Consider the following 72,089-nt stretch of genomic DNA (forward strand, 5'->3'; position numbering starts at 1 on the left):
TACTCGGAAGACTGGAATAATAAAATATTCTTAATAAAGCAGATGTTAAGTTTAAAATATTATGATGGTTCTCCGATGACAAATCACATGAATAATTTTGAGGGAATCATGAACCAGTTATCTGTTATGGGCATTAAATTTGACGAATAAATTCAAGGCTTGCTGCTACTTAGTTCACTACTAGACTCTTGTAAAATATTTAGAACTTCATTGTCAAATTCTGCGTCGGATGGTGTGATCTCTATGGATTTCGCCAAGAACAGTGTCTTGAACGAAGAGATGAGAAGAAAGTCTCAAGGTTCTTCTTCGTCGGATGTCCTGGTGACTAGGGGGAGAAACAAGAGTCTTGGTTCTCAGAATAGAGAACATAACAGGGGAAAATTCAGAGGCAGACTTAAGGATATTGAGTGCTATTATTGTGGCATGAAAGGGCACACAAAGAAGTTCTGTCGAAAATTGAAGAGGGAGAACAAAGACAAAGAGGAAAATAAAGAAGATAACAATGAAAATTGCCTAGCCACTATCTCCACCGAAGATCTTGTTACAGTCCTTGATGCAGATCTGATAAATATTGCTTGTGATGAGTCAAAAATAATTTTGGACACTGGTGTCGCATCTCATGTGATATCAAGAAAATATTTTTTCTCTCCATGTACTCCTGGTGACTTTGGAACCTTGAGTATGGGTAATGAGACTGTATCTAGGATGGTTGGTGTTGGTATAATTTATTTGGAAATTAATATTGGAACTAAACTAGTTTTGAACAATGTAAAACATGCACCTGATGTTCGTCTGCACCTAATTTTAGTATCAATGGCGGTGGAAAGTAAAAAATCATTAAGGGTTCCTTGGTTGTAGCTTGTGGTAACAAACGTCGTGGTCTATACTGGACTACGGCTACTACTTATGCCGATATGGTGAATGAAGTTGCAAGCGATAACTATTCAACATTATAGCACAAAAGGCTTAGCCATATCGGTAAGAAATGACTTAATGTTCTAGCCAATAAAAAATTATTGTTAGATTTTTAAAGTGCTAAATTAGAAAAGTGTGAGCACTGCTTCGCTGAAAAACAAAATAGAGTTTCCTTTAAGTCTAACCCTTCTTCAAGAAAGACAGAGTTGCTTAAATTGGTGCACTCTTATTTATGTGGTCCAATGAAGACAAGGGCTCTAGGTGGTGCACTCTACTTGTCACTTTCATTGATGACTACTCAAGAAAGCTTTGGTTCTATGTCTTAAAGACTAAAGACCAAGTGTTGGGTGTCTTTAAGAAGTTTCAAGCTTCAGTTGAAAGAGAAACTAGAAAGAAACTGAAATTTATTTGTACTGATAATGGTGATGAATATTGTGGACCATTTGACGAATACCGCAAGCATCAAGGTATTAGACACCAGAAGACTCCTCCTAAGACTCCTCATCTTAATGGGTTGGCTGAGAGGATGAACTGGACCTTGATGGAAAGAGTTAGATGATTGCTTTCTAAAGCAAAGTTATCGAACTCTTTTTAGGGTGAGGCCTTATTGACCGGTATACATATTATTAACTTATATCCTGTTGTTGCTTTACAAAGTGATGTTCCAAATAGAGTTTGGTATGAAAAGGATGTTTCATATGACCATTTGAAAGTATTTGATTACAAAGCCTTTGTACATGTGTTGAAAGATAAGAGATCAAAGTTAGATGACAAGATAAGGCAATACATCTTTGTTGGATATGGCTATGATGAATTTGGTTATAGGCTATAGATCCAATTGAGAAAAAGCTTGTGAGAAGCCGCGATATCGTCTTCATGGAAAATCAAACCATTGAAGATATTGACAAAGCAGATAAGCTAGAATCTTCAAGTTTTGATGACGTAGTCCACCTTGATAAAATTCCTCAAATAAGTGTGTATGATGTTGGTGGGCTTGATGATCATGGTGATGCTCAGAATCAAGTCCCAGATCAACATATTGATGTTGATGATAACAATGATGTTGTTATTAATGATGCTCCTGCTCATGAAGTAGTGGATGAACAAAATATTTCTCTTAGGAGGTCCACAAGACAACATGTTTCTTCCTCTCATTATTCACCTAATGAGTATCTGTTACTCACTGATGGGGTGAACCTGAGTATTATGAGGAGGCCATGAAAGATGAGCATAAGGATCAATGGATTGAAGCCATGCAAGATGAGATGAAATCTTTTCATGAGAACCACACTTATGAGTTGGTGAAATTGCCTAAGGACATGAGAGCTTTGAAGAACAAGTGGGTGTTCAAATTAAAAGTGGAAGAACACAACTTGAAGCCCAAGTACAAAGTTAGATTGGTTGTTAAGGGATTTAGTCAAAGAAAGGGTATTGACTTTGACAAAATATTTTCTCCTATAGTGAAAATGTCCTCGATTCGTACAGTTCTTGGTTTGGCTGCTAATCTTAACTTAGAGATTGAGTAGATGGATGTGAAGATGGTTTTTCTTCACGGTGACCTAGAAGAGAAAATTTATATAGAACAACCAGAAGGCTTCAAAGTAAGTGGTAAAGAAAATTTTGTGTGCAAACTCAAAAAGAGTCTCTACAGGATAAAGCAAGCTCCTAGACATTGGTACAAGATGTTTGAATCTGTTATGGGTTGAGCAAGAAAATGTGTCCTACAGCTAGGGAGGAAAAAGAGAGCATGACCAAAATTTCATATTCCTCCATCTTCGGAAGTCTAATGTATGTAATGGTATACATTATACCTGATATTGCTCACGCAGTTGGTGTTGTGAGTAGGTTTCTTGACAATCCAGGAAAACAACACTGGGAAGTTGTAAAGTGGATACTCAAGTATCTGAGAGGAAGCTCAGACAAATGTTTGTGTTTTGGATGATCAAATCCAATCTTGAAGGGCTATACAAATGCTGATATGACAGGTGACCTTGATAACAGAAAATTCATTACTGAAAAGATGAAGATACCTCGTTCTGGTGCGTGGGACTGGAAGGGGAGATTTGTTAGTATCCATCCCATGCCACAATTTTTTCTTCTTTGTTAGGTTGAAAAATTAGTGAGTCAAAAAATGTGGATTGGTAGTTGAAAAAAATAAAATCTCAACAACCAAATCTCACCATTTTTGACTATGAAGAAACCTAACAAAGTTTGAATTTTGGTTTCTAATTGATGTCATCAATGACATCAAAGGGAATAAATTTTTTCCTATAAATAGGGCACTCTTGCTCATTTGTTATACACACCAAGATAAGAGAGAAAAAAATATTAGAGAGCAAAGTGAGGTATTCCATAGACTATAAGAAAATAGTCTATGAAGAAAAATAGAGTGTGATATTTTTAGTAAGGTGGAGATCAAAAGAGTGTTATTCCTTTTGAGTGTATTCATGTGGTCACTTTAAGTGTTGTACTCATGACTACCCACTGTAAAATTCTTTACTATAGTGATATCAGTTACTCCTCTTGGCCCATAGTTTTTCTCTTATTTAAAAGGATTTCTACGTAAAATTCTTGGTATCATTATTTTCTCATTTTATTTTTCACTATTTTGACCATATATACTTTGTGTTAATCCGTGTTTTCCCAATACCTGTATCAATATCATATTCATTATTAATAAAGGAATTAGGATTAGGTTACATTGTCATCCCTACTTTTGAACATTTTTTTAGCTACAATATATGTTTGGTTATCAGATAATGACATTAATGGATGGGATTTTTATTTTTGTAGTATTCCTTCATAATATATTATTGCTTATATTCACAAAGTTATGAACTCGACATTAGTTAAATAAAATAACTATGATTTAATGACGAGTAGAGCTTATATATGGAAGCAATCATTATGATTGCAACAATCAACGTGGAATCTTCAATTGCATGTGCTTTTAATTATACAATAATGGCAGTGGAGGCGTCAAAAATTTAGGGAAGGATGTAATTTATAGAATTATATATATATAGTCAATCATTTATTTTTCTCCATGAGTCTTATCTCAAACCATTTCTTCATTCTTTAAGAGACAACGTAAAGAAGAAACAAAACAAAGGGACCTACTATTACCAAATTCACACAAAGCTAGTGAGATAGGTTCATTTTCAATTAGTAGGATATGAGTAGAAGTACATGATTATTTGTCTATATATTACAAGTTAGGAATAATCACTAATTTAAATTGATAAAAAAAAAAATGGATTACAACTAAGCAAGCTATATGTATTGAAATTCCTGCAACAATCAATGTGAATTGTCACTTTCTTGTGCTTTTCATATTTTGTGATTTTCATAATATAAAAATGATATAATAGCATCTTTATAGTCATCGTTTATCTTTGTCAACGTGTCTTATCTCAAAACTATTTCCAAATTTTCGGGAATTCTCAAAAGACCAATCCTCCACCTAGCTAAGAGTTGTCACATACTCACATTTTATCTAAAGTTCTAAAAGATAAAGGGTGCATTACTTTTATGTGTGTGTGTGGAGTTGAGAGTCGTTTTCATGAATAATAGAGAAGGGTGAAGGCATGGGAAGAACTAAAGGGCGCAATCTTCGTCCGAATATAATTCATCGAAAAATTATACTATGTCTTTAAATAGAAAAATAATTATCACAATAATTATGGTTCAATCTCAAATAACGGTAATTGTTCTATTCAGATAAACGGTGAAGCTTAGATCAAATACAGATTAGAAATTCGTTCAAATTATTCAATAGCTTTGGTCCGTATTCAATATTTGTTTTTAAAAATCTAGAGAATATATACAAATTATTATTTTAGAACCAAACACTTTAGTAAATGAACTAAAATTAATCTTGAACTCATAAATTTCAAATTATGATTCTACCAACGAGGGGAAATGCTTGTATGTATACGTAGTTTATTTTATTGTTGTAAGAAAGTGGTGAAGCCACAACCCATGGTCAGAATTTGATAAGTAGGATTGACCAATGCTGACTAAGATCATGAAAATGTGGCCCAAAAATTGTATGCAAGTTTGTTATCTCTAATCTTAAATAAATGGTGTGCCAAACGTAGAAGTTATCTAAAGCTCATCTCTATTTCATTCTTTATTTTTGTCTCTATTCTTATCCTTTTCTGTGGTTTTCATTGATGGAATTTCCGTGAGGACAACTTTTATTTTTGTGGTTTACTCTTATCACTTCTGCTTTGACTTTTATAGACATTTTCATTGACAATTTTGCTATTATAAGGGCAAATATCCCATTTCTCTACTCCTTGATGATAGTTCTCAAGTCTTGAATTCTACTAATTATAAGGTACTATCTCTCTCACACACGCTAAATTGGGTGCAAAACATGTTTTCCCTTGCTATGTGTAATCATATGTATTAAAAGACTATTGAAATTTTGAATAATCACATCACTTAAAAGATAACTAAGTACGTATCACTTTTATATGTTAGAGAATAGTAGTTGCATATACTAATTGAATAGGAGTTTAAGATCAAACAAAATTGTTATCTTTTTTTTGGTGTGTGGAATATAATGTAGGGTCTTGCATATTACTTTACTAACATATGATAAGTGGCTGAAATATATTCCAGGAGTATTATTGAGGATTAATTCTTATTAATTATGGCTGGAAAATTAAGGAAATGCATGCTACTATGTTGTTCAAGAAAGTCTCTCAATCAGGTTAGTTCTACATCTATATCCTTTTGTATTTAATTGTCTTTATTTTAAGCCAAATAATGATGGTAAATATGTGATGCATTATATAACACCCTTATGTTTTTCACTCTCTTAGTTCTGACCCAAAAGTTCTTTTAACTAACATTTTAAAATATTTTCTTCTTCATTTTGATAGGAAGAATTCAAGTTATACTGAATAACTTTTGTCTAACTTAGATTTTCTATATATAAAAAAGAAGAAGTTAAATTGACTCTAGAATAAGTGAAAAGTATACAATAAATTAATGGGATAATTATGGGTATAACCCAAAAAAGTGTCCCATTAAATTATACTTTGGTTACACCAATAACCCCAAGTAAATATGGGAATTTAGTGTGCCCATGAGACAAAAACAATTACTCAAAAAATAGCATTACATTGTATATATATTCAGAAAAAAATACTTAGAAGGGTTATATGATCTCGTGTTATATATTATTAGTGTGATTAAACTACTATTGTTGTTGTATACTTGCTGCGTATATACATAATAATTGTATAACAAGAAGGTATACATCAGACAAATCGTGCTATGTAATTTTGTAATGGACATGTTATAAATGGTACAGGTGGATTAATTATTTTGGGGATTTTTATCTGAGTATGCAAAATTATATAAATATTTATTTTGTAGAAATAAATTTTTTTATTTTTCAACAATAGGAGTGTTTTTTTTTTTACAAAATATATTTAATCCATTCAAAATATACAATTTTAATATGATTATGTGATTATATGCATTTTGTATGTTGTATATTATTTACTATGATAAATTGGACATTTAAATAATATACATTCAAAATTCAAAATATATACAAGTTATTTATACATCGGGATCCATAAAAAATAACATTGTTCTCCTTTCTCTTCAAGTTTCAATCTAGAATTCTAATAAAACCAACTGGAACTTCACCAAAATCCCTCAAAATTGACATATAAACTTTAAATGATATTTCCAATCATTTGCAATCAATACTTTTGGATATTTTCCTTTTAATTGTTTATTCTGTTGACCCCCCCCCCCCCCCAAACTACACCCAACTAAAAGACTACACAATTTAATAACGAAAAATCCAGTAGTAAAATGTATATTTTCTTACATCTTATAGTTGTCCACCAAAATAATTATAGGCAGTGAATATATATATAATTATAGGACGTTAGAAACCTTCTGATTCAGAACTTGTGTTAAGATGTAATTACATCATATCTCTATTCTTTTCCAAATTATAAACATTTCTTAAATTTGGTGGAATTCAAATATATCTCAAAACGTCTTGATATATCACGTAAAGTTATGTATCCGACACATATATCACGTAAAGTGATGTATCTAACGTCCAAAGTGATATATTTGACAGATACATCGCGTAAAGTGATGTATCCGATGTCCTGATACATCACGTAAAGTGATGTATCCGATCGATACATCGAGTAAAGTGATGTATCCTAGAATATGAGAGAGTAGAGATTTATGTATTTTTTTCAAATTGTAGAAATTTTAAAGAATATGATAAAATAAGTTGTGTATTTTGATATTTTTTTCAAAAAAGAAAGTGGACAACTAATATGATACGAAAGGAATATTACTTCAATCGAATCCAAAGGGCCGTACCATTATACAGAACTTGAGCCCAAGAAGCCCAAAAGTTTGTTAGAAGGCTACAATCTAAAAAATATGGGTCATTAAGAACAAAATAAGAAAATGAAAGTTAAAAAATCTTTTTAATATACAAAGATATCATTTTTCTTCGAACATATTGTATAGAAAGGGTCGTAAAATAAAATGGGATAGAAAAACTACCATTTTTGATGATTAGATTTTTTATAGAACACTTGTTTGCTACATAAGATTGATATATGTTAGGGGTGATAAATTCAGTCAAAACTTATATGATTCGTTTAATTTATTCAAATTTTAATGCCTTTTATTTATAGTTTAGTTCAAAAATATCCTTGTTGTCAATACTTTGATTTAATAATATCCTTGTCGTCGATAGTTTGATCCAAAAATATCCTTATTGTTACTAAATGGATCAAAAATATCATTTTCCAAATAGCTATATTATATCTTTTCTTTCTAAACACTTCCTGTTCCGAATAAAAATATTATTTTTAAAGAACTTTATTTTTATTTTTATTTTTTAAAACCATTTTAACTAATAAAATTATAGAAAATATTTTTTTCCTTCTTAATCTCATTTTATCAATTAAAATAGAATAATTTGATGTACTCCTTTAACGGATAATATACTCATGTGTATAAGATCATAGTAAACCCATCATTAATTTTTATTTAAAAAATAATGAGAAATATTTTTATATTTAATTTTTTTTCCAAATTGAAGTAGGATATTTGATGATAAAAAATATTATTAGAAAAATTATGTGTTCAAAAAGAAATAAATAATATATTTATTCAAAAAGGCGCATTTTTGACCTATTAAGTAACAATAATGACATTTTTGGACCAAATTATTGAGACAAGAGTATTTTTGGACCAAACTATAAATAAATGATATTTTTATTCATTTCACATAATTTAAGAACATTTTGACCCTTTTTCGTAATATAAATAATTAAATTTAGGTGTAACTTATCTTAACTCACGGTAAAATCTAGTCCAAAGTCAATCTATTACTATCCAACCTTCAAACCCAATAATTTAATTCTTTTGTAAACAAATTCGCCCAAATAAAAAAATTAATAAAATTTTCAAAAATTGACCTTCCTAAACTAATTTATCAAATGTTGAGTTTAATGCCATAAAATTTCTCTCAACTTTTTATACTACGTACCACAAAATCCTTTGCAATGTATAAAAATTAGGAAAATTATAATACTGATTTTTATCAAATTATAAGATTTTTGTTCTTAAAGAAATTAAAAATATAAAATCACAAATATGAACCATCTTAAAATAATACATAAAATAAAATGTCATTAAAGATTACTAAATTTAAATGCATTGACATTCATATTCTTATTTTATATTTTATCTTTCATAAGTAATATAACTTCTTTCTTAAATTAGACATATATTAAACTAATACTATTGATTTTAATGTTGCACTATTATAAGTGCAACTAACTGATTTATGGCATGTTTGACATTGCTACTAAAATTACTTATTTTTTACATTTACTTTTTGAAACACTTTTTCAGAGAAATGCTTTTGAAAAATAATAATTTGTGTGAACATATTTAGCAAGAAACGGGTTTTTGCTTTTGAAAAAAAACAGTATTTATTCCTCTATTTTTTTATATGAACATATTTAGCAAGATACGGGTTTTTGCATTTAAATAAAGAGATAATTTTAAATTTGTAGTCTTAAAAATCATAACATTAGTATATAATCATATAATCATGTTGAGAGAAAAATATAAAATTTGAAATTAAAATATTTTTAAAATATAAAAAAGTGACATTATTTTTAAAAGATAAAAATAGTTGTGATGAAATATTTGCATGAATCTATGATAGGTATTAGATACTATAGTTAATTAACTAAAGAAAATAAATGTTTAAAATTTGTGGTTGTGCAGAAGATAAATTTAGGAATATTTGATTAAGAAAATTTATTAATATATCTAAATGAAAATAAAAAAAAATGAATTAAATTGAGCTAGTTAATTTATGACCTATCATTTTATTCATCTTGACCCATCTCATTTTAGCTCAAGTAAATTTTGGGTAGAATTGAGTATTGATTATTGACCCATCTATTAGTCCATGTGGCGCCCCTAGTAAATATTTGATCATTTATAGCTATAAAACTTCCACAAAATTCATATTAGATGATCATCTTACAAAAAATATTTGTACTATATTACTTGATCACTTAGTAAATCAAGATAAAATTAATTAATTTGTTTCCATTTTACCCTTATAATATGACCTTTTGAATGTGAACAATTCTCAATATTAGCTATTTCTATACTCTATGTATATAACATTGATATGAATAAAGAGCAAAATAGTAAAGATAATCAATCTATTAATAATTTTTTAATCACTGTGTAAAATAGAAAATATCTATTTAATATGGGACAGAGGAAGTATTATATTACTCTATATTATAGTACCACCTCTATTTCATATTAAGTAAATTTGTGAGGCAATGCACAATTATTGAGAAAAAGTTTAGGACATAAATTGAACACCACTTTTTATTTTTGGCCTTTTAATTATTCTCAATCTATTTTTGAAAATATAAATAATTCAAAGTAAAATCATATATGAGCAATTAGCTCTCTTGAAATTATCACTTGAAATGTAAATGAGGGGCAAAAATGAAAGAAGATGGAAGAAAATTTTCACAACTCTCTTGAACTTTGAACAATTTACTTATTTTGAACATTAAGAAAAAGCTCAACAATTCACTTAATATGAAATCAGGGAGTAATATAGTAGAAGATGTTAGAAACACACATGTATTTGTCGATAATCAGGGAGTAATTTTTAAAAAAAATATATAAATCTTTATTGGTTGACTTTTCAAATTTTATTTGTGTCACATAAGTTGGAACAGGGAAAGTAAATGCATTTTCAATAATAACAAAAAACATTTCTAATAATTTATATATTTGCAAATTACGTTAAAAATATTATAAATAACAATAATTAACAACTTAAAATATCTTTAAAAAATTACGATATAAAAATCGAATAACTCTGAAAATTCTATTTATGTCATATAAATTAAAATGAAAAAAATATCATATATTAAGTTGTGCTCACACGAACCTGTGTATGTAATATTATTTTAAAAATAGTATGGTGAGAGGAGCTCACTAGAATAGAAACAAAGTAATAAAGAAGGGGGTCACGTCACGAACCATTTTTGGTGATCAAAGTTATATAATGGTAAGGTTGAAATTGGGAAATGGCCTTTTCGACTTTCTTAAGAGCACTTTCTTATAGTCCTCTTAACCTTTCCAATTCTAAAAGAATATTTTGGAATATTACTTTTGTTTTGGAATTCATTTTGGAGTTTGGCCATATATAGATTGATAGGATAAGGATTACGTACAAGTTATTAGTCTTTATGTTTCAAAAGAATTCCATATTTGTGTATAAACAAAATATAAGTAACTAATTTTTCATCATTTCTAAGGAAAATGTTCAAATTTGCACATGAATTTTGTGAAGTGGTTCTAATTTATCTATCATTTTCTTTATGAAAAAAAGTGAGCTAGTTTTATTCTTCTTGACTAATAGCAAAAGTTTTTCAACATGTAGACTTTTTAAACTAATGGTAAAGAGATTAGATTGCCCTTAAAGCATGTCAAACAGTTTAGATTTGATCATAAATTTAACGAAGTAGCTTAAAGTAAATTATTACTTTTCTCAAATATCATCTAAATTAATTATCATCTTACAACTAATTTTCCATTACTTGAAATCCATTATTAGTACTCTTTTATCAATTTAATATCACTCGGACGAAACTCACAAAAAGAATAAAACAATCTCATTAAAACGACCTTCAATCACTATAACCCCATCTTACCTTCATAATATTGTTGCAAATGATTTAGTAGCGAAATTTTATGTGCATTGATTATTATTTTTTAATATTAGGAGGTCGATGTAGAGTTCTAACATAATTATTGGCTATCTACAAAATTAGTGATCAATGGAGTTTCGATGAAAGTGAAAATTTAATGTGATGGTGTAGTTGACCCTTGTTAGGTTCATTTGGGTTGATTTGAGATTAATGGTACTTAATTTGAGGGAGGGGAGGGGGGGGGGGGGGGCAGATATTATTTAAAGTTCTAAATGTTAAAAAAGAAGATGGAGTGACCATCGAAACAAAGACTACTCAAGTTTAGAGGGTTATTCTCACATAGTTTAAGGATAAAATTGATCTATTTCCCTTATTAAAAAGGTTCATGTGTTAGAAGAAAAACTCTAGCTCATTTGAGTTACGACAAAGATAGAATTCCAAGTTACAACTGTTAACTAAAGGTAAATTTAGATCATTTCCCAAAATTCAAGAACACATTTGAATATTTCCCAAAGAGTCGGGCTCGTTTGGCCGTGAATTTTTTTCACTTTTCTCAAAGTTGTATTTCGAAAAATATCTTTGACCATAAAAATCCGAAAGATTATATGGTTACTTTTTCAAGAATTTTTAAAAATTCCAAAATAACAAAAAGTTGTTTTCGCTCCAAATTATCCATAAAAAATTAAAAACAACTCTAATTTATTTCATGATCAAACACAACTTAAATTAATTTTTAAATATTATTTTTTACTTTAAAAATAAAAACATACTCTTTTACTTTCATAATGAAATATAAACAACCGACTATTAATAAAACCCGGTCTTATTTATCATTAATGAATGGTCAATATATTGACCTTTCAATAAGCCAAAAAAAAAAAAAGTGAACCAATTTAGAAATGGACTTTTCTTACAAAATAGGATCTTGAAAAAAAGACTATATGTATTCATATGAAGAAGAAAAGGTCCATTTGATGTTTATTTGATGTTTAATTAAATGTAAAGGATGTAATAATCCACAGAAAAATTATTAAAGAATAGAAAATGTTGGAGAAATGAATCAAATGTTCACTCCAAAAGCCAAAAATAGAATGTTGTGGCACTCCATGGTTGACTTGCCCATGGAAAACAAAAACAAACAGCCACCGGCAAGCCAGGAAGGCCACATTACACGTACTAGCCGTTTGCCTAAAACCTTATAAATTAATAATTAATATCATATTCCTGTTTTTGACTTAGTCATATAATTAGGAGACAGCAGATTTATATAATGCCGACTAAAGTATTGTGCCTGTGTGACTCTGATCCAGTTAACACCTTTAAGGATTTGAGTTTCTCTTTTTTACTATTTCTTCTATTCTATATTAATTGTTATATTTATTAATAAATATTTGTTTTAAAATAATTATTAATTTAAATATTTAAAAGAAAATTAATTATTCTTTTTCAACTTTACTCTTAACATTAATTATTCTAAAATTAAAAAGCATGTAAATAAATAAAAATTAAAGAGTATGTTAATCAAATAACACTCCTGATTAATATTTTTGAATTATGCAAAACTTTATCATGACAACTAAAATAAGACGGAGGAAGTATATATATAATATGCTCTTAATAGCAAATACTTTAACGGAAAAATTTGTCATAATTCAAATTATAATTATGGCACGTTAGGTAAATTTCACATCAAACATGAGAGATGCTGGATATATAGATAAATAAGTCTTAAATCTTAGTGATACGTTTTGAAACTCTGCATGTTTAGACTTAAAGCGAACAATATCACTGGCGAATTTGAGCACTAATAGATGATATCAGAGTAAATTATAGGGCAACCTTAGGTCTTGATGATTGGTGATTAAACAAATCTTAATGTTTAATCAAATTTAGGCAATTTCCACATTTTAAAAACGGTCGAACTATTCAAAATAGATCAAAAATATATACCCTTCAACTATTTTTGGGATTAAATATAGCTTCCCCATTACCAAAAGAGACCACAAATACTCTTCCACCTAACGATTGACCGTTAAAGCTGACGTGACAGTGCCACATGAAAAAAAATATCCACATGGACTGCCACCTCAGCCTCTCTCCCCCCTTCCTGTTTAATTCAGGGATATTTTTGACAATTTTTTATAATTTTATTTTTTTTTCTAAATTTTTTACACCACCACCACATATCCCCTCCCTCCACAACCCCACCCACTTTTTTTTAATTATTAATTATTATTTTTAAAAATTTTCTACAACACCACATTCCCCCAAAAAAACCCCACCATCTCACCCCAAAAAAAAATCTTAAAAAGAATTTTAAAAGTTGTTTTTTATTTTAATTTTTACACCCCCCACCCCATGACCCCCCCCCCCCATCACACCATCCCCTCCAAAATTTTAAGTTTATAACTGCTCAAACTTTTAATTTTTATAAAATTTTTTTGTAAAAAGTAAGTTAAATATGAAGTAAATTGAATTTTATTTTATTTTTTACCCCACGACCCCCCTCCACGACCGATACCCCCACCCCTCCAAAAAAATGTTGATTTTTTTTTATTTTTGATTCTCTATACCCACTTGAAAAAAAAATGTAAAACTTTAAAAAACAGTTTTTTGGGGGAAGGGTTGAGGGTGGAAAATTATGTGGTGTTGTAGAAAATTTTAAAAAATAATAATTAATAATTAAAAAAAAGTGGGTGGGATATGGAGGGAGGGGTATGTGGTGGTGTAGAAAATTTAGAAAAAAAATTAAAATTATAAAAAAGGGATCAAAAATAGCCCTGAACTAAAGATGAAGAGGGAGAGAGACTGACATGGCTGTTCATATGGTATTTTTATTCTATGTGGCATTACCACGACCGCTTTAACGGCCAACCGTTAAGTAGAAGGATATTTATGGTCTCTTTTGATAAAATAATTGTATATTTGATCCCAAAAATAATTAAATAATATATTTGAACTATTTCGAATAGTTTGAAGGTAATTTCGATATTTTTCTATTTTAAAAATGATGGTATACAGGATTAACGTTAACGAAAATGCTGAGTTCTTAATGAAGGATACATGTGACACTTCGAGCAAATTCAATATCAACAAAACACGGTTTTTTTTATAATTAGATGTACAACGAAACAAATAGATAATTCTAATATGTATTTTAAAATCGTCCAAGCTTATACCCAAAGTGAATACTATTACTAGTGAATCAGGTTGTTACAATAACTTTACATGTTAGAATTGTAAAGAAAGAAAATTGTTACTCCCTTCGTTTCTTTTTAATTATCATGATAAAATTATTTTTTATTAGTTCTTTAAATTTTATTAAATATGACCGGTAAAGTAATTTATAAAAGGTCATGATTGAAATGAAAAACTCTTTTAATTGATACTAATATGGAAAGTGAAGCCAGTGGCCCATTTCCCCATAACCGCACTACAGGTGACGTTCCATCCATTAAGGCGTTGAATATTCACAAATTTTTAATTAAATTAAATATAATTTCCCAATTTCAATAAATAAATATTTATCCAAATCCATACGGGTGATCAAATTAACATACCCAAATCTCTTTCTATAAATACTCCTTTATGACACAAAGAACGTGAGCTGTTAAAGAAAAAAAAATCATCCTCTTTATCCCTTCTTATTCTTAAAAAAAATGACTTTATTTTCTACGAGTAGAGAGGTACATTTAAATCTCCATAATTTTAATTTTTTTTCTTCGTAATTCGCATATTTTCACCTCTTTATTCTGATTCAAATTCAAATTGTATTTTCTCAATCTTCATATACACAAGATCAAATAAGATTGAATCCTTTTTTTTTGTATAATTATCGAAACAAATTAAGATCAAATAATTACACGAGATTATGATTATATGAAACTATCAACATGTAATTTGATGTGTAACAGCGTTGTTATGAATACGATTGTGCAGGTTACTAAAATGGCAGAGGATTCATATGAAGACGCCATTGCTGGGCTGAAAAAGCTTCTCAGGTACAGTACTATACAATTTTCTTTTCCACTTTCTGTCCTTTTCAGTCAGGACTTTCAGTAGCTTCTGTAACGTAATTAGGTCAATGAATTCTGTCCTGATCCGTAATTTCACAGTTTCCGATAAAAACGGAACAGACTTTGATTTCATTATCTAATCCTCTAAACTGTTTGTCTTTGGCATTACGTTGAGTGGGTCCCACACGGAGTGTGATTAATTTTTTAATTTCAATTACTTTTTTGTGGTTGGTAGTGAAAAGAATGAGCTGGAAGATACAGCTGCGGCGAAGATAAGGCAGTTGACGGCGGAGCTGGAAGAAGCCGGCAAGAAAAAGTCTGACCCGGATGAGAAGATCCGATCCGGATTCGCTCACTTCAAGGCGGAGAAATATGAGTAAGTTAAAATTAGAATTTATGTACTTTGCCGTAAATAAATTCCGTCCTTTGCCATTAAAAGTGCCGTCCGAACTTTGTAGCATCAAAATTGCATCATTCTCGGATATGCTGCTAAGTGTTTTTTTTTAAAAAAAATAAATAAATTACTCTGTTTGTATGTGACACTGTTTGACTTAGTTATAAAATTTGTGGTCTAAATTTTTTTGAAATATTGTGTGATTTAAAATTATTTTATTAAAAATAAAAAAGAAATTTTAAACATAAAATATTTTTAATTATAATAAGATAATATTTTTTTGAAACTAATTAAAAAGGTAAGGTACCACATAAAATAGAACAGAAAGAGTAAATAAATTCATACTCTAAAAAGATCTCCCTACATCTCCTTTTAATTAACAATTTAACTGAAATAAATTATTTCAAAATTCGCTCTAAAAATTTAAAATTAAAATTGATAATTGTTTAAAAATCTATAATTAATAAGAGTAATTTAAAAAATTATATGTTTTTTTTAAAGTTATAAAAATATTAAAACGACAATTAAAATGGAACTGAGAGGAAGCTGATTTGATTGTTCGTTTTCCACTATTGAAGGTTGAAAATTTGACTCACCGTGTGAAAATTGTACTCCATTGAATTATTAGTTGTTGGATATTAGTACTCTCTCAATATCTTATTTGTCACTTTAATATAAAAAAACAATCTAAATTGTGGGTCAGTTAACTAACCTTTACATATTTCTATGTATTTCAAAGATTTCATTATTGTTGATAGAATTTACGTCATTTTATAATAGTACAAAGAAGGAAATAAAAGTAATTTATCCAATCCCTCTTTATAACTGATGTTATTAAATACATTTCTTAGTAGGCATAGGTGTGCCAGAAAAAGTGGCATGGAAAGTAATTTATCATAGTTTGAACATTAAATAATAGGAGTAGATTAAAATTAGATATTTGACAATTAGTAGTACTCTTTTAGCTTTTTTTATTATTTTTTTTCATCGGGTGTCTGATATTTACATTGAAATTCAACTAAATTCGAATTCGTATTGAGAACTCTTGCTTCCACATTGAGGGTAAAACGCTCCCTAACGAAGACGATTTCTTATCCAAGAAGACTCGAACCCGAGACCTCTTGGTTAAGGATGAAGGATTACTTACCACTTCACTACAATCCTTGTTGATCTTTTAGCTTTATTCATATGAATCATGTTTAATAAGATATGAAATTTAATTATTTATTTTGTTGGCACATATCAAAAGTATCTGTAAAATTTACAAATCCATTTATCTCTGACTTTTTAAACAGAACAAATAAAAATAAAATTTTTATATATGGATAAATAAAAGTGAAAGAAATATTTACTAAGAGCTTGGTAGTTCTAAAATTGAAAGGTAGGGAAAACATTTCTTTGATATGAGTGGATAAGTGGATTGCCAAGTGTCCAACTTGAAAATAGTGGAATCTTGATCATTGAAGGTCTACCCTTATATTATATGCCCACTATTTCTTCTTGTATAAAAAATCATGGTCCTACATTGAGATAAAGACCTTCAAATTAATGGAGTATAATATGGCACGTCTTGGACTACATAAAAGTTCAGCTAAAAAGATAACAAAAAAGTTGTTTTGAAAGATAATTTTAAGTTTATTTCCAACTAATTCTTGAAAGTAAAGCATAGTTAAAATACACTAAGAAAATGTAAGAATCCTACTCTTAAATGATTAAAAGAAAACTTGATGTAACTAAAAGGAAATGATAGATTTCTACTACTCCCTATACTTTAAGATCATTTTCTCTTATTTGTGGGGTTAAATTATTTATCTAGTCCAAAAGCTAAAGATTTTTTCTGATTTGAAAAGCTTCTTCAGGTAGTTTTAGTAAATATTTCTGCCAATAATAATCATGTTAAACAATTTTATATTCTTAACCTTGGTTTTTATACTTTATTTTATAGGAAAAACCCGGAGTTGTATGGACAGCTTGCCAAAGGTCAAAGCCCTAAGGTAATTCATATACTCATTCACTTTTAGTAGTTTACTTTGAATTTTGCATGTTTTCTAAGACATAATGATTAATATAAATATTTTATCACAATATCTATATTAATCGATGTATAGTCTTGAGAAATGTTGGGAGAATAAGTAATTAATGTTGAGATTAAAATAATTTTTTTTTTGTCCGTTAAAAGTGATAAGTAAAAGTGAAAATCTATTCTTGAAATACTGTACAAATAAAAATGAACAGAGGGAGTATTTTAGTAAAGTACACATTAGCAGATAATAATAAAGTATTAATCATGTCCTTAATTAGTTAATCTAGTTATATCCTATGATCAAAAGTTTGTGGAAAAAAAATATCCTTAACCATGAATCATGAGTTCTCACCATATATTGAATTATTATTTTCTAAAGTCTTTTTTTTTCCTCCAATCAAAGCTCTCAAAGAATAATTATTCTCTCTTGCATATATACTCTTCGGCGGCATTCCCCATTTTTTCCCCAAACTATTTTAATGTAAATAAACGTGCCGTCCAAAATGTGAAATGTTCCTAAAATAACGTGTTTAATTTTATTTTTTGGACTGCACAACAATGGTTATAGCGTTTAAGGCACGTTAATTAGTACTACTACTAAGTATAATTTGTGATTAAATTACATGCAGTTCCTGGTATTTGCTTGCTCCGATTCTCGAGTATGCCCATCACACATGCTCAATTTCCAACCAGGGGAAGCTTTTGTTGTTCGTAACATTGCCAACATGGTCCCTCCGTATGACCAGGTAAATTTTACTATGTTACGTTTCCGTTGGAATGGGTTAAAGTTCTATATTAGTTGGAGAATGAACTGACGTCCAAAAATTAAAAAAAAAAAACTGAACAGAAAAGAAAGTTAGCAAAAGTTAAAGAAAATAGTGATGTGGATATATATATGGCATAAAGTTTATATTAATATTCGTAGTTGAATTGCAGATTCTGAAACATGTATGGTACAGTGGGGGTGCATCTTTAACCCATTACTATTATTTATCCCATACTTTTTCCACGTTATTCTTAAATTAAACTCTAATTTTGTTGTTAATTATACATTACAGACAAAATATTCTGGAGTGGGTGCAGCAGTCGAATATGCAGTTGTCCACTTGAAGGTCAGTTATTTTTATGACAACATTTATACGTCTGCTTAATTAATCTTTTAGTAATTAATAATAATGTTAGCTCAGTTTATCCTAATTAATTAATGAGGTCAAGAACAAAGTGCATGTCTTTTAGCCTGCCATTTCATGGTCCATTGGTCCAAAGATACCTAATTCAATTAAAGAGATTCCTTTATTCTTATACTTTCTCTCCATATTTATGTAAATTGAAAATGTCAACTTGCGCGACATTGACTTTTACCTCGTCAATTTTGCTTTTTCATAATTATATAAGACTTCTTTCGAACGTGAATTATTCTATTTTTTTGATTTAGTAGAGCGAGAATCACTTTAATTGAAGCCATTCTTGTAATAACCTAAAATTCTCCTAATTTAGAAACATTATTCAACTTTCTTAACATTTTTTTGTGCAACTTTTCAGAGACAAAATTTCTATTAACTTCTAAAATATTGAAGTCCAACAGGACTACTTGTCTGATTTGGTCTGTAACCTCTTTTTACTTTTTTATTTTTTAACTTTTTGTCTCAAACTGCACCCCATGTGCATGGTAGAAACATAATATATATACATTAAATCAGCTCATAACTTCATCCTTAAGTATAGGGATTAGTACAATCATTTAAAATTTTGATAATCTTTAATAACACATATTTGTCCTTTTTCCTATATATTTGGAGTTGTGAATTAAACATAAACATGTACAAATACATATTAATTACTACACACTTCAGCCTTAAGAAAGTAGGATTGGTACAATCATTAAATAAAAAGACATAATTAATTGCTTATACTTTTCCTTTATTCTCCTATTTATTTGGAGTTGTGAATTTAAAAATGAATAAATTTGTACAAATGTAGGTGGAGAATATTTTGGTGATTGGGCACAGCTGTTGTGGAGGTATTAAAGGACTTATGTCTATTCCTGATGATGGGTCCACTAACAGGTTTTTTTTTTTTTTTAAATTACTAATTAAATAAATATGTGATAATGATTGATAAAGAAATGTGACTTATCAATAAGTGAATACTCACCCTTATATAGCTGCTGATAAATAAAAAGATGATCAGTCCACTTGAACTTTTTTAAAAAACAAGTCTACTCATCAATTTTTTTTTGGTCTATAAAATGTACTTTCTTTTGTCCTTTTTATCTGTTACTTTGGTTCCAACATATTTATTTTATTTTAAAAAAAAATAAGAAAAAATAATTTTTATTTAATTCATGTGACACATTTTATTTTTTAAAAATCAATTTAACTAATTTTAGAAATTAAATTGAAAGAATGAAAATAATATTCCAAGGTTTTCTTATACTTTGAGTACATTTAAAATGCAGTGATTTCATTGAAGAATGGGTGAAAATCTGCTTAACAGCCAAGGCAAAGATAAAGGCAGAATTCTGTGATTTGGATCCCAATGAACAATGCACAAAATTGGAGAAGGTAATTATTCTTCACCAATATGATATCTATGACGCATCCAAGAGTGTAGCTTAGTGGTCAATGAATTGGTTGAGGATCTTAAGGTCTCAGGCTCAAATATATGTTGCTGATGGGAGGTGGTAGGTGTCCCGTGGAACTAGTCGATATGCACAAAAGCTGACTCGAACACCACGGTCATAAAAAAACATTGTTGTTCATGAATTTGGTTGGTTTTCTAAAAATTTTCAAGTTCCAAAAAATTGACCCAAACCAATTTTGGATGAAATTTCGCTTTTACTTACAAAGCTTTCATTTTTTTAAAAGTAAAATGTATGATCAAAAATTCATTATTTTAAATTTTTTAAAAACTAAATTTATGATCAAATGCTAGCTTAGATTGGAAGTTTCAAAAGTGTCTTTTTCTTAAATTTTGTGTTCAGTCAAAATGTCGGGAAAGGGAGTAAGACATTAATATAATGTTAATTTTTTGCATGATGTTGAGCAGGAAGCTGTGAATGTATCACTAGGCAACTTATTGACATATCCATTTGTGAGAGAAGCTGTAGTGAATAAAAGCATTGCACTAAAAGGTGGACACTATGATTTTGTGAATGGATCCTTTGAGCTTTGGAATGTAGACTTCAAACTTACCCCTTCTGTTTCACTCTAAACTTGTTGCAAATTTTTACAACATTTTTAATGTAACCAATTGTAATTGTGTTTCAACTTCTTTTTTTCTTCACCTAAGTTGCATGTTGATGTAAATGTATTACTGAACAACAATATGGTGTGTCACACAAATAATGTTAATTGGCTGTTTTCAGCTTTGAGCTTGATGTAATCTATTCATGTTTTTTTTCACAACCTTTATTTTTGATGAGCAAAAGGTTTACCTACAAGTTATAATATTTTCGATTCTGAGTTTAAGTTAAATACATTATTATCATCCGTGTAACCAATTTTTACACTAACAGTTACTTTTGCTTGTCTATTGTCACTGTTAAACACTTGTCAAGAATACAGTCTGACCATAATAGTCTTCTAGTCAAGCGATACTTCAAATTTCTCAATTTTTTGACAGACCAACGAGACTTCATGGATATTGTGAAGAACAGTTGGGATGAACATGTTGATAGAAATGCTATGTACATTATGTAACAAAAATTGAAGAGGCTTGTGTTTTATCTTAGCAATTGGTCTATAAACTCTATAGGCCATGAACATGAGATGGAAGAGGTCAACAAACTACAATACAAGATTTTTCACAGTTTCAGACATAAGAGAAAAGCCTCCTACATACAAAGAAAAAAGAATCAAGAATGGATTAATCAAAGAAGGTCTGTGAAGGGTAGACTCATCACATAGAAAATATACTTCTTACACAAGAGATTCTGCCTTAAGAATCAAGAATGGATTAATCAAAGAAGGTCTGTGAAGGGTAGACTCATCACATAGAAAATATACTTCTTACACAAGAGATTCTGCCTTACCCTAAGGTAGTCTAGATGTAAACTATTCAAAATGAGAGCTATCTTTTAAGGAATGTGTCTGGAGCCCCGCCAACTAAATTTGAATCGCACACTATGGGGGTGGAGCTCCCAACAAAATTTTCTCCATACCCAGGTCTCGATCCGAGACCTCTGGTTAAGGTGAAGCAGTCCCCCTACTGCATCACAATCCATGTTAACATTATCAAGTGGCTCTGCTTGTTTCAAGATAAGAGATAATTAAAGCTTCCACAATTTATCCAATGGGAATGGTAGTAATTGGTAGGAGTGTACATGGACCGGGTTGGTTCGGATTTTTTACAAACCAAACCAAATCATTTGTGTCGGGTTATTAAATCTATAAACCAAACCAAACCAATAAAAGTCGGGTTTTTCGATATCAATTTTTCTTGGTTTTTTTGGATTTTTTCGAGTTTCTCGGATTTTTCATAGTATCTAATAAAAAGTACAGAGCAATGCTTCTTAAAAAGAGTTCTAGTACAAAATATCAACATATAAGATGGAGGCAGAATACTGTTTGAAGTTTTAACTTTATAATATAACTTTATAAGATTGACTTTTTTTTGTATATTATTTAGATGGACTTCTCAAATCCAAATCTAAATGTAAGAAAGAAAACAAAAATTATGAAAAATTTTTAAAAAATATTTATAAATTACATTTTAATAAATATTTTTATGTACAACATAATTTAAAAGTAGTATATCTATAATCGGATCGGTTTGGGTTTGGTTTGACTTTTTTTAGTTAAAACCAAACCAACCCTATAATGGTCGGTTTTTTTTCCAAACACCAAACCAAGTCAAACCACTAGTCGGTTTTTTTTTCCGGTTTGGTTCGATTTATCTGTTTGGTGCAGTTTATCGGTTTGCCCTGTACAACACCTAATAATTGGGAATATACTGGCTACACTGGCTTAAATGATGAAATCCTAAAGGTAGGAATGAGAAAATTAGTATGTTTCCTTTATTTCACCCATTTTTGGTAGAAAAAAATATTTACTTTTTTTTTTTATTCCTTTTGCTATGAATTCAAAAGTTGATAAAACCATGTTTCACAAAGAGTGAACACAAAATTCCTCCTCAGTAATTATTTCTGTCCAACAACATGATCAACATACATGTTTTTATCAACCATATGACACAAAAGGCTTTGAGGAACAAAAACTTCTCATTTTCCCTAAAATGTATTAGAAATTGTACAAAATGAGAGGTATCTTTCAAGGAATGGGATGAATGACAACTTTCCCAGTGGCTCTTCCAGTTTCAAGATAAGAGAAAGCATCCACAACCTTATCAAATGGGAATGGTCCCTTTGGATCTATCACTGGTTTCACCTTCCCACTCTCCAAGTATGGGTTCAGTTTCTTCAACATCTCTCCATTTGATGTCACTACAAATCTAAAACCCGGTGGTGTTACTGCCCCTGTTAGCACTACCACACTCCCACCTTCCTTCATTGCCTTCACCGCCTTTTCGCCCTGACCTGTAGTTAGTACCAAGTGAAAAAATGGTTGTTAGTAGAGGCGGATCCAGAACTTAAACTCAATGGATTCAATCTTTAAGATTCAGAGCACACACATTGTGCTTTTGAAATGATGAGTTCAGTAAATATGGAAAATTTGCACTTTTATCCCTGAAATATCAACAAATTTCGATTTTCGTTGTGATTTGGTTAAGCACATTTGACCTCCAATTGATTCAAAATATGCAGTTTTGATATTTATGCTTCTGAATCTTTACAAATTCAATGAATTATTAACGGTTAAACCATTTAGGGGTTGTTTGGTAGCTGATTAGAGTTGTGTAGGTATTAGTAATGTATGGATTAGTTATGAGGGAATATATGTATTAGTTATGCAAAGTTTAGTTATTCCACTTTTTATCCTGCATAAAATAATATATAGATTCCCTTATAACTTATACATATATTAGTTATGCAGTCTATATTGCCAATCAAACACCATATTCGATGTTATACATGTCCAAACCAGCTACCAAACGACCGCTTAGTTATCTATGAGTTATGTTAAATTTGTATGTGCATTTTGTCCTGCTAATGAATATATCAGAATGGAAATTGTATAAGTTGAAACTTAAGTTCTCACCAACTGAATCATAAACAACATCAAACTTGTCAGGCAGGTCTTCAAAATTCTCCTTAGTGTAGTCAATAGCTAAATCAGCTCCTAAGCTTTTCAGGAGTTCCAACTTCCCTGTGCTGGAGGTAGCTGCTACTTTTGAAGCACCAAATACATGTTTGGCAAGCTGCATAACAGAAAGAACGTGACACTTCAGCTTCATTTTTTAGCAGCAGGGGCACATGAAAATAAAAAAAGATTTAACATGGATCGATAAGAAATCCCATTCTGGCACAATATGAGTCAGGGTGAACATCGGATAAGCAGGTATATAAATTGTTGCGATGCCCCAAAACATTAGGAGCATAAATATCCAAATGGAGAAAAGATAGCAAATGCTACCCAGTCTACTAGATTGTTTACACAAAAATAAGGGTAAGAAGCTATTTTATTTATCTCTAAAATGCCCAATGGATTATTGAGAATCCATATGATATAATATGCTGGGATGAAGAAGACAGGTGACTGATAATTAAGGGGAGTAAATGATGAAGACTGAAAAAACGATTTAACTTGGCATTGCCCTCAAAGAATCCTCCCGAAAGCCAAGTCAATATGTTGTCTTCTAGACACTAGCACCAGAATATTTTAATCTGTTGTAGTGGCCAACCTGTCTTATTATCCAAGTTACTAATCTCACTCTTTATGGACGGTAACTCATAGTTATCATTACATGACCTGAACACTTTTCTAGAAATCATGCTTTTCTAAAACTGAAATACATTTAAACGAGACTTGAAATGTTCATACCTGGATTACAAGGGATCCAACACCACCAGCACCTCCCAAAACAAGAATGGATTTGCCAGCAGAAAATCCAGCTTTCTCAAGACCTTCATAAGCAGTCTCAATAGCTAGAGGAAGAGCAGCGGCCTCTGCAAAACTCAGATTCTTGGGCTTCAAAGCAACTAGTTTCTCTTCAACAGCAGTGTACTCAGCTAAAGATCCAAATTGCTTTGGTCCATCTAATGCTTTCTCATGTATATCTCCATATACTTCATCCCCTTCTTTTAATCCCTTTACTTGACTACCAACTTTCACTACCATACCAGCAACATCATAACCTGGCACAGTCTACACAAAAGAGAAAATTATATGTTTTAGACCACATATACGGAAAAATTATGTGATTTTCTCCTATTTTCGTGTTGACTTGTACTTTCATAGAGGGAACACTTTTATTTACTTAATTAAACTTCAACAAGGCCCCTCACTTGCGCGTTTGATTCTTATTATGGGCCAAACACACATGGAAATTCTACTTTATAATGGATGCCAGAGAGACTTGAACCCACAATTTGTGCTTGCTCTAACATGTTAAATTGTGTGGTCATTTCATAAATAAAAACTCAAAATGTTAGAAAAAAATCATAATTTTGTTCAATCATTTACATTTTCACCAATTACAAGATGTTGAGATATATAATTAAGTAAATAAATGTCCGTTGTTTCTAACAACTGAAGCTTTTAGATGAGATGTCAGACACTTCAATATGGTATCATAGCAGGCAGAAGTGCTGAGTTCGAATCTCACCGCCGCCCATTATCAGAAAAAAATTCCACGTGCTTGACTCACTAAAAGAATCGAACCCGCACATGAAGGGGCGTGTTGAGATAACTAATTAGGCAAATAAATGTGTGTCCCCTCTAACGACTAAAACTTTTAGACGAAATGTCACACAGTTAAACACGGGATAGTGCAGATAGTCTCTAATTTAATATTGGCCTCCAATAAGGGTTACAGAATCTAAACACTAGTAGTGAACACTATAGTCATGAAGTGAAATAAGTAAGCACTTTCTGTGCTAAAATCTAAGGAGAAAAGTTGCACTAACACTATAACACAAGTGATGTGAAATGCAATTTTACAATTAAAACATGGAATTCAAACCAAACTCAAAGATAACAAGAAAACTGTGTCTAAACTTACAGGAAGTGGAGAATCAGTGGCCTTGAATTTTCCGAGCCGTCGTTTAAAATCAACAGGGTTAAGAGCAGCAGCAATAACCTTAATCAAGACTTGATCTTCCTTAATATCAGGAACTGAAACATTGGACTCAAACTTCAAAACATCAACACTTCCATAATCAGTATAACTCCAAGCTTTCATTTCAGAAGGAATAGAAGTACTTGTGGACGTTTCAGCAGCTGCAGCTTGAGAACTAGCAGAGACTCTAAGTGGCAAAACAGTGGAAAAATGGTTTCTTTGAATAATATTTTCAGCTTTTCTGTTAACCTTTACTCTAAGAACAGAAGTAGAAGAAAATGGAGAGTGAAGAGAAGAGAAAGAAGAGGGTGGATGAAGGGGTTTGAGTTGAAGAGTAGTGGAAGATAACAGAGCTTCCATTGTTCTTCTTTTCAACTTTTTTTTTTTTTACCTCTCACTCAGTATTTTACTCAAACACTTTATGTGCATGCTAGAGAAGATGAAATACTTGATGTTCGCCTTTTTTTTTTTTTGGGTAGAGTTCATTTTCAACCATCCATTTGTAAGTAAATTAGTGACTAGGAATATCTTGTCCTCACAATTTTCCTTTGTTTTTGATGAGGCCATAAGGAAATAAATAGCCACAAACTAACAAGAGCATTGAAGACACAACATAATGGGCCTTATGTCATTTTTTATTTTTATTTTATAATTTGTGAAGTTCTAATGTGTTAGAGATTAGTGACTATGGATTGATAAGATTTCAAATATAGGTTTTTGTTGAAAAATAATTGTGGATGTTGCTTTCAATTCTATTATACTTTTTTTTTTGTCTTTCTAACTATGACTATAAATATGTCATATTCTGCAATGTAAAAAAACATACGGAAGAATACAAATATTTCTCTTCTGCTTCTCTCTTTTATTAATCTCTCTTTCTTATTTTGCTAAGTTAGTTCATTTTAATACACGTTATCAGCACGAGCCTCCACTGCTTTGAGCTATATTTTTAAGAAGGTAACAAAAGGGGTAATAGTTTTATTTTCTTAAAATGTCTAATATCTCAAAACTTAAATTTGTTGCTCTTGATATTTCTGGAAAATGCTACTCATCATGGACACTAGATGTCGAAATACATCTAGAATCGATGGGTCTGGCAGACACCATCAAAGATGACAATACGAAATCTAGTCAAGACCGTGCCAAAATCATGATATTTCTCCGCCACCATCTTGACGAGGGGTTAAAATTACAATATCTCACATTAAAAGACCCCCTTAAACTGTGAAAAAATTTAAAAGAAAGATATGACCACCTGAAGTTGGTCATGCTTCCACAAGCATTTCATGATTGACTAAACCTAAAATTAATGGATTTCAAAAATATAACTGAATATAATTCTGGCTTGTTTAGAATTATAGTTTAGTTAAATTTATGCGGAGAAGAAATCACTGAGCAAGATAAACTTGAAAAGACATACGCCATATTTCCACCCGCGAATATGCTCCTACAGCAGCAATATATCGAAAAGGATTTTAAAAGATATTCTGAATTACTTTCTTACCTTCTGATTGCTGAACGTTACAATGAACTGCTAATGAAAAATTATAATAGTCGGCCCGTTGGTTCTCTACCACTCCCTGAAGTGAATTAGACAAATTATAACCAACGAAAAAGAGGTTATGGCCCCAGTCGTGGTCATTATCGAAGAAGAAATTATAATCATGATGCTCGGCTGACACTGAGAAATAATCAGCAGTACAAAAAGAAGAGTGAAAAGCCAGAAGCTTTATCAAAAAAAAATTCAGAAAGTATATGTCATAGATGTGGAGGTATGGGGCACTGGCCGCGGACTTGCCGGTCATTAAAACGTCTGATTCAGCTATATCAGGCATCCTTGAAGATGGAAGAAAATAATCAAGAGACAAACTTTATCTCTGAAGATAATATTGAGCCTGTGCATCTGAATGTAACTGATTTTTTTAATTTTTCAGAAGACAATATGAATATTGATAAGCCCAATAATATTTAAATAATTTCTTTTTTTATTTGTGTGTACTAAATGATATTTCTAGTCCATGTAAATAAATAAAATTTATGTAATGAGCATGTATTAATTATAATATTTACTTTATTTCTTTTTGAAGAAAAATATGGATATGCCTCAAATTTTATTTGGATCAATGATCAATCACGAGGATATTTGTGTAATTGATAGTGGAACAAATCATGCTATTTTTAAAGACGAAAAATATTTTTCCAACTTACTTAGAAGAAAAGCAAATGTTACTACAATTTCTGGTAATTCAAAAATGATTGAAGGCTCCGGAAGAGCTAATATATTTCTTCCTAAGGGGACAAAGATTGTTATAAACGATGCGCTATTCTCTTCTAAATCCCCAAGAAATTTGTTAAGTTTTAAAAATATCCGCAGAAATGGATATCATGTTGAAACACTAAATGAAATGAATACTGAATATCCTGGTATAACCAAGAGTCTCATGCCAAAAATATATTTTGAAAAAATTATCAATTTTGTCATCTGACCTATATTATGCAAAATTAGTGCAATTGAAGCATATTTGATCGTAAATCAGAAGTTTACTGATCTAAATACATTTGTGCTATGTCATGATCGAATAGGTCATCCTGGATCAATAATGATGAGACGAATTCTTGAAAATTCAATTGGACATCCGTTAAAGAACCATAAAATTCTTACGAATGATGAATTTTCATGTGCTGCTTGTTATCAAGGTAAATTAATTGCCAGACCATCGACCCTGAAGGTTGACATCGAATCTCCTGCCTTTTTAGAATGTATACATGGAGATCTATGTGGACCTATTCATCCACCTAGTAGATTGTTTAGATATTTTATGGTCCTAATAGATGCATCATCTAGATGGTCTCATTTGTGCCTCTTATCATCTCGCAATCTGGCGTTTGCGAAGTTGTTAGCACAAATAATAAGATTAAGGGCACAATTTTCAAATAATCCAATTAAGGCTATTTGCCTTGATAATGCTGGAGAAACATCCCAAAGTTTTGATGATTATTGCTTATCAATTGGGATAAAAATTGAACATCCTGTTGCTTATGTTCATACTCAAAATGACCTTGCCGAGTCATTTATTAAGCGCCTACAATTGATAGCTAGACCTTTACTAATGAAAATAAAATTGCCGATTAGTATTTGGGGTCATGCTATCTTACATGCAGCAGCACTTGTCTCAGACCAACACATTATAATAAATACTCTCCGTCATAACTAGTATTTGGTAATGAGCCAAATATAGCCCATCTACGAATTTTTGGTTGTGCGGTATAAGTTCCTGCAGCACCACCACAACGTACAAAAATGGGTCCTCAATGAAGGTTGGGCATCTATGTTGGGTTTGACTCACCCTCAATAATTCGATACCTTGAACCGTTGACTAGAGACTTATTCACTGCTCGATTTGCAGATTGTCGGTTTGATGAAATAAGTTTTCCGCAATTAGAGGGAGAGAAAAAGAAACCCGAAAAAAAATTGCGTGGAAAATTAAACCCAAAAAAATTGCATGGAAAATTTTATCACTATCTCATTTTGATCCACACATCCGCACATGTGAGCGGGAGGTCCAGAAGATCATACACTTACAGAAAATAGCAAATCAAATGCCAGATGCATTTACTGATTTGAAATGGATAACTAAGTCACATATCCCTGCAGTAAATGTGCCTATCCAGATTGATGTCCCAAAAGGACTGTCTACTAGTATCATAACTTCTGAATCCCAAACACGCCTGAAGCGTGGTAGACCATTGGGTTCAAAGGATAAAAATCCTAGAAAGAGAAGCGTGAGGAATAATAAAGATGATACTACAAAAGAACCTCATGAAGAAGGTCAAGATTTGAGTAATCCTGATATTCCTGAAGAAATTAGTGAACCCGAGACTCAATTGAATGAAAAGCTTTTAATAAGTTTCACCGGTGATGAGATAAATTTAGATCGATCGAAAATTACGATGGATAACATTTTTGCATTTAATGTTGCACTTAACCTCATGCAAGATAGTGAAAGTCTTGAGCCTAAATCCATCGAAGAATGTCGACGTAGATGTGATTGACCAGAATGGCAAAAAGCAATTCAATCAGAATTAGACTCACTTGCTAAACGTGAGGTTTCTGGACTTGTAGTCCAAACCCTTGAAGGTGTAGAACCAGTTGCCTATAAATGAGTTTTTGTGCGAAAACTAAATGAGAGAAATGAAATTATAAGATACAAGGCACACCTTGTTGCACAAGGATTCTCTCAAAAACCTGAGGTCAACTATGAAGAAACATATTCACCTGTTATGGATGAAATAACTTTTTGATATCTCATCAGTTTAGCTGTACATAAAAATCTTGAAATACATCTAGTGGACGTAGTTACAGCTTACCTTTATGGTTCACTTGATAATGAAATTTACATAAAAATTTAAGAATGATTAAAATTGTCTCAAGCATGTACTAAGTTTCGGGAGATGTACTCAATGAACCTACAAAGATCATTATATGATATGAAACAATTAGGGCGTATGTGGTATAATCACCTTAGTGAGTACTTGATAAATGAATGTTATATAAATGATGTCATTTGTTCATGTGTTTTTATTAAGAAAATGGAATCAGAGTTTGTTATACTCGCCGTTTATGTTGATGATATAAATCTCATTGGAACCCCTAAAGAGGTCAAAAAGGCGATTGAATAGCTAAAGAAAGAATTTGAGATGAAAGAGCTTGGAAAGACAAAACTTTGTCTAGGTCTGCAAATTGAACATTTAGCAGACAAGGTCTTTATCCACCAATCTGCCTACAATGAAAAAATCTTAAAACGATTTAAATGGACAAAGCACATCCATTAAGTACTCCAATGATTGTTTGATCACTTGAAGTGGAAAAAGATCCATTTCGACCTCCAGAAGAGGATGAAGAACTTCTTGGTCCTGAAGTACCATATCTCAGTGCTATTGGTGCACTTATGTACCTTGCTAACGCAACCATACCTGATATAATATTTTCTGTTAATTTGCTAGCAAGGTATAGTTCATCCCCAATGTGAAGGCATTGGAACAGTATCAAGCATATTTTGCGATATCTAAAGGGTACTATTGATATGAGTTTGTTTTATACTAATAAAGGTTGTGCATACCTTATTAGTTATGCAGATGTAGGTTATTTATCAAACCCACATAAAGCTCGATCTCAAACAGGCTATCTATTTACACACGGAGGAACTGCTGTATCATGGTGATCTACAAAGCAGTCTATTGTTGCCACTTCTTTAAATCATGCTGAAATAATAGCAATTCATGAAGCAAGTAGAGAATGTGTATGGTTGAGAACGATGATACAGTTCATCAAAGAAAGATGCGGCCTAAAAAATGATGTTAAAGTACCCACAGTTATATTCGAGACAATGCTGCGTGTATAGCTCAATTGAAAGGTGGCTTCATAAAAGGAGACAGAACGAAACATGGTTCATCAAAATTATTCTTCACACTTGATCTTCAGAAGAATGGTGATATTGATGTACAACAAGTTCATTCAAGTGTTAATCTTGCAGATTTATTCACAAGGCATTACTAACATCAACTTTTGAGAAGCTAAGATATAAGATTGGAATGCGTCGTCTCCACATTATCAAATGAAGTTTTCATCAGGGGAGTAAAATACGCGCTGCACTCTTTTTCCCTTAACCAAGATTTTGTCCCACTGAGTTTTTCTGATAAGGTTTTTTAATGAGACAGCACTCAAGGCTTACCAGATGTGTGTACTCTTTTTCCTTCATTAGATTTTTTCTCACTGGGTTTTTCCTAGCAATGTTTTAACAAGGCACAAGATATATGGGTGTTCAGAATAACTATGTATATTTGTCCTTTCACTAGAATTTTTCTTTTTATAGACATCCAAGGAGGAGTGTTGAAAAATAATTGTGGATGTCCCTTTCAATCCCATTCTACTTTTTCCCTACCCACATTCTTTTGTCTTCCTAACTATGGCTATAAATATGCCATATTCTGCAATGTAAAAAAAACACACACGGAAGAATACAAACACAAATATTTCTCTTCTGCTTCTCTCTTTTATTAATCTCTCTTCCTTATTTTGCTAAGTTAATTTATTTTAAAATAATTTTGCAATTTTTTAACACCTTTTGTTTGTTATATTTTAACCCATGACACTCTCTACTGAGTTAGTCAGATGATGTTGCTTGTCTTCTTTAAAAATATCAGATATATGCGTGTTAGATTTTTCAAAAATAACAAATATTTGAAGGGAGAATCCAGGCATGAAACTTAGAAGGTGAAGTAGTAAATGGTCAGAGCCAAAACTTAAAAAACTAATTTTATAAATATGGACTGGAATTGCCGGCCCTAATTAAATCATTATTGTTCCACCCAATAGAGCTTGACCCTGAATAGACTAGAATGGTCTAGTGAAGCTGGTCCTTGAAATCGACAAAGTTTATCTTAGACTGGCCAACTCCTCCGCCAAGGTTTTACTCATAGGACCCACTGCTTTCTTTATCTGGTTTGACTTTAGTCTATCTAGCACCTTCCAGTCATTTCATGGAAGGAAAAAAAAATGTAGTTGTCTGCGTTGATGCATTCCCTTCTCTCGTTTTTCTACTACTTGTCTTTAAGAGAAGCTTAGTAGGTGTGTAACATGTCAAGGAGGTGGCTTTGACGTTCGATTTACTCTCCATGTTCTCACTGTGAGTTGGAAACAAGAGAGGTCAATCAACGTGGAACCCGAGGACAGAACCAAGACTTTGTGATTAACCCGAAGAACCACTCACATCAAACACAGTTGCATAATTAACAAGAACTAAAAACTACAAAAGCTCAGACATTATAAAAATGATAAAGAGTATAAAGGGGCAGCCCGGTGCACTTAAGCTCCCGCTATGTGCAGGGTCCGGGGAAGGGCCCGACCACAAGGGTCTATTGTACGCAACCTTACCTTGCATTTCTGCCAGAGGCTGTTTCCAAGGCTTGAACCCGTGACCTCCTGGTCACATGGCCAGTTACTCCAAGGCTCCCCTTCAAAAATGATAAAGAGTATAAATTACACAAATCACTATTTTGAATATGAGCCAGATGTTTAATCACAAGATGAACTAGAGGTCATGTATAAGAGGTTAAAGTGGACCTATGTTACTAAAAGGAGCTAGGCTTTTCATCAAACATTTGTTTTCAGTTAATCTCATCTTGTTTTGGAGCACATTTTGGATGGAGTCCATAATCGCAACGTTTGCAGAAGAAAGCCCACCCGTATCCCATCTCCTTGCACCCACTGCAAAGATACACTTGCTGATGTATCAGTGCAAGTTCATGCTCATTGTGAACTTCATCTCTGCCTTTCTTGGGCCAACCCGTTGTATTTTTGTCGAGTTGTTGCTGCAAATTCTTTATATGTTCTTCTGTGAAGGGATAGGCTCCTGCACCGTGTGTCTCTAACAGCTGCCTTATTTGTGTATTCACAGTGCAGCCACTAGGACTAATTGCTATGGCCACTGGAACGCCTACAATGTTGAATCTACGCGACAGAAATGACCTCCTTTCATCATCGAAAGGAAGTGCTAACCAGGGCATACTTGAATAGAAGTTATCAAAGGAAGACTCATCTTGATCACTAGAGATGAAAATCACTTCAAAATTTTCATCTTTCTTCTTGATTTCATGGTATGCACTTACGAGTTTGGGTAGAAATTCTCGACTTGGAAGACTCCAACTTGCTGCAAAATACAGTACAATGTTGTTCCCCACTAGTTTCCGTACAGGAACCTGAACAAGTACATGGAAAAAGAACATGATTAGCATACATTTAACTTCATCAGTCCCTTTGAAATGAATTCACATTTTTCATTCACTTATTTCAATTGACTAAACATACCTTTAAACCGCCATTTGAAATGACAAAATCTCGATTTGCAGTTACAAGAATGGACTCTAATGTTTGTGCTTCTAGTTTTTTCTTCTTTAGTTGAGCCAAAGTAGCAAGCTTTTCTTGTGTGAAAGGAAATGCTTCATCACCATATTCTTCGACAAATTTAACTGCATTTTCCTGTAGAGTTTTCCCATATGGACTTAATACGACAAGCTGTGGTAGGAGTTTATGCTCAAAGTACTGAACAAGTCTCTCACAGTTCTTGTCCTTGAAAGGTAAAGCCAACCATGGCATTGCTTCAAAGCCTTCTTTAAAATCCTCATATTTTTCATCCAGAGAAATCAGCACAATTTCAAAGTTCTTTCCTTCTAGTTTTTCGTATACTTCTGCTAGCTTCAAAGTGAAATTTTTGCACCCTGTATGAGTACTCATTGCAAAATATAGGCAAACTGTTTTCCCTTCAAGCTCAGACACAGAAATCTGTAAACAAGCATGTCGAAAATAATCACAAAAAACTACAAGCATGTCGAAAATCAACTCAAGGACATTTTAAGTTTTCAATACGAAAAAAACAAACCATTACCTTGTTCTCTTCATTCGATATCAAGATATCACGTGATCCATAGACCAGAAGAGACGTCAAAGACTGATTCTCCTTAGCCCTCTCTACTTCCAGCCTCAAGTAATTAATTCTTTCAGATGTAAATGGATAGGCTTCAGGACCAAAGTGCTTGATAAATTTAACGCCCTCGTTGCTCAAAACTTTGCCTGTTCCATCAAGAATCACAAGATGTGGAATTGCCCTTACTTTGAACAGCTGCTTTAAGTTCTTTCTAGCCTCAGCATCAGAAAATAGAACAGCAAGCCATGGCATTTTCCCAAAGTATTCATTAAACGATTCGTCATCTTTGTCAGATGAAATGAACACTATTTCAAAGTCACCTTTAGGATATAGACTCTCGTAAGCTTCCACCAGCTTTGGTGTAAACTGGCAACATGGACCACACCATGAACCGGAGAAATACAAGCCCACAATCTTTTCTGTTATGCTGCTAAATGTAACCTACAGACAAGAATAAGATCAGTGATCCAGTTTGTTTTTGTTCAATCTTTCTTTGTTCACTATAGAGGAAGTATATACAGTCAAATGTCATTATAACAGCTTAGAAAAGGATAATTAAGAAACATTTGAAGGGATAGTGCCAGTAAACCTATATAAAAGCACCTCACTTATACATACCTGTTCGCCGTTTCTACGTATTAGAAAGTCTCTCTCCCTTGAAGACAGTACAACTGTGAGATCATGAGAGGAACTTTCTTGATCAATTACCATAGCCATCAGTTACTGATTCCTTTATCTCTCAAAACTGTACAACTCTCAACATGTTTCATTTGATATGTTCTGTTTGATTCTCTCTTAAAGGAAACTTATCAGGGACAGTGAGCACTTGCCGGTCAATTTCATCTGAAGTTTCAACCTGGCCGGCCCTGTTACAAATACATATTAAATTGGTTTCAAGTCTATTAATGAATAAGTTAATCCCTTCAAATGTATCTTAATTAGACTTTTCTTATGAGTCTTGTGAACATGGATTAGAAGTATTAGCTTCCTAGATTAAACTTTGAAGGGCATTTTGTTACAAGTGCTACAATATTATATAATCAAATAGACTATACAATAGTGACAAATGAAATGGAATATTATTATTATTATTAGAATGGACAGTGGCATCTTAATTCCTTCCGTGACCAAGATTCCTCATGTATGCTTCTTTGTCTCTACTGGGAAAAGCTATATCTTTTGCCTGCCGGCTTCTCCAAATAACCTTATTAAAATTCCATGCACAGAAACAAATTTCCCAACTTCTTTTTTTTAAAGCTATATCTTTCGCTCTGTCCACCCAGGCTCGGACAAATGAAAAGAATCACCTTGTGTTTTTCGTCTCCGTTGGGATTTAAACATGAGACCTCATGACTCTTGATCACTTCATTGGCCACTAGGCTACACCCTTGAGTGCAATTTTTTTTAACTTTGTTGCAGCTAGTACTTTCTTTTCCCCCATAAGTTGAAAGATTAGAGCAATCTTTGGTCCACAACGATACTACTTTTAGCTAATGTCTAGAGGATTCATTTAACCCTAATTGATGCAAATTCTTACACATCTCATTCCAAGACTTTTTATTAGATTTAGAGGGAGTTGGGACCATTTGGAATGTAGTAAACAAAAAATGATCATTATTATACAATTTTATGTGCCTTATGTTATAAAAAAACGGTCATAAAACAAGATTAAAAGTAATCAACCATAATCACAAATTAAGCTTTGAAACAAACTTCATCATCATAAAACCATCCTTCATTTGGTTGTCTTTTTCGTATTTGCGTTTCTCTGTATGATCTTCCTTTGTTGGTATCCATTTCATGCCACAAATTTTTCTTTTTTGTTAAGTTGAAAAATTGACGAGTCAAAAAATATGGATTGGTAGTTGAAAAATAAATCTCAACAACCAAATCTCACAATTTTTGACTATGAAAAAACCTAACAAAGTTTGAATTTTGCTTTCTAATTGATGTCATCAATGATATCAAAGGTAATAAATTTTCCCTATAAATAGGGCACTCATGCTCATTTGTTAAACACACCAAGATAAGAGAGAAAAATATTAGAGAGCAAAGTGACGTATTTCATAGACTATAAGAAAATAGTTTGTGAAGAAAAATAGAGTGTGAGCGATATTTTTAGTAAGGTGGGAGATCAAAAGAGTGTTATTCTTTTTGAGTTTGTTGTGGTCACTTTAAGTGTTGTACTCATGACTACCCAGTGTAAAATTCCTTACTATCGTGATATCAATTGCTCCTTTTGGCCTGTGGTTTTTTCCTTATTTAAAAGGGTTTTCACATAAAATTCTTGGTGTCATTGTTTTTCCATTTTATTTCCACTATTTTGACCATATATATTTTTGTGTTAGTTTGCATTTTTTCAACAAACTGATATCAGAACAAGGTTTTATCTGAGTATGCTCTGTGGTTGTAACATAGTCTGAACTTTCACATTAAAAAAGATTTACTTTGGTTTGCAATAACTATATATTTTTTAGGGAAAATGATGGAAGCCAACACTAGTAGAATGATTATTTTGAATGGTGTTAATTATACAATTTGTAAGGGAAAAATGGAAGATCTGCTTTATGTCAATTTTTTTTATCAATCAGTCTTTACCACTGTAAAACCTGATGATAAAATAGATGAAGAGTGGAATCTGTTGCACAGAAAGGTGTGCTAATTTATTAGGCAATGGATTGACGATAATGTGTTGAACCATATTTCTGAAAAGACACATGCTCGTACCTTATGAGAGTATCTTAAAAGCTTGTATGCTCGGAAGACTGGAAACAATAAAATGTTCTTAATAAAATAGATGTTAAGTTTAAAATATCATGATGGTTCTTATATGACAGATCAACTGAATAAATTTTAGGGAATCATGAACCAGTTGTCTGCTATGAGCATTAAATTTAACGAAGAAATTCAAGGCTTGCTTGTACTTGGTCCTTACCAGACTCTTGAGAAACATTTAGAACTTCATTGTTAAATTCTTCTCCAGATGGTGTGATATCTATGGATTCCGCCAAGACTAGTGTCTTGAACGAAGAAATGAGAAGAAAATCTCAAGGTTCTTCTTCGTCGGATGTCCTAGAAACTGGCTCCAAGAGGAAAAATAAAAATTGTGATTCTCAGAATAGAGAATATAGTAGGAGAAAATCTAGAGGCAGACTTAAGAATATTGAGTTCTATCATTGTTGTAACATCCCGTAAAAATGTTGTATACGATATTTCAATTCTCGCCTAAAAAAATGATACAACCTCTGTATTTTGGGCATAACTTTTCATAGGATTGTCCAAATTGTGTGATTTGAGTAACCACAAGATCATTACCTACAACTTTTGTGAGACCATATTTTAAGTTTCGGAGGTTAAGTAGGTCAAATAAATTAATTGTTGTAAGATAGGATGCTGTGACGGAATTGAGTATTTATAGAAGAAAAATCATATCTCACTGTAGAATTATCCAAATTGGTTGATTCTTAAACTATATGAAACTATACTTCCATATCTACAATTCTTATGAAGACATCAAATCTTAATAAAGAATTTATCTTATTCAAACATAGCTCTAAAAAAGAGTATTCTGTTAAAAAGAACTCATTTCACCTACCATGGAACGATCTAGATACATTTGACATCACTCATGACATCAATTGTCCTTCATTTAGCATCACCCATGACATCACAATTTTTCATTAAATTTTCAGATTTTTTTTTATAATTATTTTATTTATTGTTAGGTCCCTCCTCCACACCTATAAATACCTACCTTATTTACTCATTTTATTCATCAAGCTTTCTCAAGCAACTCTTCTATCTATACACTTCTTTACTCATTCTCAAATATAGTTTAGTTCTTAGTAGTGAAGAAATACTATTCCGGTGATTCATATACTTCAGGTAGTACACAAAATATTTCGGAGGGGAGAAAAGTTAGGACTCAAGAGTGTTCATTAAGTCCTTCGGTTCCGACTAAAGCTTCGGATTCCAGGTATGTAAGACTTCAATGAGAGTATTCCTTCCACTCTCATGTCTAAATTATTTTGATTATATGATAAATTATATTTATTTTCTTTAAGCTTTACTCTAAGTTATATGGGCGTTTATCCATGGGTTCTTCCACCCATGTAGTCCAAAAACTCTTTCAATTAAGTCTCTTGATTTCAAGTAATATTTTTATGGTAATTCTTATTTTTACTTAATAGTACGAATCATGGTTAAACTAATGATTATTGGTCTATTTTGATGCAACATAATTTCCTATGTATGAATTGATGGTTCCTCTATTTATCTATTTAAAGGTTCTTGAAATTCATGATGGGTTATTTAAAGCATAATTTTTTTATTAATGGATTTCAAAGTATTTATGTATATTTATTTACACATGTTTGCAAGTTGAAGTGATTTGAACCCACCTAGTTTTACTATATTTTCAATAAAGTTTGACTTGAAAGCTTTGACTCCAAATGAATGTTTATGAAAGCAATATCTATGATCAAAAGGGAGTCTATGAAATGAAAGAATGATGAAATGATATGAATGATGGATTCTTTATGCAATAAAGACAATTCTTGCATATTTGAATTATCAAATATTTTAATGAGCTATTCTACCGAATATGATGTTTGAATTCTCAAGTTATATGCTATCAATATTTTGAAGTATTAGACTATTCCATGGAATTGACTTAGCACCGAATGAGGCATTGAGGTGGGATTCGGTAAGGGAATTCTAGTAGCAACCCCTTGTCTCATTAACTATGTGCCAACATAGGAGCCCTTGTAGGCTTAGGCTAATGGATCCATAAATAGCCCTTAAAGTTAAAGTTAAAGAAATGAATGAAGTTGACGGAGTTCTACCTGACAAGTAGTCTCCCCGGCCAACGTAGGGGGTTATGTTGGATTCCATATAATAGCTCGCATGGTCTTAAATGTCGGTTATGGTCATTTTCCCACAAAATGAATGTTTTAAAGGATATCTATATGATTTATTATGCATGCATTACATTATATTCCATATTACATAAATGTTATAATATTTCCTCAATGTTCATGCATCCTTACATACTTAGTACATTCAAAGTACTAACACATACTCTTTTGCCTACATGATATCACCATGTAGGGACCAGTGATCCTCCTCGTTCTCCTCCATGTGGGTAGTTGAGATTTCATTGAAGACTACTTTTGGTGATTTCCCATGTTCCGGGAACAATACTCCTTTATCTTTCTAGCTTATGATATGTTGAGATATTTTACTATGGCATTTCTTCTATTATGATTGAGGGTGAGCTAGAGACTTGTCTTAGCCCCGTTAAATCTAATAGTTAGAGGTATTGTTGGATATATGTAAGTTGAAGATTTACTATTATGATTTTCGCTTGTTTATTTATTATCATTACCTATGAAAGGCTAAAAGAATGCTAAGAGGCTTGTTTGAGGTACTTTCGGGTTCCTCATTCGCCATGTCACGTCTAGGCCCTAGGTTTGAGTTGTGACAATTGTAGAATGAAAGGGCACACAAAGAAGTTCTGTCGGAAATTAAAGAGGGAGAACAAAGACAGAGAGGATAATAAAGAAGATGGCAATGAAAATTGCCTAGACACCATCTCGACCGAAAATCTTGTTACAGTCCTTGATGCATATATGATAAATATTGCTTGTGATGAGTTAAACTAGGTTGTGGACATTGGTGCCGCATCTCATGTAGCATCAAGGAAAGATTTTTTTCTCTTGCTATACTCCTGGTGACTTTAGAACCTTGAGTGTGGGTAATGAGAATGTATCTAGGGTGGTTGATGTTGCTATAATTTATTTGAAAACTAGTATTGGAACTAAACTAGTTTTGAACAATATAAAATATAGACCTGATGTTCGTCTACACCTTATTTCTGTTGGTGTTCTAGATGATGAAGGATATGTTAGTACCATTGGTGGAGGAAAATGGAAACTCATTAAGAGTTCCTTGGTTGTGGCTCGTGGTAACAAACACCGTGGTCTATATTGGACTACGGCTTCTACCTGTACCAATATGGTAAATGCAGTTGAGAGCGATAACTCTTAAACGTTATGGTACAAGAGGCTTAGCCACATCAGTGAGAAAAGACTTAATGTTTTTGCCAAGAAGGAATTATTGTCAAATTTCCAAAGTACTAAATTAGAAAAGTGTAAGTACTGCTTGGCTGGAAAATAAAATAGAGTTTTCTTTAAGTCTAACTCTCCTTCAAGAAAGACATAGTTGCTTGAGTTGGTACACTCTAATTTATGCGATCCAATAAAGATAAGGACTCTGGGTGGTGCACTCTACTTTGTCACTTTCATTGATGACTGCTCAAGAAAGTTTTAGGTCTATGTCTTGAAGACTAAAGACCAAGTGTTGGGTGTCTTTAACATATTTCAGGCTTCAGTTGAAAGAGAAACTGAAAAGAAATTGAAATGTATTCTTATTGATAATGGTGGTAAATATTGTGGACCATTTGACGAATACTGCAAGCATCAAGATATTAGGCACTAGAAACTCATCCTAAGACTTATCATCTTAATGGGTTGGCTGAGAGGATGAACAGAACCTTGATGAAAATAACGAGATGTTTGCTTTCTGAAGCAAAGTTGCCGAACTCCTTTTGGGGTGAGGCCTTATTGACTACTGCACATATTATTAACTTATCTCCTGCGATTGCTTTGCAAAGTGTTGTTCCAAATAGATTTTGGTATGAAAAAGTTGTTTCCTATGACCATTTAAGAGTATTTGGTTGCAAAGTTTTTGTACATGTGCCAAAGATGGAGGTCAAAGTTAGATGCCAAGAAAAGACAGTGTATCTTCATTGGATATGGACTTGATGAATTTGTTATAGGCTATATGATCTAATTGAGAAGAAGCTTGTGAGAAGCCGCGATATAATCTTTATGAAAAATCAAACCATTGAATATATTGACAAAGCGGAGAAGCTAAAATCTTCAAGTTCTGATGGCGTAGTCCATCTTGATCAAGTTCCTCATACAAGTGTGCATGATGGGCATGATGATCATGGTGATGCCCAGAATCATGTCCCAGATCAACATGTTGATATTGATAATAACAATGATATTGTTATTGATGATGCTCCTACTCATGAAGTTGTAGAAGAAGCAAATAATCCTCTTAGGAGGTCCATAAGACAGTGTATTCCTTTCTCTCGCTATTCACCTAATGAGTATGTGCTACTCACTGATGGGGGTGAACCTGAGTGTTATGAGGAGGCCATGGAAGATGAGCATAAAAATCAATGGATTAAAGCCATGCAAGGTGAGATGAAATATTTGCATGAGAATCACACTTATGAGTTGGTGAAGTTACCTAAGGGCATGAGAGCTTTGAAGAACAAGTGGGTGTTCAAAGTTAAAGTTGAAGAACATAGCTTGAAGCCCAAATACAAAGCTAGATTGGTTATTAAGGGATTTGGTTAAAGAAAGGGTATTGATTTTGACAAAATATTTTTTCCTGTCGTGAAAATGTCCTCAATTCGTATAATTCTTGGTTTGACTGCTAGTCTTAATTTAGAGATTGAGCAGATGGATGTGAAGACGACTTTTCTTCACGGTGACCTAGAAGAGGAGATTTATATGGAATAACCTGAGGGCTTTAAAGTAAATAGTAAAGAAAATTTTGTGTGTAAACTCAAAAAGAATCTCTACGGGCTAAAGCAATCTCCTAGACAGTGGTACAAGAAGTTTGAATCTGTTATGGGGGAGCAAGGCTACAAAAAGACTTCTTCAGGTCATTGTGTATTTGTACAAAAATTTTCTGACAATGATTTTATCATCCTCCTGTTATATGTGGATGATATGTTAATTAGGGCTGGGCGTTCGGTATTCGGTTTGGTATTTTTAAAGTTTGAGTTCGATAATTCGGTAATTGGTAATTCAAAGTATATACCAAATACCGAACTTTCAAACTTCGGTTCAGTAATTCGATAATCGATAAATCAAACTTTGATTTAGTACGATATTCGGTAATACCATATTAAAATCGAAGTCCACTGTATTGTATTAGACATTGAAATCTCTACAAGGCCAAAATTACTGATAGACAATTTCTGTACATGGTAATTACCAAAAATATGACTTGATTTTAATATAAACATCACATAAAGAGAACAGGGAAAATTGAAATGGCATTATGAACTTAAAATTGCCAACTCTTATCACAAGCTTCTCAAATTTCAACATAATTGACAGTACAAGGATTGTTGTGTATTCATCAGTTAATATGCATGTCAACAAGGAGATATAATAAATCCATAGTTGCATTGAAGTAAAAGTATAATCATGACAAACACCATCTCCACCCCCTTCCTAGGAAAGGGAAAAAAATAAAAAAAATTAGAAACCATCACAATCCAGAACATGAAAACAAAAACTGGTTTACAATATAGTAATCTGAGCTTTCTTTTTCAGCATCATCCCTTTCATTTGGAATAGCAAAGACAATGTTCTTTCTGGCAACAAACAACAACAACAAATAACACCCACCTGTTTTTCAGCAACATACAACAACAGCAACAAAAAACAGCAACAAACAATAGCAACTAACAACACCCACCTGTTTTTCAGCAACACACAACAACAACAGTCAACAACATCACCTGCAGCAGCTACACTACACATGCAACACACAACAACAACATCAAAAAACATAAGCTGCAGCACCTACACAGCCTATACTACACCTGCAACACACAACAACAACAACAAACAACAACAAACAAACAACACCCACCTGTTTTTCAGCTTGAACAATGCAGTCAATATCATCCATAGCTAAAAAGAATTTAAAATGTGTCAACAATTAAACAAAGTAAAAAAAATATAAAAATAAAATACAAAAACTAAAAAAATATACCAAGTTTAAGTTTCATAAAATCATTAAAATCTTCTTCAATATTTATGGGATAAGGCTCATTTCGACGCCAATCTTGAAGACAAATAACAGCTTGCACCAATTTCGAAGTCAAAGAACTCCTAAATGAATCAAGAATACGCCCCCCAATGCTAAAGGCACATTTCGATGCCACACTAGAAATTGAAATTGCCAACACATCAAGAGCCATCTCGAATTTTTTTTATATCTAGGAGAATGAGCTTTCCACCACGACAAGATATCAAAATTGTCGTCATCATCATTCGGCTCTAGTTCTTCACTAAGATACCTTTCCAACTCTGACTTACCACCCAAACCTGTACCATCTTGTTTGTTCCTCTTCATTTGGATCCTATTTCTCACTTTTGTTGATTTTGTGCTAGTGTTAGAGATAGATAAATCCGATGTCTAACCCGATAAATCAGAGAGAGAAGATGAGCGTCGAGATACATTAGAGAATTTTGCTACATACTCTTCAAACATAGATTTCATGTAAGTCACCATTTCATCTTTTATTTCACTTCCCTTTTCATCTCCAAACATATCCTCAAGTGCGTCGCCAACATACTCAAGTTTGTTACGAGGATCTAAGATAGAGGCAATAAAAAACACTTTATTCATTATTTCAGGAGCACCCTAATACTTGACAAACTTTTCTTTCATTTTTTCTCCCATTTTTGCCAAAGAAGGATCATTGTATTCCATACACTATCTTAAATGATTGTGAAACTCAACTATATCTTAAAAGTGACCATTAGAAGTGACGTAGAGTGAACCTGAAACCTTCTCAGTTAGATCATAAAATCTGTTAAGAAATATTACCATATTTCTCACCTTTTGCCAATCATCACTTTCAAGTACACCTGCAACACTTCCATCTTCACAAACATGATTAGCAAGATAAGTTGACAATCCACCATTTTCAAGATCAAACCTATCAAATGCACTCTCAAAATGTTATGCGGCATCTAACATCAAGTAGGTCGAATTCCACCGGGTTAAAACATCTAAACATAATGACTTCTTACTGTCTATATTTTTTAGTTCACAACATTCCTCAAATTTTCTAATCCTTGCGGGAGATTGTCTAACATATTTCATCATTTGCCTAACACGTTTGATCGATGGACCAACTTGTTTTATGCCATCTTGCATAATAAGATTTAAAATATGAGCCATACATCTCATGTGAAGATGGTTACCACATTTTATGTTAGACCCCCAATTAACCATTTGTTTGTGTAACTCTTTCACCATGAAATCATTAGAAGAAGCATTATCTACAGTTATAGTAATTATTTTTTCCAATTTCCAATCAAGCAAACACTTACTAATACAACGGGCTATTTCGTCACCCTTATGACTAGTAACAACCTGAAAGTTTAAAATTCGTTTATGCAAGAGCCAATCACTATCAATAAAGTGTACTGTCAAACATATATAATTTATTCTTTGTATAGAAATCCATGTGTATGTGGTTAGACAAACTCTCGGTGATGTTTCTTTCAAATACTTCATAAACTTTTGTCTCTCTTCACCAAAAACTACATAACAATCCCTAGTCACTGTTCTACAGGAGGAAACTCGGAATAAAGGTTGGGTTTTTTTCATAAACTTCTTAAAACCTTCCTTTTCAACAAAATAAAAAGGAAGCTCATCAAGGATTAACATCTCAACTAAAGCCCTCCGAGATGCCTCTTGATCAAAAGTCCAAATTGCCCCATCACGCATTTCACCTTTTAATGAAAAGTTTAAATTTGATTGTTTGTACTTGGAATTGAAAGTGTTAGCCTTATTTGGATTTTTAGGACAAGTTTCAAATGTTTATTCAGTCCACTTGTTCCATTTTTAGTTGAATCAGCTAAGAGAACTTTACCAAAATACTTGCACTTTGCTTTATTAATTCCATCTTCTATGAGCTTATCATAATGCGGCCAAGAAGCAAATCTTGATTCTATAGCTTTCCTCTTCACAGTCACTGATTGTTGTTCAACTCCCGGTGTTGAATCAAGAGACTCAGTAAGAGCCAGAGGTGCGACATTAGTTATTCGACTTATTTCATCTTCCATCTAAACATAGAAGAGATTACAAATATTATAAATATATAAATTAACAATCATTCAAAACAGCAAATAAGGAGCAATAAATCAGTACTAATAGTATTTTATTTTATATAAACAGAATATCAAAATCAATAACAATTAGTCCCCATAGCTCAACTGTACACTTTTTCCTTGTATTATATACTTTCCCTTTTCAACTTAAAAACAAGAAGCAGTATATTCAAAATCTTGGAATAGTGATGGAGGTGAATGTTGCAATTCACAAGTTAACTCCAAAACGCCGTTTCTATTTTTCCCAGAAAGCTTACTGTTGATAAACTATTCAAAGATCCGGGCATGGCTGCCATAAATTGATTTGCCAGAAAGTGGTGCAATGGATAATAAGAGACATCAATCAACATGAATCTCTTACCTGGAACTTCTATTTCACTAATCCCATATAAATCTTTCCAAAAGATTTGGTATTTGATGGAGAACAGGAAGTTGATGGTGGCGTGAAGGGCTGAAGGCGGCGTGAAGATTGAAGACTGAGGTCTGAGGCGGTGAACTCAGAAGTTAGAAGTGAAGAGTGAAGATTAGGGTTGGGCAGTATAGAGAATTAGAGATAATATTTGATATTGAAATAAATCTTAATTGGGTTAATGGGCTGTTATGGACTTAGGGTATGTTACATAATTGGGCCGAGACTTAGGGTATGTTAGATATAGTTAAATTATAATAATGGACCCAACAAAAATAATTATAGGAGGCCCAATTGGCAATAGAAATAAATTCGGTATTCGATAAATACTGAATACCGAATGGAAAAATTATAAAATACCAAAACTGAAATACTGAAATTTAATATTTCGATACCAAATATCGAACCGAAGTACCAAATACCGAATATCGAGATACCAAAATAACCGGTTCGGTTCGGTAATTCCGTTTTCGGTATTTTATGCCCACCCCTAATGTTAATTGTGGGTAGGAATACTTCCAAGATTGACGAGTTGAAAAAAAGAGTTGTGTAAGTCTTTTGCTATGAAAGACCTGGGTCATGAAAAATAAATTTTAGGCATGAGAATTACTCGTCTCAGGGATTAAAGGAAGATTTATCTGTCACAAGAGAAGTACACTGAATGTGTACTGGAGCGCTTCAATATGAAGAATGCTAAGCTTGTTAGCACACCTCTTGCTGATCATATGAAGTTGAGTAAGAAGATGTGTCCTATAGCTCAGGAGGAAAAGGAGAGCATGGAAAAAGTTCCATATTCCTCCGTGGACGGAAGTCTAATGTATGCAATGATATGCACTAGACTTGATTTTGTTCATGCAGTTGGTGTTGTTAGCACATTTCTCGACAATCTAGGAAAACAACATTGGAAAGCTGTAAAGTGGATACTCAAGTATCTGAGAGGAAGCTCAGATTAATATTTTTTTTGGAGGATCAAATCCAATCTTGAAGGGCTATATAAATGCTATTATGGCAGGTGACTTTGATAAAAGAAAATCAAATGCTGGATATTTGTTCACTTTTTCAAGAGAAGCTATATCATGACAGTCGATGTTGTAGAAGTGTGTTGCACTGTCTATAACTGAAGCTGAGTATATTGCATCTACTGAAGCTGACAAGGAGATGATATGGCTCAAACAATTTCTTCAAGAGCTTGACTTGCATCAGAAGGAGTATGTTGTCTATTGTAATAGTCAAAGTACAATAGACTTGAGCAAGAACTCCATGTACCATGCAAAGACGAAACACATTGACATGAGATATCTCTGGATTCGAGAAATGATAGAAGACGAATCTATGCAGGTTGAAAAGATCTTTACAAATACGAATCCGGCAAATATGCTGACCAAAGTGGTAACAAGGAACAAGTTCGAATTATGCAAAGAACTTGTTGGCATGAGCTCTCTCTGAAAAGATGCAGATACCTTCTTCTGGTGCATGTGTAACACCCCCTAAATATTATTGATTCATGGATCCTTTATTTCATGAAGTCCAAATGAATTATCAAAGTTTTCTATTTAATTCAAGCATGAATCTTTATGGATTTTTCATATCATGATTCCAAATGCATAGATTATTAAATATTTGAAATTTAATTACCTATCTTATATTAACTTATATTGGCTTTTAAATGCATTAAATTGTTGATTTATAAAAAGTCCTTATATGAAGGCATGAAAAGATTTTGATCATGTTCTAAAGTATTTTGATCATGTTCTAAAAGTATTTTGATTATGTTCTCTCATGCCTAAAGTATTTTGATCATGTTCTAAAGTATTTTGATCATGTTCTAAAAGTATTTTGATCATGTTCTCTCATGCCTAAAGTAATTTGGGCATAACTTTTCATAGGATAGTCCAAATTAGGTGATTCAAATTTCTGAGTAACCAGAACATCATTACCTACAACTTTCATGCAGAACATATCTTATTATTTGGAGTTTAAGTAGATCAAATAAATTAATCTTTACAAGACATAGTATTGTGACGGAATGGAGTATTTGTAGAATAAAATCCATATCTCTATGTAGAATGCTCCAAATTGGATGATTCTTGAACTAACTGAAACTAAACTTCTATATCTACAATTCTTATGAAGACACCAAATCCTAATAAGAAATTTATCTTATTCAAACGCAGCTTCGAAAATAAATATTCCGTTAAAAGAGATTTCATCTCACCTACCATAGAAAGATCTAGAACCATTTGACATCATCCATGACATCAAAATTCTCCATTGAATTTTCAAGATCATCCTTTATGATTATGTTTATTTATTGTTAGATCCCTCCTCCACACCTATAAATATCCACCTTATTTCCTCATTTTATTTATCAAGCTTTCTTAAACAACTCTTCTCTCTATATACTTCTTTACTTCTTTTCAAATATAATTTTAGTGGTATAAAAATACTACTCCGGTGATTCTTATACTCCGGATAGTACACAAAATGCTCCGGTGAGAAGAAAAGGCTAGGGGTCCAAGAGTGTTCCAATTCGAAGTAAAGCTTTCGATTTAAGGTATGTAAGGCTTTCATAGCATCAGATTGAGTTCGTCCATGCGCCCAATATCTAAATTCATTGTAATTGAGTTATAGTTGAGTTTTACCCAAATCTTGAATTCTAAATGAATTAATTCTTCTTTTATTGAGTTAGATATATTTATGCATTAATATTATTGTTGTTATCTCTCATATTATTGAAATTACTGTTCATGACTACTTTCCCATGAATCCTAATTGATTTGATGTTCATGAATATTTTTACACATGTTTTGAGTAAAGATGTTGACTTTTTAATATTTTCATTAATAACAAGAGTGATATGAATTAATATTATATATGTATTTTAGTGAGTTTTGAAAGAGCAAAAGAGTTGAGTTTAAATGAATTTGAGTAAATAATGTTTTGAGCAAGATGTTTTGATGAGATGTAAATGATGTTTTTGAATTATAATGATTGATGAAGAGGTAATGAGATGAGTCTGATGATTTAAATTAAAGTCCAATGAGACTAGATGATGAGATTAATATGAGCATATATTTTGGGAGTAGTATTGAGCACCGAGTTGGGTAAGAGTTTAATTGACTCAAACCCCAGAACTATGTAACCAGTGTAGGATTGAGGCTATGCCTCTTAAGTCCCCAAAAGAGGACTTTGATGAGTGGATCCAAGATGGTGATGTCCTTTACCCTGGCAAGGTATTGGATGGATGTGGCAACGACATCGCTTCGTTGTATCATCGCTAGCTCATAAGTGATGGTTGTCGGTTAGAGAAACTCCCAACTGAGTAAGCATTGCTTGTTACTATTATTTTTATTATTATAGTTTAAACTTGCATTACATATTGATGTTGAGATGATGTTGAGTTCTGAGCTGAGTTTTCTTGAGAGGAGTTTCTTGATATTTGTCCTTACCTTCCTGCCATTTTACATACTCGTACATTCCATGTACTGACGTCATTCGACCTGCATCGTTTTATGATATAGATACAGGTGTTAGAGAACCTCAACAGGCGCTTCGTTGAAGATTATTATTTTTCAGCTATTTGGTGAGTCCTTCTTGTATTCGGAGGAACTCTTTATCCTTTAATTATTGTTGAGTATTATGTTTCTTTTAAGGTAGCCATGGACATGTCATTGGCACCATCTAAGAGTATTAGAGGCTTCATAGACAGAGTTTAATGATGTAATTGGAGTAGTTCTCCTTTGAAACTACTTCTTCTAGATTTTTTTTTTCTTCTTTCATTAGATGTTGTTAATGGAGAGCACATATAAGTATTCTTATTAAGTCTTCCGCTGATGAACGAATAAGTGATGAGACCAAGTGGGTCTCTTAGAGGCTAGAGATGGTTTCTGAGTGTCGGCCACGCCTAGGGTACCCTCTCGGGGCGTGAAAAACTTGGTATCAGAGCACAGAGTTCAAGAGTCCTAGGGTGTCTATGAAGCCGTGTCTAGTAGAGTCTTGCTTATAGGTGTGCCATGCACCACACTTATAATCAGGAGGCTATAGGACATTAGGAATTATTTCACTTCTTTCATAATCTGAGTTCGTGCGATAGAGTTTAACTCTATAAAAGCTTCCTTTCTAATTCGTGCGTTTACACGTTTCAAACATGCCTCCTAAATGTTTAGCTAGTCAGAGGAACACTGCCAGCACTGAGGTTCCACAATCTGTGATGCCTCCACGGAGAACTAGAGGCCGACCTGCAAGGTCTACTGAGGTACCCCAAGTACCTACTGTTCAGACCACTCATACTTCTAAGGAAGATTTTCGAGGAGCGATTGACCTTCCACAACGTAATAATTTAAAAATAAAAAATAAAAAATTAATTAATAACAATAATAATATTCGTTCCCCAATATATTATTAGTTGGCCTATTCCACGTTATTTTATTCATCCGCCCATTTCGTGTTATTTTATTCATCCGCCAATTCGTGTTATTTTATTTATCCGGCCATTCTGCATTATTTTATCTTTCCGTCCATTCCGCATCAGCCCATTCCGTATTATTTTATTTATCCTCCACCCGTATTATTTTATTCATCCGCCCATTCCGTATTATCCGCCATTTTCTATCATTTTTTTCATCTCCATACCGCTATAAAGAGGGGAGGGTGGACAGAAGAAAAAGAGGAGGAAGAAGAGGAAAAAAAACTGAGATAAGGGAGAGAAAAAAAATTTTACGCTCTGATTTTGAATATTTCTTGCAAAAAAATTTAGAATTTTTCTCTCTATCGTACTTAACTTTGCTTGAAGGGTGAGGGTAGAGTTGTGACCAAATCATTCTCGTTTACTGCCCTACAACAGGTAATATTTACTCCATGTTCCATTGTTTTCGTTGTCGTTATGATAAAATATTGTCCTAAAAAGAGTTGAATAATATTACTAATTTCTTCACTCTTTTCTTGTTTGCATGAACACTTTGGGAGCAAAAAATGGAGTCTCGATTTGGGACTCTTAAGAAAATTTGAGTCTTTGAGACTCGATGTAATCATTATTCCCTCACATGGAGCCGATATCCTAGACTTCTTGAATAACAAAGAAACAAGATGACCTTACTCAGAGTCAATCCCGGCTGTTTATGTTTTTAACATTTTATTACTATTGTTATTCTTATTATTGTTGTTGTTATTATTATTATTATTATTATTATTATTATTATTATTATTATTATTATTACTACTATTATTATTATTATTTTTACTTATTGTTATTATTATTATTATTATTATTATTATTATTGTCATTATTATTATTAGTATTTTTATTTCCTATTATTATTATTAGTATTATTATTATTTTCGTTATTATTATTATTATTATTAGTAGTAGTATTTTTTATTTACTGTTATTATTATTATTATTATTATTATTATTATTATTATTATTATTATTATTATTATTATTATTATTATCGTTATAGCTATACAAATGCTGATATGGCAGGTGACTTTGATAACAGAAAATCCAATGCTGGATATTTGTTCACTTTTTCAAGGGGAGTTATATCATGACAGTCGAAGTTGCAGAAGTGTGTTGCACTGTGTATAACTGAAGTTGAGTCTTGCAACTACTGAAGCTGACAAGGAGATGATATGACTCAAACAATTTCTTCAAGAGCTTGACTTGAATTAGAAGGAGTATGTCGTCTATTGTGACAATTAAAGTGCAATAGATTTGAGCAAGAACTCTATGTACTATGCAAAGACGAAACACATCGACGTGAGATATCATTGGATTCGAGAAAAGATAGAAGATGAATTTATGCAGGTTGCAAAGATCTCTACAAATGAGAATTTTGCAGATATACTGACCAAAGAGGTAATGACATGCCACAAATTTTTCTTCTTTGTTAAGTTGAAAAATTGGTGAGTCAAAAAATATGGATTGGTAGTTGAAAAAAAAATCCCAACAACCAAATCTCACCATTTTTTACTATGAAGAAATCAAACAAAGTTTGAATTTTGATTTTTAATTGATGTCATCAATGACATCAAAGGTAACAAATTTTCCTTATAAACAGAGCACTCTTGCTCATTTGTTAAACACACCAAGATTAGAGAGAAAAATATTAGAGAGCAAAGTGAAGTCTTCAATAGACTATAAGAAAATAGTCTGTAAAGAATAATAGAATGTGAACGATATTTTTAGTAAGGTGAATGATCAAAATAGTGTTATTCTTTTTGAGTATTGTACTCGTAACTATCCAGTATAAAATCCCTTACTATAGTGATATCACTTGCTCCTCTTGGCCCGTGGTTTTTTCCTTATTTAAAAGGGTTTTCACGTAAAATTATTGGTGTCATTGTTTTCCCATTTTATTTCCACTATTTTGACCATATATATTTTTGTGTTAGTCCGCGTTTTTCCAACACTTCCTCAGCCCTCAGGATCCATGTTGTTATCCTTTTTCTTCTAGAGTACATTTTGGATGCAGATCAAAGTTACACTCTTCGCAATGGAATGACCGTATCCGTCCTGTTGGTATGCCATGAACTTTGAAAAAGGCGATTCAAGGATTGCTTCCTTTCATCGCCAAAGGGAATGGCTAACCATGGCATTATAGCAAATTAGTCACCAAAGGAAGTGTGATTTTTGTCACTGGATGAGAAAATTACTTCCATATGTTCATTTTTGGCTTTAATCTTCTCGTATGCTTCTTTGTGCTTTAGTGTAAAAGCACAGAATGGTGGACACGAAAGTGCAGAGAAGTAAAGAAGAATATTATTCCCTACAAGATTAGACATGCACAGGACTCTACAAAGAGAAACTTTTGGTCACTCGCGGTGGATAAGAGGTAGATTACAACATCAACGAGGAGGGCTTATCATGTTAGTTATATCATAGTAACATGTATAGGAAGTACATCTCATGCCTAAATTGACCTGACAGCAGATGACTGTTCCAATGATGACTAAGGTAGGAAGGGTAGAAAGCTCAAAGTAATGGTTTAAGGGAGGTGAAAACCAAGGCATGAATCAACCTTCCTCTCATCAGATGCAATTAAATTGTTTCGTGATTCATGTGACTGAACGATAGATTTCGAAGATTGTTGAAGGAAACTCAATATCTAAGAAAAACCTCAGTGCAGGTTCTGGAATAGGAAGTTATTAAAGGTTCTATCATTTGTCAATCATAAAACTTCATGCTATTTGACAAAGATTGCAAAATAAATTATTAATAAAGATGTGGTTTTTCCTGATACGTTCACGAAAAAAAGAACCGCAAGAAAATTTCGAACACAAGAATAACATCAGAGTGAAACAAGCAAAGGTTTCCAGAACCAAGCTTCCATAAATTTTGGCATGCCACAAGGATAAAATCACTATACAAAGCATGCTCGTTCTAATGTCAATAAACAAAATTTCTTGCAATCTAGTCATCAAAATTTGAACACGGAACGAGATAAAATTCTAAAATCTTGGATTACCAAACAAATTTGCAGCAAATTGTGATGAATATGCAGACACACTTCTCTGAACAGTTCCTGCATTTTCTTCTCTTAACTAAGAGAATGAAGATCTCCAAAACCATTGCATTCTTTACCAGAAATTCTAAAAATTTTAAAAGCTTATCATAGTGAAATCAACACTCTCCGATGGGGAAGATAATCTTAACATTGAGAAACGAAAACATTGATATCCGGTTCAACAAATCAATGTCATGTTAGTTGCACAAATAACTTGACTCCGAGAGATGATTTACCTAGAGATAGTATAATCTGGATCAAATACAGGTCCAACGTTTAATGAAACTTATATTGCATAAAAGTGACAACAAAAGATTTTAGGATAGAAGTGTCTCACAAAGAACAATTTCAAAACCCAAAATTATGCTTCTTAGCAAATGATTTGATAGAAAATTCCTCATAGCCACCAAGACATATAACAAATTATCCTTTGAAACAAACTTCACCATCACAAATCCATCCCTCATTTGCTTTCTGTTCCTCTTTGCCTTGACCCTTTTGATCTTCTACAGTATTCATGTTGCTTTCCTTTTCTTCTTCTAGAGCACATTTTGGGTGCATATCAAAGTCACAATCTTCGCAATAGAATGACCATATCTGTCCCGCCTCATTGCATCCATCACAAGTGTAAGCCAAACGCTTAGAAAGCAGCAGTTCATGCTCGTGAAGTTTGTGCTTAATTTTCTCAGGCCACCCCTTTGCCATTTCTGCAGTTTCTGCTTCAATCTCCTTCATACGCTCCTCGGTGAATGGAAAAGCCTCAGCACCATAACACATGATCAAATTTCTGGCTCCAGTTGTAACAGTCTTGCCTGATGGCCCTAAGGCAACCAACATTGGTATGCCACGAACTTTGAATAGGCGACTCAAAGATGTCTTCCTCTCATCACCAAAGGGAAGAGCCAGCCATGGCATTGTAGCAAAATAGTCATCAAATGAGGCTTGATCTCGGTCGCTAGATATGAAAATCACTTCCAATGGACCATTTTTGGCTTTTATCGTCTCATATGCCTCTTTAAGCTTGGGTGTAAAAGCGCGGCATGGAGGACACCAATGTGCTGAGAAATAAAGGAGAATATTCTTCCCTACGAGGTCAGACACCAGGATCTACAAAGAGAAATTTTGGTTACTTGTTGAAGTTAGGGATAAGAGTAAAATACCAACAGAAAGGACAGTCATGTTAATCATAGTATAGTAATTAAAGCATTGTGAATAACATGTATAGAGAGTACATGTCATGCCTCAGTTGATTTAATAGTAGATGAAACATCTCATGTAAACATGACTTATGTAACATTGAATCGGCCACAGCTGTATATACTTATATGCTATAGATAAGTGCAGTCCTTTTGTTACATTCTTTAGGAAACTTTAAGAGTCAGAACAAAGTATCCACAGCTACGTCAGTTCGACATTGATACATTAAGGAAATAAGGGATCCATGCTCAATGACATAAAAATATAACCAAACTGTGATGTTTGTGTCCTACCTTTTCACCATCTTTTCCAATGACGAAATCATGATCTCCAGTGACCAAAATCGACTCCAATGTTTGTGCTTCCCGCTTAGCTTTCTCTATCTGCTCAAGTTCAGCAAACTTCTCGGGGGTAAAAGGATATGCCAGGATACCATGCTCCTCGACGGCTTCAGCAACATTAGAATGAAGTGTCTTCCCATATGTTCCAATGATGACTAAGGTAGGAAGGGCAGAGAGCTCAAAGTACCTGGCCAGCTTCTTGCAGGTCCTGTCCTTTAAGGGAAGTGAAAGCCAAGGCATTCTCGCAAACTCTTTCTTAAAAGATTCATCTTCATTTTCATCGTCAAGAGGAATCATGACAATCTCAAAGTTTCCCCCCTGAGCCTTCAACTTGTCATACATCTCGATCAGCTTCCGAGTAAAGGATTCACATTTTTTAAAAGAGGTCATTGAGAAATATAGGCCTATAATCTTGCCTTCAAGCTCAGAAACAGGTACCTAATAATTATCAAGACATAGCGAAACAGGAATGAGGGAAACTTCAATTTATAAACAAGAGGAAAAAAAAGCAGGAGACAAGAACAGCCTCTTGAACCAACCTTCCTCCCATCAGCTGCAATTACATAGTTTCTTGATTGTGACTCCAAGATTGATTTCAAAGATTGTTCTCTTTTGGCGGTTTCTTCTTGCTCTTTAAGTTCAATTAGCCGTTCTTGAGTGAAAGGGTAACCTTCCACCCCATGCTCAAGAATGATTTCAACCCCTCTATCTGTCACTACCTTCCCACTAGCATCAAGGATCACCAAGTGGGGTATTCCCTTAACAGCAAACAATTCATCCAGATGTTTACGTGTTTCAGAATCAGAGAATGGGACAGCGAGCCAAGGCATTTTAGAAAAGTACTCCTTAAAAGATTCATCATCCTCATCAGCGGTAAGGAAAACAACTTCAAAGTCTCCTTTTGGTAGGAGCTCATTGTACGCCTCTAATAAATTCGGGGTGAAATGTTGGCATGGACCACACCATGATGCTGAAAAGTACAAACCAACTTTTTTCTCCTTTAAAGTATCAAGCTTAACCTGAGAATAAACGTTTGTGAGAAACTAGCCGTAAATTAATTTGTCTGTTAATTAGAGCTAGATACTAATTTCTAAATTCACCTTATCCCTTTCCTAACATGCTGTCTATACCAGTAAAACTAAAAAGTCAGGCATACGAAAAAAATGATGCATCGCATAATTGAACTACATCAAAATGTTGCATTTCTAGAGCAACCAGAAATTGTAAAAATCAGATAAAATAGTCAAAGATATCACTTCTGAAAAATGATTCCTGTCACACCTCACTTTCTTATGCTTGGATATACCTTGTAAGTACAAACATATTATTATATTTTCAATGTCAGGAAAAGCTATTTCCGTGAAACCAGAACACCTGGTCCAAACAACTATTTTGCCACTGTCCTTGAAATAAACAAGTAATCATTTGGTTAAAAGAACAAATTTTTAATAACAAACAGAATGAAACATCTGCAAAAATGATGTTTTCGATTTCGAATCAAACCAATTCCGAACCACTTAAAATTTATAGAACCAAGATCAACCAAACTTACTTCCACAACATCTCGCTAAATCTTGAATATTTCATATATGTTATAATTTCTTTTAATAATCACATATTTAATCTGTTCCTATTATCATGTTCTTGTGTCTCTTTACAAGTCTTTTCATCTTGTTTCTTTTAAACTGTAAAATTACTTAAGCTTCTTATTTATTTATTAGTTGCATTTTTTTTTATGTTACAAACTTTTCTTTACTTTTATGCAGGTTGACTTATGGATACTGTTTTAAACAATTCCATAGCATAGACGGTTAGAGCCCGTTTGAATGGGCTTTAAACTGGTTAGCCCCTTTTTAGTTTTTGGACGTGTTTGCCTAATGCCAACTTTAAGCTATAAAGTTCTCAGTCAAAAATGAAAAATTAGGATTCCTAACTTTTTTTTCCAAGTGCTTAAAATCATTTTCTTTGACCATAAAAATTACTTTTATATCCCTTATATTTTAACTAAATTCTCAAACTACCCTTTTTATTCTTTTAACCCTAAAATTCACATCATTTTCCTCACTTAAGCATTTTTATCCAAACACTCAACTACTTATTTATAAAAATAACTTTCAACACTTCAAAGTTCTAAAAACACTTCATACATAAAAGTTATTTTTTAAGCCCATCCAAACGGGCTCTAAGTAATGTGGATAGCTTTCATAATCCTTTCTTTCCGAATAACAAACCAACGCAAACAAAATCATAATCCTTCAAATTTTTATAACTTTTTCGAGGTCTCAAAAAACTGCCAAGGCCTAGATCAATCTCAAAAGAACATTTCTTAGATCGGTTACTTAATTAGACAAAAGAGAACAAAGAATCTCGAATTTTGGAGCAAGGTTGGATAGATTGGATCCTCCTCTACCCTTAACCAGAGGTCTGAGAAACAAAGGTAGTGACTAGTGAGTGCTTGCCCATTTAATGAGAGCTACACAACACAAAGCCGGATTAGTTATTAACCCATTGAAACTCTAGTACAACATTTTTTGATCCCGCTGGAGGGGGAGACCCCATATTATACAGGATCTTTTTTGGTTCTTAGGTTATCCTGTCATAATTCATATCGTTTCTACTTCTTTTTGAGAAAATAGTTTTCAGGTATCTACAGAACACAAAGTGATCGAGCCAAATATCAAATTATGAAAATAAAATAAACACACGAAAAAGTGAAAATTGAAACTTCAACATTTAATATATATACATAACAAATAAATTTTAATTATATATAAATAATATAATTTCGGCCGAACAGAACCCTCTGCGCTATGCTACCTCGTTCCGCCCCTAGATACACACATATTTAAACCAAAAGAATAACAATAAACTACATCCATATACTCCAATTTATCATTTATCAACATCAGCTACTACAAATTACTTCACTATAGCAAAAAGATAATAGAAACATGTGTTTATCATAGAATCAAAATATAAATCCAAAGCCAATGGACATGTTATTTGAGTAAAAGTAAGATTCAATTCTTATAAACAAACATAGAATTTAATTTAATGAACAATTGATACCTTGTCACCATTGTTGCGAATAAGAAAGTCACGGTCTGAAGAACCAAGTAATTTCACCACATCATGACAATCCTCCCCTGCCATTGACCTATTAAGTCTAGTTTCTTTTTTTGGGTGGTAATAACAAAGTTTTGTAGTGAAAGAAAAATTAAGAATTGGACATTCTTATATAGGCGCTAAAAAAAACAAGAACTTTCTAGGAAAAAAAGAGAGGAGAAAATGACAAAAATGATCCATTGTGTCAATTTTTTACCAAACAAAAATTGCATGCATAGTTTAATCCATTTATAATATATTGTGTCAATTTTTTATGAAATAAATATAATATATTTTAAAACACTTATAATACATTTATATTGCATGCATAGTTTATTTTTAATACATAACAGATATATCATAATATTACTAAGTATTTCTATAGATAGTAATAAATAAAAAGTATTGCTAAAATCAGTAATTATTTATTAAAAAATGTTCTCCTTGATAATCTTTCCTTCAACAAATAGGGGTCGTAGGATAATATGGTGAGATATTTCAGATTTATTTCAAATTTAATTTTGTGATATCCCACTAAACATATCAAATTATAGTCTTTAAAATTTATCAAAAGTTAATTTTTTTTTATTTTCATCAAATATTTAACAACTTATATTTGATGAAAGGGAATTTTTTTTTACCATAAACATCAAGAAAATTTCATCAAATTTATAACAACGCAATACAAAAAATGCAGTAGACATTAAAAAAGATAGAAAAAACTACACCACAAAACTGTGTCATACTTAAAGAAATAAACAAAAAATAGCATAAACCACAAAAGTTATATCTCTAAACGTGAGTTCCCGCTATTTCTTTTTATATATAATCTCCATCAAACTTGACAAACACAATTTAATAAATATTTAATAGAGATTAAAAACATTAACTTCTAATAAGTTTAAGGATTAATGTATACTTAAAAAATTATTTGAATCTATCCTCAAACGCAACCTATCATATTTTCTTAGTCATATCTCCAGTAGGGCTTCTAGAGTCTTCTGAATTAGTGATTAAGAAACAACAAATTTGAAACAATTTTATCGTAAAATCTGAACCTTTGATTTTGATATGAGTTGACTGGAACGTGATCCACGTGCAAGATAATGTTATTTTCAAGTTTTTAAAAATAAAATAAAAATATTCAAGCTTGTAATTGTATGGTCTATATTTTTTTCTTAATTGGCAAGACATTAATGAGAACACGGAAAGACGACTTGGAAGTGGACTAGCTCTCTGAGTGAATGTTTTATGGACAATTTTTTGTTTGTTTGTTTGTTAAGTTTTGGTATTTTATTGATGAAGTAATGAGTATAAATATTATCTCACGTCATCTCGGGCAAAATCCATTACCTACCTAACTCAATCGACTAGGAAAGAAATAAACGAACAACCAAAAACAAAATACCTAACACTTTGAACTTCCCTGTCCCCTCTATCCCTTTGCTGGAGTTACTCTCAAATAGAGACATTTTAGTTTATCACTGTTAATGATGTTTCTTCTTGCTATTTTTAAACTGTTGAAATCTTGGTAGTTGCACCTTTCTTTATCGATTGCAATATTTGCCAAGTAGTTTGTTATTTGATTTCCTTTCCTGAAAATGTGCTGGAATGTATGTTGTTTGTCCTGCAAGGCTGTTTTGATTTTTGTCACCATCTCTGTGATTATGCAGGGACATGACCATTTTCCTTCTAGAATCTTGTATAATAGCATAGAGTGTGTTTGAATGATTATATTATTGTGCTGTTTCTGCCTGCTATGTTTACATACTTCTAGAATCGTCTTCGCTTCTACTATAATATTAGTGGTATTTTCAATAGTAACTCCTTCTGCATACGATAACTTCACCACATCATGACAATCCTCCCCTGCCATTGACCTATTAAGTCTAGTTTCTTTTTTTGGGTGGTAATAACAAAGTTTTGTAGTGAAAGAAAAATTAAGAATTGGACCTTTTTATATAGGCGCAAAAAAAAAAAGAAAAAAAAACTTTCTAGGAAAAAAAAGAGAGGAGAAAATGACAAAAATGGTCCATTGTGTTGAGGTTTGGCTCAAGTAGCTTGTGTATACACATTGAACAAAGGGCAACTTACATACATATAGAAAATATTTATTATTTATAATAATAATATTTTTTTCACTAGACACTTATAATATATTTATAATACAACTTTAATACAATTTTAATATATATGAGCAAGAATAATTTATAAAACTTATATAATACAAATTTTATGCATGAATAATATATTTACCACATACTTTAATCCATTTATAATATATTGTGTCAATTTTTTATGAAATAAATATAATATATTTTAAAACACTTATAATACATTTATATTGCATGCATAGTTTATTTTTAATACATAACAGATATATCATAATATTACTAAGTATTTCTATAGATAGTAATAAATAAAAAGTATTGCTAAAATCAGTAATTATTTATTAAAAAATGTTCTCCTTGATAATCTTTCCTTCAACAAATAGGGGTCGTAGGATAATATGGTGAGATATTTCAGATTTATTTCAAATTTAATTTTGTGATATCCCACTAAACATATCAAATTATAGTCTTTAAAATTTATCAAAAGTTAATTTTTTTTTATTTTCATCAAATATTTAACAACTTATATTTGATGAAAGGGAATTTTTTTTTACCATAAACATCAAGAAAATTTCATCAAATTTATAACAACGCAATACAAAAAATGCAGTAGACATTAAAAAAGATAGAAAAAACTACACCACAAAACTGTGTCATACTTAAAGAAATAAACAAAAAATAGCATAAACCACAAAAGTTATATCTCTAAACGTGAGTTCCCGCTATTTCTTTTTATATATAATCTCCATCAAACTTGACAAACACAATTTAATAAATATTTAATAGAGATTAAAAACATTAACTTCTAATAAGTTTAAGGATTAATGTATACTTAAAAAATTATTTGAATCTATCCTCAAACGCAACCTATCATATTTTCTTAGTCATATCTCCAGTAGGGCTTCTAGAGTCTTCTGAATTAGTGATTAAGAAACAACAAATTTGAAACAATTTTATCGTAAAATCTGAACCTTTGATTTTGATATGAGTTGACTGGAACGTGATCCACGTGCAAGATAATGTTATTTTCAAGTTTTTAAAAATAAAATAAAAATATTCAAGCTTGTAATTGTATGGTCTATATTTTTTTCTTAATTGGCAAGACATTAATGAGAACACGGAAAGACGACTTGGAAGTGGACTAGCTCTCTGAGTGAATGTTTTATGGACAATTTTTTGTTTGTTTGTTTGTTAAGTTTTGGTATTTTATTGATGAAGTAATGAGTATAAATATTATCTCACGTCATCTCGGGCAAAATCCATTACCTACCTAACTCAATCGACTAGGAAAGAAATAAACGAACAACCAAAAACAAAATACCTAACACTTTGAACTTCCCTGTCCCCTCTATCCCTTTGCTGGAGTTACTCTCAAATAGAGACATTTTAGTTTATCACTGTTAATGATGTTTCTTCTTGCTATTTTTAAACTGTTGAAATCTTGGTAGTTGCACCTTTCTTTATCGATTGCAATATTTGCCAAGTAGTTTGTTATTTGATTTCCTTTCCTGAAAATGTGCTGGAATGTATGTTGTTTGTCCTGCAAGGCTGTTTTGATTTTTGTCACCATCTCTGTGATTATGCAGGGACATGACCATTTTCCTTCTAGAATCTTGTATAATAGCATAGAGTGTGTTTGAATGATTATATTATTGTGCTGTTTCTGCCTGCTATGTTTACATACTTCTAGAATCGTCTTCGCTTCTACTATAGTATTAGTGGTGTTTTCAATAGTAACTCCTTCTGCATACGATAACTTCACCACATCATGACAATCCTCCCCTGCCATTGACCTATTAAGTCTAGTTTCTTTTTTTGGGTGGTAATAACAAAGTTTTGTAGTGAAAGAAAAATTAAGAATTGGACCTTTTTATATAGGCGCAAAAAAAAAAAGAAAAAAAAACTTTCTAGGAAAAAAGAGAGAGGAGAAAATGACAAAAATGGTCCATTGTGTTGAGGTTTGGCTCAAGTAGCTTGTGTATACACATTGAACAAAGGGCAACTTACATACATATAGAAAATATTTATTATTTATAATAATAATATTTTTTTCACTAGACACTTATAATATATTTATAATACATCTTTAATACAATTTTAATATATATTAGCAAGAATAATTTATAAAACTTATATAATACAAATTTTATGCATGAATAATATATTTACCACATACTTTAATCCATTTATAATATATTGTGTCAATTTTTTACGAAACAAATATAATATATTTTAAAACACTTATAATACATTTATATTGCATGCATAGTTTATTTTTAATACATAACAGATATTTCATAATATTACTAAGTATTTCTATAGATAGTAATAAAAAAAAAATATTGCTAAAATTAGTAATTATTTATTAAAAAGTGTTCTCCTTGATAATCTTTCCTTCAACAAATAGGGGTCGTAGGATAATATGGTGAGATATTTCAGATTTATTTCAAATTTAATTTTGTGATATCCCACTAAACATATCAAATTATAGTCTTTAAAATTTATCAAAAGTTAATATTTTTTTATTTTCATCAAATATTTAACAACTTATATTTGATGAAAGGGAATTTTTTTTTACCATAAACATCAAGAAAATTTCATCAAATTTATAACAACGCAATACAAAAAATGCAGTAGACATTAAAAAAGAGAGAAAAAACTACACCACAAAACTGTGTCATACTTAAAGAAATAAACAAAAAATAGCATAAACAACAAAAGTTATATCTCTAAACGTGAGTTCCCGCTATTTCTTTTTATATATAATTTCCATCAAACTTGACAAACACAATTTAATAAATATTTAATAGAGATTAAAAACATTAACTTCTAATAAGTTTAAGGATTAATGTATACTTAAAAAATTATTTTGAATCTATCCTCAAACGCAACCTATCATATTTTCTTAGTCATATCTCTAGTAGGGCTTCTAGAGTCTTCTGAATTAGTGATTAAGAAACAACAAATTTGAAACAATTTTATCGTAAAATCTGAACCTTTGATTTTGATATGAGTTGACTGGAACGTGATCCACGTGCAAGATAATGTTATTTTCAAGTTTTTAAAAATAAAATAAAAATATTCAAGCTTGTAATTGTATGGTCTATATTTTTTTCTTAATTGGCAAGACATTAATGAGAACACGGAAAGACGACTTGGAAGTGGACTAGCTCTCTGAGTGAATGTTTTATGGACAATTTTTTGTTTGTTTGTTTGTTAAGTTTTGGTATTTTATTGATGAAGTAATGAGTATAAATATTATCTCACGTCATCTCGGGCAAAATCCATTACCTACCTAACTCAATCGACTAGGAAAGAAATAAACGAACAACCAAAAACAAAATACCTAACACTTTGAACTTCCCTGTCCCCTCTATCCCTTTGCTGGAGTTACTCTCAAATAGAGACATTTTAGTTTATCACTGTTAATGATGTTTCTTCTTGCTATTTTTAAACTGTTGAAATCTTGGTAGTTGCACCTTTCTTTATCGATTGCAATATTTGCCAAGTAGTTTGTTATTTGATTTCCTTTCCTGAAAATGTGCTGGAATGTATGTTGTTTGTCCTGCAAGGCTGTTTTGATTTTTGTCACCATCTCTGTGATTATGCAGGGACATGACCATTTTCCTTCTAGAATCTTGTATAATAGCATAGAGTGTGTTTGAATGATTATATTATTGTGCTGTTTCTGCCTGCTATGTTTACATACTTCTAGAATCGTCTTCGCTTCTACTATAGTATTAGTGGTGTTTTTAATAGTAACTCCTTCTGCATACGATAACTTCACCACATCATGACAATCCTCCCCTGCCATTGACCTATTAAGTCTAGTTTCTTTTTTTGGGTGGTAATAACAAAGTTTTGTAGTGAAAGAAAAATTAAGAATTGGACCTTTTTATATAGGCGCAAAAAAAAAAAGAAAAAAAAACTTTCTAGGAAAAAAGAGAGAGGAGAAAATGACAAAAATGGTCCATTGTGTTGAGGTTTGGCTCAAGTAGCTTGTGTATACACATTGAACAAAGGGCAACTTACATACATATAGAAAATATTTATTATTTATAATAATAATATTTTTTTCACTAGACACTTATAATATATTTATAATACATCTTTAATACAATTTTAATATATATTAGCAAGAATAATTTATAAAACTTATATAATACAAATTTTATGCATGAATAATATATTTACCACATACTTTAATCCATTTATAATATATTGTGTCAATTTTTTACGAAACAAATATAATATATTTTAAAACACTTATAATACATTTATATTGCATGCATAGTTTATTTTTAATACATAACAGATATTTCATAATATTACTAAGTATTTCTATAGATAGTAATAAATAAAAAGTATCGCTAAAATCAGTAATTATTTATTAAAAAGTGTTCTCCTTGATAATTTTTCCTTCAACAAATATGGGTCGTAGGATAATATGGTGAGATATTCAGGTTTATTTCAAATTTAATTTTGTGATATCCCACTAAACGTATCAAATTATAGTCTTTTAAAATTTATCAAAAGTTAATATTTTTTTATTTTCATCAAATATTTAACAACTTATATTTGATGAGAGGGAATTTTTTTTGTAACGACCCATTAGGTCGTTTTGAGTATTAAGAATTTTTAGTTCATAAAAGTCTCAATTCATAAATATTTAGATGAAATTTTGGACTATTCGATAACTACGATTAAGTAATTGAAGGGTGATTTTAGATAATTAATTTAGTTGGTGGGTTAAAGTGTTAATTTAATTAATACTCTATACCAATTATTAAAGGAAAAGGATAGGGTTTATAAAATTTTATAAATAATTAGTTGGAGCAAAAAGAAAAAAAAATTGAAGAGAACATCGACAAGAAAAACGCAGAAACTAGAAGAAGAAAAAAAAATACGAAGGAAGAAAGAAAAGAAAGGGGAAAAGAAAAATAAAGGAGAAGAGCAAAATAGAAAATTTCATTCCAAAGCGTCAAGGTAATTATTCTAATCCTTTTCATTAAATTTTTATGTGATTATGAACATATTTTTAGTGTATATTGGTGGAGAAATAATATTAAAATAAGAAAATATGACCCTAGGGTTTTTCACATAAAATCTTGATTTGGGGATCGAATAACGATCCGTTTTAGCTGAAATTTGACATGTGAATTTATTTTATCATGAGTGAACATAATCGGAAAGAAAATTTCAGATTTGACTTCAATGACTCGGAATTACTTTTTGACCTAATTTTTTATCCGAAAATAAATATAGTTATATGGGTGTCATTGGATTCGTATTCTTATGAAGATTATGTCTTTGAACATATTTTGATAATTCGAAAGCATTACGAGAGGCTCAAGTTTTAAAGTGATTATTTAATTTAATTAAGGTTTAACCCTAGTTTTGAAATTCATAAAATATGGGAGTTGACATGTTAAGTGACATCAAGATTAGAAACGTGTTTATAGAATTGAGTGAGTTAATGGGGCTAGGTTAAACATATATATAATATTGGTGTTTACGGATTAGTTTACTTATAAATATTATATATTTGATAGATTGAGATTGGTTTGAGGCATTGAAGAAGGGGAAAGACATTGGTGGATTAACTTGCTTTACTTCGGTTCTTCGGTTGAGGTAGGTTATGGTTTTTTTTTATTCTATATCATAGATAGACTCTTAATAGTGATTGATATTCATTGGGTAATATGTGTGAAGTTTACTGCGCATTTAATTGTTGTGGTTTGGATGGTTGATATGTTGTTGTGATTGGTCTAAAATATCGAGGCCATGAAATCCATAATCTTGATCTTGTCCTATCAAAAATGATGCCTTGAATAAAGAAGGCTTGATGAAATATTGTTAATGAAGTGGAATGTAATCATGAAGAATGATAAATTAATTATATTTGGATCGGGTGTCACGTTCTAATACGATATATTTGTATCGGGTGTCACGTTCCGACATGATATATTTGGATCGGGTGTCACGTTCCGACACAGTATATTTGGATCGGGTGTCACATTCTGGCACGGTAATATTAAAGAAAAATAAATTAAAATGACTTAATACTACCCAATCTCCATAACTCATTTTCCAAAAGAGTGTGATGTGGAAGCTTGAGTCCTCATGTGTGATCTTGATATTGTTGACTGGTTATGTAATTGTTCATTGGTTGCCTCCTGTTAAGTGTTATAGTTGATTTTTCACTATTATTTTATGTATATTAATTTCTATTTTGAGTCGGCCGATGATATCTACTCAGTACATATTGTCCTGTACTGACCCCTACTTGTATCTTTTCTTGTTTTATTTTGTGGAGTGCAGCGAGTGTTCCACCGATTTCGACTCGACCTCAGTTCTAGTCAGTCTCAAGATCATCGGATTAAGATCATCGGATTTCAGGGTGAGCTATCCTTTTAGCTCGTGATGGATTCCCTCGGTTATGGCATAGTGTCTTTAGTTTTCGGACACATTTTGTTATTTGTTCATTTTGGTGTTTGATGTTTCCAGACTTAGTTTTAGAATTTAGATGTCCTTCATATGATGACTTTCAGATTTTGGGGAACGTTATGTAGTAAACTCTTGTGGATTGTTAATTCTTATTTTATAAGTTTGAGCTACCGCGTTGTTGTTGTACTTTATAAGTTGGGGTTCACATCGTTGGTTCTCCCACCTAGGAGGTTAAGGGTGGGTGCCACTCATGGCCCATTTTGGGTTGTGACAAACTTGGTATCAGAGCTTTAGGTTCGGTGATCTCATCACACAAGGACAGGTCTAGTAGAGTCTTGCGGAACGATATGGGGACGCCTTTACTTTTCTTCGAGAGGCTACGGGACTTTAGGAAAACTCCATTCCTTCTTTCTTTCGTGCTATTACTTGAATCCAATTGGTATCTAGGTGATACAAATTGGTATCTAACCTTCTTCACTCTATTTTTACAAATGTTCAGTACTAAAACAATAGCATCGCCTGAGCCAGCCATTAGGGTTGTAGCTAGAGGGGGTTAGTGACGAGAGATCATGGTAGAGGTCGCAGGAGAAAGCCCACCAGGGGTAGAGATCAGACATCTAGGCAACGTCTTCTAACTTCTTCATAGTAAAGTATATCCCCCGGACCTAAAGGGACAAGAGGGGAGATGAGTTCCAAAATATAGAGCAAGGAAAGATATTCGTTGTAGCCTGTGAGATCAGGTTTCATGCCTTATCCAAATATGCAACTTTGCTTCAGTCCAGAAAAGCGGATTTTGCCACTTTGTGAAAGGATTGTGGTCAGAATCTCTATTGTAGTTTCATAGATTGAGTGTATATCAAAAAGGGTCAGGATATGACTACTATAATGATATCGATGCTTACTTGGTTAGATTATGGATTGTGTTACTTCTGCTAGCGACCTGACCTATGAAAAAATGTATATCGCTTGGGATAGAGATAGAATGGGTCGAATTTGATAATGTTTTGTAGTTATTCAATGAGTAAGAAGGTGCGGATCATTTGAGGTACGATCTTTTTGATAGGTATATTGTGTTCTAGGGGTAGATCTTACATACGATTAATGTGTTTAGGTTGTTGAGTATATTCCAAAGATTCTAAATAAAGATCGGTGACTTCATCGTAAGCTCCAAAAAAGTGGATCGGTATAGGAACGACAAGATTATGGGTACAAGAAGACCCAACAAATAAACTTAGGTAAAGGCAATCGAAGATTTTAGTAAGAACGTACATATAAAATTGGGTTAGACCTTTGGAAGTGGTTGGTTTTGTGATAGAGGTGGAGGGGGTGAAGCCAGATAGCTTTGCTACAGAGCCCATTGCTATGCTTTCCCTAGGACGTCAAAGACAGAGACATTCGATGCTGTTATCACAGGTACTCTTCTGATCTGCGATCGCTTGGCTTCATATTGTTTGATCTTGGATCCATATTTTCATGTATCTTCCGTATTTGCTGACGTACTCGGTTTACATTGTGACTTACTTAACATGCCTATTCGTGTTTATACTACTATTGGTAAGTCTGTGCTAGTTGAGAAAGTTTATAGGTCTTGCCTTGTGACTTTTGTAGAGAGCAGAACTTATGTAGATTTGATTATTCTGGAGATGGTTGACTTTGATGTAATCTTGGGTATGACTTGGATCTCTCCAAATTTTGCTATCTTAGATTGCAATGCTAAGACTATGACATTAGCCAAGCCTGGGATGGATCAATTGGTATGGGAGGGTGACTATCTTCCCGCTCCAGGATGGATTATCTCTTTTCTTCGTACTAAGAGGTTGGTAAGTAAGGATTGTTTAGCCTTCCTAGCACATCTCAGGGATGATAGTTCTGGAGTGCCATCGATTGAGTCTATTTCGATAGTGCGTGAGTTTGTGGATGTTTTCCCCACAGATTTACCTGGTATGCCACCTAATAGAGATATAGATTTTTGTATCGACCTGGAGCCCGACACTCGCCCTATTTCTATTCTACCTTATAGAATGGCCCCAGCTGAGTTGAGGGAGTTGAAGGCCCAACTTCAGGAGTTGTTGGGTAAAGGTTTTATTAGACCGAGTGCCTCTCCTTGGGGTGCTCCAGTCTTATTTGTAAAGAAGAAGGATGGTAGCCTTCGTATATGCATAGACTACAGGCAGCTGAACAAGGTGACTATTAAAAATAGGTATCCCCTTCCTCGCATTGATGACTTATTCGATCAGTTGGAAGGTGCTTGTGTTTTCTCAAAAATTAATTTAAGGTCTGGTTACCATCAGCTGAAAATACGGGCAACAGATGTACCGAAGATGGTTTTACGAACCAGGTATGGTCACTATGAATTCTTGGTAATGTCTTTTGGGCTTACAAATACGTCTGCTGCTTTTATGAGTCTGATTAATGGAATCTTTAAGCCATATTTAGACCTCTTTTATTGTTTTTATTGATGATATATTGATCTACTCAAAGAGCCGAAAAGAACATGAAGAGCACCTGAGAATTGTTCTGGGATTGTTAAGGGAGAAAAGGCTATATGCCAAATTCTTCAAGTGTGAGTTCTGGCTTGATTCAGTGTATTTCTTAGGGCACGTGGTTTCTAAGGAGGGAGTGATGGTGGATCCCAGAAGATTGAAGCAGTGAAGAGTTGGGCAAGACCCACTAATGTCTCAAAGGTAAGGAGCTTTATTGGTTTGGCTAGCTACTACCGCCGGTTCGTCAAGGAATTTGCTTCCATTGCTTCCCAGCTGACCAATCTGACCGAGCAAAAATTTCCATTTGTGTGGTCGGATGAGTATGAAGAGAGTTTCTAAAATTCAAGACTTTATTGACTACTGCACCGATTCTTGCCTTGCTAGTAGAAGGTAAGAATTTCATTGTTTATTGTGATGCATCATATTCTGGTTTAGGCGCAGTGCTAATACAGGAGAAGAATGTAATTGTCTATGCATCAAGACAATTGAAGGTGCATGAACGTAATTACCCCACTCACGATTTGGAGTTGGCTACGATCGTATTTGCATTGAAGTAGTGGAGACATTATCTATATGGGGTAAATTGTGAAGTGTATACAGATCATCGCAACTTACAACATGTGTTCACTCAAGAGACTTGAATTTGAGGCAGAGGAGGTGGATGGAATTGCTAAAGGACTATGATATCACTATTCTTTATCACCCGAGAAAAGCTAATGTAGTGGCCGATGCCTTGAGCAGAAAAGTAGGGAGCATGAAAAGTTAGCTGATTTGCAGGTTTCTAAATGTCCATTGTCTAGAGAGGTTCAAACTTTGGCTAATGACTTTATGAGTCTGGAAGTAATCGAGAAAAGAGGATTCTTGGCTTGTGTGGAGGCAAGATCTTCTTTCCTTGACAAGATTAAAGAAAAGCAATTTGAGGATGAGAAGCTGAGCCGGATTCGTGATATAGTCTTCCAGGAAGAGGCCAAAGAGGCCGTGATCGATGAGAAAGGTGTCTTGAGGATTAAGAGGCGGGTATGTGTGCCCCGTATTGATAATTTAATTCAGACTATTCTTGTAGAGACTCATAATTCGAGGTAGTCTATACATCCTGGTGCAACCAAGATGTATCGCGATCTGAAACAACATTATTGGTGGAGCAGAATGAAGTGTGACATTGTTGATTTTTTTGCCCATTGTCTAAATTGTCAACAGATAAAATATGAGCACCAAATGCCTGGAGGAAAACTTCAAAGAATGCCCATTCCTGAATGGAAGTGGAAAAGAATTGCAATGAATTTTGTGGTCGGCCTTCCAAAGACATTAGGTAAGTTTGATTCGATATGGGTGATTATTGACCGGTTAACTAAGTCTGCTCACTTCATTCCAGTCAAGGTGACTTATAATGCAGAGAAGTTAGCCAAACTCTATATCCGCAAAATTATTCGATTACATGGAGTTTTAATTTCTATCATATCAGATAGAGGTACGCAATTTACTTCTAACTTTTAGAGGATCTTGCATACTGAGTTAGGTACTAGATTGGATATTAGTACTGCATTTCACCCTCAGACTGATGGGCAGTCCGGGAGGACAATTCGAGTGCTGGAGGATATGCTTCGTGCGTGCGTAATAAATTTTGGTGGTTATTGGAATCAGTTCCTACCCTTGGCAGAGTTTTCGTATAATAATAGTTATCACTCGAGTATTGATATGAATCCATTTGAGGCATTGTATGGGAGGATATGTAGGTCTCCTATTGGTTAGTTTGATGCGTTTGAGGTAAGACCTTGGAAAACTGATATTTCGAGGGAATCATTAGAGAGGGTGAAATTCATTCAGGAGAAGCTTCTAGCAGCTCAGAGCAGACAGAAGAAGTATGCAGATCGAAAGGTCAAGGACATGGAGTTTATGGAAGGAGAGCAAGTGTTGTTGAAGGTTTCACCCGTGCAGGGTGTGGTGAGATTTGGTAAGCGAGGTAAGCTCAGTCCAAGGTATATTGGGCTGTTTGAAGTTCTTAAGCGTGTTGGAGAGGTGGCCTACGAATTAACTTTACCTCCAGGGTTGTCTAGAGTGCACCCAGTGTTTCATGTGTCTATGCTAAAGAAATATCATAGTGATGGAAACTATATTATTCGCTGAGATTTGGTCTTGCTTGATGAGAACTTGTCTTACGAGGAGGAGCCTGTAGCTATTCTTGACAGGGAGGTCCACCAGTTGAGGTCAATGGAGATTACGTCTGTAAAGGTCCAGTGGAGGAATCTCCCTGTTGAGGAGTCCACTTGGGAGATTGAGACTAATATACGTGAAACATATCCACATCTGTTCGTCGAGTTAGGTAGCCTTTTCAACCCTCGCTCTTCTTTTGACCGTTCGGGGATGAACGGTGGGTAAATTGATATCTGTTGTAACGACCCATTAGGTCGTTTTGAGTATTAAGAATTTTTAGTTCATAAAAGTCTCAATTCATAAATATTTAGATGAAATTTTGGACTATTCGATAACTACGATTAAGTAATTGAAGGGTGATTTTAGATAATTAATTTAGTTGGTGGGTTAAAGTGTTAATTTAATTAATACTCTATACCAATTATTAAAGGAAAAGGATAGGGTTTATAAAATTTTATAAATAATTAGTTGGAGCAAAAAGAAAAAAAAATTGAAGAGAACATCGACAAGAAAAACGCAGAAACTAGAAGAAGAAAAAAAATACGAAGGAAGAAAGAAAAGAAAGGGGAAAAGAAAAATAAAGGAGAAGAGCAAAATAGAAAATTTCATTCCAAAGCGTCAAGGTAATTATTCTCATCCTTTTCATTAATTTTTTATGTGATTATGAACATATTTTTAGGGTATATTGGTGTAGAAATAATGTTAAAATAAGAAAATATGACCCTAGAATTTTTCACATAAAATCTTGATTTGGGGATCGAATAACGATCCGTTTTAGCTGAAATTTGACATGTGAATTTATTTTATCATGAGTGAACACAATCGGAAAGAAAATTTCAGATTTGACTTCAATGACTCGGAATTACTTTTTGACCTAATATTTTATCCGAAAATAAATATAGTTATATGGGTGTCATTGGATTCATATTCTTATGAGGATTATGTATTTGAACATATTTTGATAATTTGAAATCGTTACGAGAGGCTCAAGTTTTAAAGTGATTATTTAATTTAATTAAGGTTTAACCCTAGTTTTGAAATTCATAAAATATGGGAGTTGACATGT

General features: G+C 32.4%; 4 protein-coding genes across 5 annotated transcripts; 1 reads left to right on the forward strand and 3 right to left on the reverse strand.

Annotated features, from left to right (window-relative positions):
- Positions 1 to 5,010: 5,010 nt before the first annotated feature.
- On the forward strand, positions 5,011 to 20,993 carry LOC129880339 (carbonic anhydrase 2-like). Of its 2 annotated transcripts, XM_055954329.1 has the most exons (10): positions 5,011 to 5,257; positions 5,545 to 5,635; positions 15,123 to 15,184; positions 15,435 to 15,575; positions 17,539 to 17,587; positions 18,246 to 18,362; positions 18,675 to 18,728; positions 19,597 to 19,682; positions 20,075 to 20,180; positions 20,665 to 20,993. In XM_055954329.1, the coding sequence occupies exons 2-10, from the start codon at positions 5,576 to 5,578 to the stop codon at positions 20,827 to 20,829; spliced, it is 840 nt and encodes a 279-aa protein (XP_055810304.1). In that variant the 5' UTR covers positions 5,011 to 5,257; positions 5,545 to 5,575; the 3' UTR covers positions 20,830 to 20,993. The 2 variants fall into 2 exon arrangements, with proteins under 2 accessions (XP_055810304.1, XP_055810305.1); XM_055954330.1 differs by lacking the exons at positions 5,011 to 5,257; positions 5,545 to 5,635 and adding an exon at positions 14,717 to 14,869.
- Positions 20,994 to 22,719: 1,726 nt separating this feature from the next.
- LOC129880341 (2-methylene-furan-3-one reductase) lies at positions 22,720 to 26,405 on the reverse strand. The gene is made up of 4 exons (XM_055954331.1): positions 25,738 to 26,405; positions 24,558 to 24,881; positions 23,775 to 23,934; positions 22,720 to 23,152 (listed from the first exon to the last, which is right to left on the reverse strand). The coding sequence occupies exons 1-4, from the start codon at positions 26,152 to 26,154 to the stop codon at positions 22,887 to 22,889; spliced, it is 1,167 nt and encodes a 388-aa protein (XP_055810306.1). The 5' UTR covers positions 26,155 to 26,405; the 3' UTR covers positions 22,720 to 22,886.
- Positions 26,406 to 32,812: 6,407 nt separating this feature from the next.
- LOC129875529 (probable nucleoredoxin 1) lies at positions 32,813 to 35,260 on the reverse strand. Its single transcript, XM_055950832.1, has 4 exons — positions 34,896 to 35,260; positions 34,239 to 34,718; positions 33,662 to 34,135; positions 32,813 to 33,552 (listed from the first exon to the last, which is right to left on the reverse strand). Exons 1-4 carry the CDS (start codon positions 34,992 to 34,994, stop codon positions 32,962 to 32,964), a joined length of 1,644 nt encoding a protein of 547 aa, XP_055806807.1. The 5' UTR covers positions 34,995 to 35,260; the 3' UTR covers positions 32,813 to 32,961.
- An 18,190-nt stretch (positions 35,261 to 53,450) lies between these two features.
- On the reverse strand, positions 53,451 to 57,943 carry LOC129880342 (probable nucleoredoxin 1). The gene is made up of 4 exons (XM_055954332.1): positions 57,796 to 57,943; positions 55,266 to 55,745; positions 54,679 to 55,164; positions 53,451 to 54,295 (listed from the first exon to the last, which is right to left on the reverse strand). Exons 1-4 carry the CDS (start codon positions 57,877 to 57,879, stop codon positions 53,612 to 53,614), a joined length of 1,734 nt encoding a protein of 577 aa, XP_055810307.1. The 5' UTR covers positions 57,880 to 57,943; the 3' UTR covers positions 53,451 to 53,611.
- Between the last annotated feature and the right edge of the window lie 14,146 nt (positions 57,944 to 72,089).

Source organism: Solanum dulcamara, chromosome 2, assembly GCF_947179165.1.
Source record: "Solanum dulcamara chromosome 2, daSolDulc1.2, whole genome shotgun sequence".
NCBI classification, from domain to species: domain Eukaryota; kingdom Viridiplantae; phylum Streptophyta; class Magnoliopsida; order Solanales; family Solanaceae; genus Solanum; species Solanum dulcamara.

Excerpts from the sequence above, each read along its gene's own strand:
- LOC129880339 (XM_055954329.1), top strand. The coding sequence starts at position 5,576 with ATGGCTGGAAAATTAAGGAAATGCATGCTACTATGTTGTTCAAGAAAG. Across the intron at positions 5,636-15,122 it reads CAAGAAAGTCTCTCAATCAG|GTTACTAAAATGGCAGAGGA; the intron begins GTTAGTTCTACA and ends ACGATTGTGCAG. Across the intron at positions 17,588-18,245 it reads CCAAAGGTCAAAGCCCTAAG|TTCCTGGTATTTGCTTGCTC; the intron begins GTAATTCATATA and ends AATTACATGCAG.
- LOC129880341 (XM_055954331.1), bottom strand. The coding sequence starts at position 26,154 with ATGGAAGCTCTGTTATCTTCCACTACTCTTCAACTCAAACCCCTTCAT. Across the intron at positions 24,882-25,737 it reads CCACTGATTCTCCACTTCCT|ACTGTGCCAGGTTATGATGT; the intron begins GTAAGTTTAGAC and ends TCTTTTGTGTAG. Across the intron at positions 23,935-24,557 it reads TTGGATCCCTTGTAATCCAG|CTTGCCAAACATGTATTTGG; the intron begins GTATGAACATTT and ends TCTGTTATGCAG.
- LOC129875529 (XM_055950832.1), bottom strand. The coding sequence starts at position 34,994 with ATGGCTATGGTAATTGATCAAGAAAGTTCCTCTCATGATCTCACAGTT. Across the intron at positions 34,719-34,895 it reads TACGTAGAAACGGCGAACAG|GTTACATTTAGCAGCATAAC; the intron begins GTATGTATAAGT and ends TCTTGTCTGTAG. Across the intron at positions 33,553-33,661 it reads TTTCAAATGGCGGTTTAAAG|GTTCCTGTACGGAAACTAGT; the intron begins GTATGTTTAGTC and ends GTACTTGTTCAG.
- LOC129880342 (XM_055954332.1), bottom strand. The coding sequence starts at position 57,879 with ATGGCAGGGGAGGATTGTCATGATGTGGTGAAATTACTTGGTTCTTCA. Across the intron at positions 55,746-57,795 it reads TTCGCAACAATGGTGACAAG|GTTAAGCTTGATACTTTAAA; the intron begins GTATCAATTGTT and ends GTTTATTCTCAG. Across the intron at positions 54,296-54,678 it reads TTGGAAAAGATGGTGAAAAG|ATCCTGGTGTCTGACCTCGT; the intron begins GTAGGACACAAA and ends TTCTCTTTGTAG.